This window comes from Malus sylvestris, chromosome 16, assembly GCF_916048215.2.
Source record: "Malus sylvestris chromosome 16, drMalSylv7.2, whole genome shotgun sequence".
In the NCBI taxonomy this organism is placed as follows: Eukaryota; Viridiplantae; Streptophyta; class Magnoliopsida; order Rosales; family Rosaceae; genus Malus; species Malus sylvestris.
In genome coordinates, this window is record NC_062275.1 from 38,480,920 (window position 1) to 38,537,569 (window position 56,650).

Sequence of the window (56,650 nt, forward strand, 5' to 3'; positions counted from 1 at the left end):
GTTCATTACTGAACTTGGAGTGGTTCCAACCATTACATCACCAGTAACTTTGTACTGTGATAATAGTGGGGCGATAGCTCAAGCCAAGGAACCCAGGGCACATCAAAAGAACAAGCATTTTGATAGGCGCTTTAATATCATTACAAGATATGCTGCCGAGGGGAAAGTCAACATCCTCAAAGTTGCCTCAGCCGATAACGTAGCAGATCCACTGACAAAGCCAATGTCTCAAATCCAGCTTGATCGTCATATGGATAAGATGGGTATTAGATACATGGGAAGATGGCTTTGAGTGCAAGTGGGAGATTGTTGGAAGTATGCCCACAAAGCCACTCATTTGATGTAATAGCTTTTGGAATACTTATTGTATTAAACTTTTATATGTTTAATGAAGGGCAAAGCTTATTGTTAATCACTATTTATTGTATCATGTGTTTAAGCAATAAGGGAATCCAAGGAATGTATTTGTTCTAAGAGAGAAGTGATCTAATGAGTTAGATTATCGAGACCTCTCTCTTATGTTCATTCCTAAAACGTTCCTAGCCATAGGATTGCCAATTGGGCATTGACAATCCGCTAAGGTTAGTATGTGTGATGTTGACTCAAACGTGAGTGTGAACTAGTCTCAAGTCATTTGGTGTTGGACACTGAGACAAACACATAGGTGCTCGAAAAAGTAATCGAGTACACTGAACGTCGATCAAAAAAGAGTTCGAACATACATGTCATGTATGAACTCTAAAGTTGCAATATGCAAAGTAGTCCTTTGACCTGAGGCATCATAGATGTCTAATGGTTAGGTCCTTGATCTTTGATCATGTCAACGGCATTCCTTCGGATTGTCCACGGCATTGTTGGGGTCAAGCTATCTAGTCATGTAGGCATATGAATGCACAACAAGGGATCTCTAACCTTCCATGGTGGAAGGAGAATACTCTAAGATATGATTCTAAAGTCTTTGGCCAAAGCATATGAATATGACTTAGGAAGTTTGTTCCAAATCATATTCAAAGGAGTCATATAGGAAAGTATCACATTGGATAGTAGACATGAAACAAACTATCACTTAAACAATGTGATTAAGAGTATTGTATTAGAGAAGGACCGTATTGCATTGTAGTTGTAACTGGATAGGTTCTCCAACCAATTCTACTTAGCTTGGGTAACCATGATATGCTGCTAGGTGTCACTCATGGTTTGTGGAAGCCCTGAAGATTAGCAAACACTAATCTTAAGGGAGAATTGAAATGTGGTTTCAATTCACAATCGATCGTTAAGAGTAACATCGCCCACTGCCTCGCTAATTGGAACCTAATGGATCGCACACCACATAAGGATGTTAGTGAAGAAATTATATGAAATGGATAAGCAATTAAATGGTTTAATTGAAGAATGGTCAAGATTAATTAATTAGTTAATTAATTATACGAAAAGTTCGTATTGGGCTTATATGTTGGTTTTGGGTTTTGGGGCCCAAAAGTGTTTTGGTCCACAAGGCCCATTATGTTTAAGTTGTATGACAACTAAAACAAAATGGGAAAATTAGCCCAATAACAAGGAGAGGCCGGCCATTAGGGTGAATGGGCAAGCTTGCTTAATTACAAGTTTGCCACTCACCAAAGAAAATGTTATAAAAGCAACTTTATAGCAATTTTCTCATTTAGGGTTTTCTAATAGAAATTGGGTGAAACATTTTCTCTCATTTTTCTACATAGAGGCCGGCCACTTAGAGGATTTTTACTAGCATCTAAAATCTCTCTAAGTCATCCATATCATCTTCACAATATACAACCTTGGTGAAGAGACTTAGAGACATCAAGCTTTTGATGTTTTTTTTGGAGAACAAATCCTTATTTCCTCAAATCATCAAAGGAGCACTAAAGGGAGGAAAACACAAGGAGGATTCAAAGAGCTTGGAGGTGACTTGAAGGCCCTCCACTTGGGTGAATCCCTTGTGTAAACAAGGATGAGCTTCAAGGGTAAAGAATCACTAAATCTTTACTTCTCTTTAATTTTGTTAAAGAGTTTTTTTTTTGGTTCACCATATACTAGGCTTTGAAAGTCATGGGTTTTATGAATTGTTTTTGAATGCATGCCTACTTTAAAGTGTTAATAGCTTGCATGAGTATTCAAATGTTCATACTTGTTCTTAGCTAGGATAAATTTTTTCCTTCAGAGGCTAATCCCGAGAAGATCAAAGCAATCCTCGACATGAAGGAACTGGTAACTTCAAAAGACATCCAGAGCCTTATTGGCAAGGTGGCAGCCTTAACTAGGTTCATCTCTAAGGCCACAGACAGATGTGAGCCTTTCTTCAAAGCACTTAAGGGAAGTAAGAACTACATTACATGGACTGATGAATGTGCTGAGGCATTTAAGAACCTCAAAGACTACATGAGTAAATCCTCTTTGCTCTCCAAACCTGAGGTTGGTGACATTCTCATTATCTATCTATCGGTATCGGCTTCAGCAGTAAGTTTCGTTCTCATTCGAAATGATGGTAATGTCGAATGGTCTGTCTACTATGCTAGCAAGGCCTTACAAGATGCGGAGACACAATACTCCAACATTGAGAAATTGGCTCTAGCATTGGTCATGTCTGCTCGAAAACTTCGCCCTTACTTCCAAGCATACTTCATCATCGTGCTTACCAATCATCCTCTTCGACAGATACTCCAAAGTCCTGACACTTCTGGGTGAATGATCAAATGGGCGATAGCATTGGGTGAGTTTGAAATCTCCTACCAACCAAAGCCAGCTGAGAAGGGCCAAGCAGTGGCAGACTTCATCGCCGACTTCACATATCCTGTTGACATTGTTTCTACGCCTAAGAAGTGGTTTCATTATCCTCGGAAGCTTAGAAAATAGAACCAACAGCCCTAGCATGGAGTCCATATGTTGATGGCTCGTCCAACCAACAGGGTTGTGGAGCAGGACTAGTCCTTACGACCCTTGACAAAGTGGCGATGGAGTATGCTTTTCGTTTCAAATTCAAGGCGTCGAACAATAAGGCCGAATATGAAGCCCTCCTAGCAGGCTTACGTTTGGCCAAACACCTTAGGGTTAAACGAATTGATATCTTCAGTGACTCCCAATTGGTGGTTAACTAGGTCACCAACAACTTTGACGCTAAGGATAGCTCCATGGTAGCATATTTGGCACAAACACAATTGTTGCTCAGGCCCTTCCACTACCAGATCACCCAAATTCCTCGAGCGACAAACAGTCATGCAGATGCTTTGGCTCGCCTCACCTTAGCGGTGGAAGACAGGATTGGGAGAAAAATTCAGATCCAATTGTTGGCAGCACCAAGCACCATGGCTGCGGAAGTGTGCAAGTTACAACAAGGAGATAGTTGGATTACCCCGATTTATAGATTCCTTGCTCATGGCACCCTTCCAAATGACAAAGTCCAAGCTAAGTAGATTCGATACAAGGCTACCCGTTACTTGATCATTAATGACCAACTCTACAAGCGGGGTTTTAACCTACCATACCTAAGATGCCTTACGCCCGCAGAGGCGGAAACTGTCCTTCGGGAAATACATGAAGGAGTATGCGGAGATCATACTGGATCTCAATCCCTAGCACACAAGGCTTTTCGCCAAAGATATTACTGGCCAACACTCCACCAAGATGCCATCAGAATATCCCGCTCATGTGATAAGTGTCAACGCTACGCAACTATTCCTCACTCCCCTCCCGAGCCGCTTACTCCTATGATCAGCCCTTGGCCCTTCGCCCAATGGGGACTTGATTTGATCGGCCCAATGCTTGTAGGGAAGGGCAAGGTTCGCTATGCAATCGTTGTAGTTGACTACTTCACAAAGTGGGCCGAAGTATAACCCTTGGCAACCATTACTGAGGCAAAAATATAAGACTTCGTATGGAAGAACATCCTTTGCAGATTCGGCATTCCCAATGCAATAGTCACTGACAACGGGCGATAGTTCGACAACAAGAAGTTCAGGATGTTCTGCTCTAAGTTCAACATCAACTTATGTTTTGCCTCACCAGCTCATCCCCAGTCTAATGGACAAGTTGAAGCCATCAACAAAATAATCAAACGAACTTTGAAAACCAGCTTGGACAAGGCTAAAGGTTATTGGCCAGAATTTGTACCGCAAGTTCTTTGGTCATATCGCACTTCGTATCAGACATCAACATGAGAAACCCTATTCTCATTTGCCTTTGGTACAGAGGCAGTTGTCCCAGTTGAGCTTGAGCAAGCAACGTTTCTAGTCCAGAACTACGTGCAAAGCGAAAATGACAAACAACTTACCCTTAACTTAGATCTAGTCAAGGAACACAGAAACCAGGCTCACTTGAGGAATGTCGCCTACAAGCAGCGCATCTCCAACTATTATGACTCAAGGGTCAAACCTCGTTCTTTCAAAGTGGGGGACTGGGTATTGAAGAAAAGATTACTCTGCGACAGAGTCCCTAGTGAAGGAACACTTAGTCCCAACTGGGATGGACCATTTGAAGTTGTTGGCATCAGTCGCCCTGGCTCTTACGAGCTTAGAAGCTTCGATGGCAAGACCCTTGGCCATCCATGGAACGCTGATCACTTGAAGTACTATTACAAGTAAACTTACATTGTACAAGTGTTAAGCTTCAGCCGTTTGACATCCTATGTAACGAAGACTATTTGGCATGAATTCAATAAAGAGGTGATTTAGACAACTTGATCCTAATCCTCTTACATTCCTAGCAATGAAACACTCGGGTTCAAAGCTTCAACATGAATGCTTCCAACATGAAACAAAGCCTAAGTATATGTCAACAAGACTATACAAATAAACGAATAGCTTCACAGTATATTCGTTCAATCATACATTCGAACACATTCATTCATAAGCCAACTGTGCTTTGAAAGGGTTCAACATACTTTGTGTCATTCGACACTTGCTACAATGTGCCTAGATACCTTGCCCTTATTCTCACCAACCAGGTGATGAAATGTAAAGAAGGAACTCATCTTCATGCCACTAACCAGGTGATGAAATGTACAACCCGTACTCTCCTTCATGCCACCAACCATGTGATGAAATGTACAACCCGTACTCTAATATCATTTGGCAACTTACCATTCATGCCACCAACCAGGTGATGAAATGTACAACCTGTACTTTCCTTCATGCCACCAACCAGGTGAAGAAAGAACTCATCTTCATGACACCAACTAAGTGATGAAATGTACAACCCGTACTCTCCTTCGTGCCACCAACTAGGTGATGAAATGTACAACCTGTACTCTAATATCATTTGGCAACTTGCCATTCATGCCACCAACTAGGTGAAGAAGGAACTCATCCTCGTGCCACCAACCAGATGATGAAATGTGATGAAAGGTGATGAAGGAACTCACCTTCGTACCACCGACCAAGTGATGAAAACAACTCACCATTCATTACACCTACCAGAAGACAAGTGGTACAACTTGTACATATGAACTCCCAGCATTCACAAATAATCAAAAACCCTCAAGCTTGACAACTCAACTAGGGGAGCACTTATGCCCAACAAGAGTTATAGTCACCAACAAAGTCTTATTGCAAGCCAACAACAACTTCAATGCATGGCATACGAAGATCAAGCTATTCAGCCCTCTTTCATCTGCTTCAAACATTTCCCCTCTGTAACAATGCCAACACTACAACTCATAGAAAGCTTCACACACTCTTAATCAAGACAATGTGAAGCAAAAGCAATTTATGCTGCCAACAAGAGCTTCATCAAAGAAGTTCAACCACAATTCTCAAAAGCTTCACACACTCTTGATCAAGACAGTGTGAAGCAAAACCAATTTCTGGTGCCAACAAGAGCTTCATCAATGGAGGGCAGCCACAAGTCTCAAAAGCTTCACACTCTTGATCAAGACAGTGTGAAGCAAAACCAATTTATGGTGCCAACAAGAGCTTCATCAAAGGAGTTCAACCACAATTCTCAAAAGCTTCACACACTCTTGATCAAGACAGTGTGAAGCAAAACCAATTTATGGTGCCAACAAGATCTTCATCAATGGAGGGCAACCACAATTCTCAAAAGCTTCACACACTCTTGATCAAGACAGTGTAAAGCAAAACCAATTTATGGTGCCAACAAAAGCTTCATCAAATGATTTCAACCACAATTCTCAAAAGCTTCACACACTCTTGAACAAGACAGTGTGAAGCAAAACCAATTTATGGTGCCAACAAAAGCTTCATCAATTGAGGGCAATTACAATCTCAAACCTTTGAAGCAAATTCAAGACTGTTCGAAGCAAATTCAATTTATATGGTTCGTCCAAACCTTCGACTACTACAAGGTATGGCTTGCATCACAATCTCTTGCTCAACAATGTGGAAGCAAAATTTGTATATGTTGTCTCTCCCACATTTTCAAATTTCTAGTTTCCCAAAAAAAAAAAACAAGAGCTTCATCAATGGAGGACAACTACAAATTCTCAAAAGCTTCACACTATCTTGATCAAGATAGTGTGAAGCAAAATCAATTCATGGTACCCAAAAAAAGCTTCAACTCCAAAGATTCACCTACAAAGCTTCAACACAAAAACTTCACCAACAAAAGCTTCATCAATGGAAGACAACTACAAATTCTCAAAAGCTTCACACTATCTTTATCAAGATAGTGTGAAGCAAAATCAATTCATGGTACCCAAAAAAAGCTTCAACTCCAAAGCTTCACATACAAAGCTTCACCAACAAAAGCTTCATCAATGGAGGACAACTACAAATTCTCAAAAACTTTACACTATCTTGATCAAGATAGTGTGAAGCAAAATCAATTCATGGTACCCAACAAAAGCTTCAACTCCAAAGATTTACTTACAAAGCTTCAACTCCAAAGCTTCACCTACAAAAGCTTCAACACAAAAGTTTCACCCATAAAAGCTTCAACACAAAGCTTCACCAATAAAAGCTTCATCAATGGAGGACAACTACAAATTCTCAAAAGCTTCACACTATCTTGATCAAGATAGTGTGAAGCAAAATCAATTCATGGTGCCCAACAAAGCTTGGCCTATAAAAGCTTGACCCACAAAAGCTTCACCCACAAAAGTTTGACCCATAAAAGCTTCACCTACAAAAGCTTGACCCATAAAAGCTTGACCCACAAAAGCTTCAACTACAAAAGTTTGACCCACAAAAGCTTCACCCACAAAAGCTTCACCTACAAAACTTCAACACAAAAGCTTCACACTATCTTGATCAAGATAGTGTGAAGCAAAATCAATTCATGGTGCCCAACAAAGCTTTAACCTCAAAGCTTCACCTACAAAGCTTCAACACCAAAGCTTCACCTACAAAGCTTTAAAATATATATATATATATTTATTTAATATTTTTTTTTCGAAAATTCAAAAATTCGGAAATTCAAAAATTCAAAAATTCAAAAATTCGAAAATTCGAAAAAAAAAAATTGCCTAGGCCTCCTCTTCTTTGGGCCTAACAACTTTCATAACAAATATATATGAAGGAGTTTTGGGCTACCACTTAGAAAGGAAATGCCTCATTCGTCAACTCCCTCGACCGAAGACTTGGGGGACTCCTACCATATGCTACTGCACCTTAATCAAGACAGTGTGAAAGAACATATACCGTCAAAGTGGGGGACAACATATAACGTTGACCCGTGCTCATTCGTTTTTTTTTTTTTTTTTTTTCGAAACTAGAAATTTGAAAATGTGGGAGAGACAACATATACAAATTTTGCTTCCACACTGTTGATCAAGACAGTGTGAAGCAAAACCAATTTATGGTGCCAACAAGAGCTTCATCAAAGGAGTTCAACCATAATTCTCAAAAGCTTCACACAATTTTGATCAAGACAATATGAAACAAAACCAATTTATGGTGCCAACAAGAGCTTCATCAATAGAGGGCAAACACAATTCTCAAAAGCGTCACACACTCTTGATCAAGACAGTGTGAAGCAAAACCAATTTGTGCCAACAACAAGAGCTTCATCAATGGAAGGCAACCACAATTCTCAAAAGCTTCACACACTCTTGATCAAGACAGTGTGAAGCAAAACCACTTTATGGTGCCAACAAGAGTTTCATCAAAGGAGTTCAACCACAATTCTCAAAAGCTTCACATACTCTTGATCAAGACAGTGTGAAGCAAAACCAATTTATGGTGCCAACAAGAGCTTCATCAATGGAGGACAACCATAATTCTTAGAACCTTCACACTCTTGATCAAGACAGTGTGAAGCAAAACCAATTTATGGTGCCAACAAAAGGTTCATCAAATGTGTTCAACCACAATTCTCAAAAGCTTCACACACTCTTGATCAAGACAGTTTGAAGCAAAACCAATTTATGGTGTCAACAAAAGCTTCATCAATGGAGGGCAACTACAATTCTTAAACCTTCGAAGCAAATTCAAGACTGTTCGAAGCAAATTCAATTTATATGGTTCATCCAAACCTTCGACTACTACAAGGTGTGGCTTGCATCATAATCTCTTGCTCAATAGTGTGGAAGCAAAATTTGTATATGTTGTCTCTCCCCATTTTCAAATTTCTAGTTTCCAAAAAAAAAAAAAAAACAAAAAAAAAACTTCAACTCCAAAGCTTCACCTACAAAGCTTCATCAATGGAAGACAACTACAAATTCTCAAAAGCTTCACACTATCTTCATCAAGATAGTGTGAAGCAAAATCAATTAATGGTACCCAACAAAAGCTTTAACTCCAACGCTTCACCTACAAAGCTTCAACTCCAAAGCTTCACCTACAAAAGTTTGACCCACAAAAGCTTGACCTACAAAAGCTTGACCCACAAAAGTTGACCTACAAAACTTCCACACAAAAGCTTCACCTGCAAAAGCTTCACAATATCTTGATCAAGATAGTGTGAAGCAAAATTAATTCATGGTGCCCAACAAAGCTTGACCTACAAAAGCTTCACCCACAAAAGCTTCACCCCTAAAATCTTGACCCATAAAAGCTTCACCTACAAAAGCTTGACCCCATAAAAGCTTCACCTATAAAAGCTTGACCCACAAAAGCTTGACCCACAAAAGCTTCACACTATCTTGATCAAGATAGTGTGAAGCAAAATCAATTCATGGTGCCCAACAAAGCTTCAACCTCAAAGCTTTACCTACAAAGCTTTAAAAAAAATATATATATATATATATATATATTTAATTTTTTTTTTTGGAAATTCGAAAATTCGGAAATTCAAAAATTCAAAAATTCGAAAAAAAAAATTGCCTAGGCCTTCTCTTCTTTGGGCCTAAGAACTTTCATAACAAATATATATGAAGGAGGAGTTTTGGGCTACCACTTAGAAAGGAAATGCCTCATTCGTCAACTCCCTCGACCGGAGACTTGGGGGACTCCTACCATATGCTACTGCACCTTGATACTCAGAAGTCTCACAACCACTCAGTGACTTGGATTTGTCAGGTCTCCAACCGAGAAGTTTTCCTCACTCGGGAAATTAAGGGAGCACTACCTCAACATACCTGCTTCACTCTCATAGCTTCAACATACAAGCTTTAACAAAATAAAAAATTCAAAGAACTTAGTGAAGAAGGCCTTGGTGTATTTAACACAATACGTTGAAATGAAGCAAAGTTTGTTTATTGATATCTCCAATAAGTTACAAATATGTACATATACATGAATCAAAATAAACAAACAAGAGGGAGCCTTCACAAAGGTTGCTCATGAGAAGTCTAAGCAGTTGGCAGAGCCCCAGAAAGAGTAGGCACCGGAAGGTGATCATTCGGAGCCTCAGTACTGGGTAGAACCCCAGAAGGAAGAGGCACCGAAGGTTGATCATTTGGAGCTTCATTACGTGATACATCCCTAGAAGACGAAGGTAATAAATGCCTTTGGAACAAACCCACAAACCTCTGATGATCAAGCAAAATCTGACCATCAGATTCTTGCAACTGGTCAAGCTTCCTCTTCATGTTTGTGGCATAGTCATGTGCGAGCATGTGCAACTGTTTATTCTCATGCTTGAGCCCTCCGATCTCCTGTTTGAGACTTATCACTTCAGCCACCAATGATTCAACTTGGCGAGTTCGAGCAAATAGGCATTGGGCCATATTAGACACAGAACCTGCACACTGAACACTGAGAGCCAGAGAATCCTTAACAGCCAACTCATTATACAGTTTGGAAAGTAGTCTGTTATCTTTGGGAGTGAGAAGATTCCTAGCCACCATCGCAGCTGTCATATCATTCTTCATCATAAAGTCCCCAACGGTAAGAGGACCAGTAGGGGAAAAGAATGATGGGCACCATATGTTGTCTTGAGAAGGCATAAATGCCTCTTCACCAAAGTTCAAGTCAAAACGACGGTCGGATGGGCCAGACATTCTCATAAATGATGAAGGAGAAATGAGGTGCAATAAATCTCTGAAGTAAAGGGAAAATTCCTACAAGCAATAAACTCTCTGAATGTACTTCTTGCACACAATTGGTGCCCTTATAAAAGAAAAGGCAACAGGGCCGTTGGTTCAAGAATCAAAGAGGCACCACTCTCCGAATTCCGAAGAGGCACCACTTTCCACACGCAACATCAGCTCATCGGGTACCACAGATAACTTTGCCAAAGATCTCTGACAAAGTTTAGACACATAAATTTTGAAGATCCAGCTACCCTACTATTACCCACAAGGGTAAAGAAACAGCACCACTGCTTGATAACTAGAAAGTCCCAATGTGTGTCAACCTCCGTACTCCGTGGCAAGGCAGACTGGCAAAAATGCCTAACCTTTACTCACATTCGAGAAAACACTCCCAACTAGATTGCTTGCTCAAAAATCGAAGAGGCACCACTCTCCGAATCTCGAGAGCTAGACTCCCAATAGGATTACTTTCTCAAAAATCGAAGAGACACTGCTATCCGAATCTCAAGAGTCAGACTCCCAACAGGATTGCTTTCTCAAAAATTGAAGAGGCCGTTCTCTGAATCTCGAGAGCCAGATCCCCGACAGGATTGCTTATTCGAAAATCGAAAAGGCACTGTTCTCCGAACTTCGAGAGACAGATTTCCTTAGATAAAGCTTGTCTGCAGTCTTCACATGCAACATCAGCTTTCCAGATACCACATACCACTTTTTCAAAACGCTCTGACAAAGTTAAAACATGTGAAGCTTGCGGCTCCCACTACATTGCTATGACCAAGAAGGGTAAAGGAATAGCATTATTACTTGCTCAAAAATCAAAGAGGCACCGCCCTCCAAATCTCGAGAGTCAGACTCCCAACATGATTACTTTCTCAAAAATCGAAGAGGCACTGCTTTCCGAATCTCAAGAGCCAAACTTCCAACAGGATGGCTTTCTCAAAAATCGAAGAGGCACTTCTCTCCGAATCTCGAGAGCCAGATCCCCGACAGGATTGCTTGTTCGAAAATCGAAGAGGCATCACTCTCTGAACTTCGAGAGCCAGATTTCCTTGGATAAAGCTTATCTGCAATCTTCACACGCAACATCAGCTTTCCAAATACCACATACCACTTTTTCAAAGAGCTCTAACAAAATTAAAACACATGAAGCTTGCAGCTCCCACTACATTGCTACGACCAAGAAGGGTAAAGGAATAGCATTACTACTTGTTGTTAGGGAGACTCCTATATATGTCGATATCCATCCTCCACGGACAGGCAAACCTGCAAAAATGCTCAACCCTTCCTCATATCTGAGAGGGCACTCCCAACGAAGCCTCTTGAAATACTCAGCTTTCTTCCCCCCAATAATACCTATGCAAACCAACCACACCAGAGCAAGAGTATCTCATATCATCAAGGTTAAAAGCAAGAGTATCCCATATCATGCTTTTTCCCTGTCTTTTCCTTTGCCCTTGTTCTTACCTGCAAGACAAGGAGAAAGAGAGCAATCAGTAGCACTTGGAATCAAACTTCCAGTCAGGAACTGACTGCCTGGAACCCCTTGCCTGATTACTTACCTAGCATTGCTCTCGAGTACTCATCTTCAACATCTTATGCTTCCAGAAAATATACCACATCTGCATGAGGAACAGATAGGGCAAGTGAGAAGGATACAAGGAAGCATGTGGAGACAAGCGCAACGGAACACGTGCCGATTCATCTATTACTTCGTCAACAGCAAAAGTATCCCATATCATCAAGGTCGAACGCACTCTTGATTTGATGGACTTGTTTTGACCCTCAAACTCTTGAGTCGGCCTTATACTATAGAGGAAACCAGAAAACCCTCCAGCCCAGTTCAAGAATAAGCCTGTGGAAAGTTACTTCTTCAAAAGCAAAAGTATCTCATATCATCTATTCTCCATTTGCTTCTCCTTATCCTTGTTGCTGTTTACGACATAAGGAGAAGGAGAACAATCAACCGGAAGCCAAAGTCGAACCTCCGATCCAGGTTGCTTGCTTGGAAGTCTGATTGCTTACCTTGTCTGTTACCTCTTTCGGCAAATCTCCTAACTCGGCGACTTGGGGGACTCCTACTATAGGGTTTTGTATCGCACTTGACCAAGCCCGAAACTACAAGTAAGCTTCAAGTGAAATTGATACATTACCTTGTGCATCTTCATCAGTTAAAGATACCACCCCTGGATGGAGGAAAAATACTTCCAGATAAGATGCCACAGCTACGTATGAGACAGATAAGGCAAGTGAAAATGATACCACACTTCAGTACTTAGAAGTTTCGTGATTACTCAATGGCTTGGATCTTGCAAGTCCCCAACCAAGGAGCTTCCCTCACTCGGGAACTTAGGGGAGCACTGTTTGTACCATACTTGACCAATCCCGAAATTACTGAGCACCGGTCAACGTTATACCGTCAAGGACCTAGAAGAGTTTCCCTCCAACCAGGAGGCCAATCACAGCGTGACACGTGTCGATATAAAAAACCAATCATAGCGCGACACGTGTCAACATCAGAAGCCAATCACAACACGACACGTGTCAATGTCAGAATGAAACTAGAAACTCTCTTCTATAAATAGAGATCATTCTCTCACAATATTTCCTAATGTCATTTGTACTAAATCATTCACTTGTACTCACTAAATGAGAGCTTAAACCTATGTACTTGTGTAAACCCTTCACAATTAATGAGAACTCCTCTACTCCATGGACGTAGCCAATCTGGGTGAACGACGTACATCTTGTGTTTGCTTCCCTATCTTTATCCATTTACATACTGATCCATACTAGTGACCGGAGCAATCTAGCGAAGGTCACGAACTTAACACTTTCTGTTGTACCAAAGTTCTCACTGATTTTGTGCATCAACAAATTTCATATAAATATAACATGTTAGCCGGAACCCCTATGGTAGTCTATACGGCTGAATTCATAGCTCAAAAGTCAATCTAGCCGGAGTCACTACAATGACCTATACAACACTATGCTGCACAAGAGTCGAAACCAAATGAAAAGGTCTGTACGACAATAATGGGTGTAATATAATCATGCTCAATACTACTCTCACATAACAGCTGGGCGATAAATCACTAGTCACCTACGAGTCGGAACCACCTAAGATGGTCTGTACGATAGGACTGTGCACCTAAATTGGATCCAATATGAGCATATGGTGCGGGAGGTGACATAATAAATAGGCATGTGCCATAACTCTGGCTAAATCACAATCACCCTAGGTGCAGTTTTATTAGCTCAACGTTATTCAATCACATATATATCATCAATGATTCACATAACTTACTTGAGCTTACCTGAGCGTCCACAGCACCACAATTATATATCATGCATCATATACCAATTCATATACAATATATAAATTCATATGCATGGCATTCAAGGCATACTTTCATTTAAACACATATTTTTGGGAAAATATCAAGTATATAAATATTTATTGAAAACCAAAAGCCCACTCACTGGTATGTCGAAGGGTCGTAGCCCCTGAGTCGCCCTTGAACACGCTCGTCCTTAGGATAAGTCTCACCTATATGCGAATTAACTATAAAAATGTTATTTAAAGCACATAGGCAAAACTAACTAATAACTTCTCATACATAGCTCAAATTGGGTATATGAATATACCACAATGACCTATACAATCTCAAGATTGTCCCAAATTTTTTAAAATAATTTTTCATCCACCCACGTGTCACCACGCGCCGGCGAGTGCACAGCAAGATGCGCGGCCACGCACAGGGAACCCTAACGGAAACAGTAACGGCAGTTAGGGAATATTCCGCTTAATCCTAGCAGATTCTGTTAAACTTAACTGACGGCATTAGAATATTCCGTCAGAATTGACAGAATATTTCGTCGTCTTCAACCTCAGACTCCGGCGACCATCACCGTCACCGGAAAACTGGGAATTTTTCAAATATCTCACTCATTTTTCATCCATTTCCTACAAAATTTGCACCAAAATGAAGCTTACAACTTGAAGAACATTTCCTTACCAATTTGAAGCTCCAAAAGTCATGGAATCTCGCTGGGGAAATTCCACAAAATCCGGCCAAGCTTGAAACTCACGATCCCGACGTCCAATTTCACCCAACGAACCACTCCGAGCTTCCTTAGGACCTCCTAAAGCTTCATATGTCCTTAAAATTCCCTAAAAATCAACATTTTACGTGAGCATGAATAGTACCTCAAATCGGGGTTCGGATTTCACGAGTTTTCAAAGGAGTTCTTACCTGAAAATGGTACCATTCAACTCGTATGGTTCTCACGAACACAATGGTGTGCTTCACACCCTCGATCTTCACACTTTCGATGGGTTTTGGGTGTAGTCCGTACAAGAGAGAGAGAGAGAGAGAGAGAGAGAGAGTGCGTTCGAGAGAGAGAGAGAGTACGGGAGGGTGAGAGGGAAAAAGTTTTGGGTGTGTGTGTGGTCCTCACACTAACACATCACCTAACCCACATCTACAACGAAACAAAAAGTCTAAGTCCCAAATTATCCAAAATTAAGCTAGGGCAACCAAATAACCCTAATATTAAATCCCATGAAACGTTTAAGGGTATTCTCGACATTTCCCATCCATGAGAATAATTTTCCGGGACGGGCTGTGATAGTTTCTTATTTTTTTAATATATTTTTGTGAGATATTAATATCTCTCCCTCCTAAAATAGAGGAGGCACGGGCCTTTTTTTTTTTCAAATAAAGCAAATTTTGAATTTACAGTTTTATTTGAATGGGGTATTTGGAGAGGACCCTCAATCTTATAAACGTGGTGTTTTTAATTATTTTAATGTTTTTAATTATTAAGAGAGAAAATAATCTGGAATTATAGGTGGCAAATGCAACGTGCAAATGGAGTGGAGTGAAATTCATCCGGTTTTAACAGTTTGTATTTACCATTTATCTCTTTTACTGCAAAACTTCTTCTCTTTACAACTTAACCCACGTGGCTTTAATCCATTTTTTTTTATTATTTCAGTTTTTTATGACAAAATTACCCTTGCAAATTTGTTTCTACTATTTTCGGCCAGTTTTGATTTTTTTTTTTGTTTGGGGGGCTTTTTTATCCAAAATTTTTTGGTGAAGTCTTGAGACACCAAACTCTCCTTCTTACTTTCTAACTGCTCTCCATAACTGCTAACTTTTAGAGGATAATTATCATGATTTTTTTTAATTACCATGTTTTGTTTCCAATACAGTTTCTGATAAGTTAAATTCCTTTTTACGTTTTTGTCCTTGTTTTTGGGATTTTTTGGACTTTGATTGTAAAGAAAACAAAGGGACTTTCTTGGCATTTCTAAATGCTTCACAAAACTAGCCTTCTCCCTTTATATACATAGATAAAGAGATGTTAAATTTTAAGTATAAAATTCGAGTTTGATAACTTATGTGGTAATTTGACATTTTTTAAAATTTTGCTCTCTACTCGATAAGTCAAATTAAATTATTATTTTATTACATTAATTTTTTTTATATAATTTTTGTTTTATATTTTAAATTTTACATGTATAAATAACTTTTATAATTTCAGCAAAAAATGTATAAATAGTTCATAATGAACCATTTGGCATTCATGTTTTTTTCCTATTTATCAAAATTAACTTTTTCAATTGTGAAACCCTAAATCACGTTCGAATTCCTTGTTGTTTCAATCTTGTATTGCATAAATTGAACTTTTGTGATTGCGTGGATCAAGATCGAAGAGAAATCCCACCCCACCTCTTCGGAGGCCCCCAAATCCCAGCCCATTCCACTTCTTCTTCTCTGTCAACCCAAATCCCAACCCCTTCCAGATTTTCCAAACCCCACCCCACCCCTTCAGAGGCCATCAAATCCCATCTTGACAGTGGAGACGAGCTTGACCGGTCGACACTATAAGAGCAGTTCTACCATTGCTAAGGCATTCCCGGGTTATTCACTATTTAATCCACTCAATGAATAATAATTGTTTTTTGCATTTCCATCCCTACATTGAATAACCCTAGCAATAGGCAATAAAATATTAGTATTTAAAAAAAAATTATTTGTAATTACGGATAAAATTTTTGACACACCCCGACCTAAAATCAAGGCGTGCTGACTGTTACGTGAGGGTGACGTAGCCATGTGTACAGTGCGGAAGCGATAAGGATATGAAATATACGAATAAATAAAAAACCGAAAGCTAATTAATGTGCAATAATAAGCAGAAAGTGCTAGGAATGAGATACAAGTGTAAATACACATAATCAGAGTATAGAAGTCTAAGTGCAGTCTAGTAAGACAAGTACTAGTTATACAGTACTAGAAGAAGTCCTACGAATATTATACTTTGTCAGAACCGCCAAGATCCACAAATGCCACCAACAACAAGTCTACCTAAAACCTGGAGGGGCGCAAAATAGAAAGTGTGAGTGGGCAAAAACAAAGCTTTTCAAAATCATTTCATTTATCAAATGCTCTAACCTCTCGCCGTAAAACATGTATAATTTTCCCAGAAATGGAATATATATATTTCAAATCATGCTTCACATATCCATTTTCCTAAGTATGACATACCAAAATATAAAATAGAATAAGTAACTCAAGTGAAAATAAATTCATGGAAAATAACATATTAACCGGAACCCCTGCAGAAATCTGTACGGCTGAATTCATAGTTCATTAGTCAATCTAGTCGGAGTCACTGTAAGTGACCTATACGGCACTACACTGCACACAAGTTGGAACCACTGTAATGGTCTGTACGACAGGACTGGGTGTAATATAACTATGCTCCTTACTACATTCTCATTATAACTGTGCGATAAATCGCTAGTCACCTACGAGTCGGAACCACATATAATGGTCTGTACGACAAGACTATGCACCTAAATTGGATCCAATGTGAGCATAGGGTGCGGGAGGTGACATCATAAACAGGCATGTACCATATCTCTAGCTAAATCACAATCACCCGAGGTGCAGGTTTATGAGCTTTCAACCACATCTCATATTATAAATATCTCATATAATAAAACATAACTTACCTGGTACTTACCTAAGCGTCCACATCACCAATTCATATTATGCATCATATACTAAATCATAGGCTGAATATAAATTTATATGCATGGCATTTCAAAGCATATTTTCATTTAAACGCATTTTCTGGGAAAATATCAAGTATATAAGTATATACTGAAAACCAAATGCCCACTCACTGGTATGTCGAAGGGTCGTAGCCCCTGAGTCACCCTTGACTATGCTCGTCCTCGGGATAAGTCTCGTCTCCCTTATATGCGAAACAATTGACGTCGTTACCCTCCGTTAGGAATATTTCGTCAACTTTAATGGAATATTCTTCTTTCTTCTCCGATGAACCTCGCCAGTTGCCGCCGTCGCCGGAAAACTGTTTTGGGACCTAAAATCCAAGGAAATTTGCTAGAGAACCTTCGATAATCCAGCCAAACTTCAAATGCATCGATCTCGACTTCCCGACGTCCAAATCATGTCATTTTTCTTCTCCGAGCTTCGTGGAGAGGTCCTTAAGCTTCCTATAAGCTTGAAATCCTCTTAAAATCATGCATTTACGGCTGCATGAACAATATTCAAATCAGAGGTTAAGGTTTCTTGGGCTTTTCGAAGCTTTCACGCCCAAAATTGGTATAGATGGGTTCGTGACGATGAGATGAAGATGATGACGGTGTCTACAAGCTCGATCTGTGCCTAGTTGGAGTTTAGAGAGAGTGACCATACAAATTGTACGGACGAAGGAAGAAAAACTGAGGGAAAAGAGAGAGTGTACACGGGAGAGATAGAGAGAGAGAGTGTGGTTGTGGTCTAGATTTGGTCCCAATCAAAACAAAAAAAAAATCTAAGTTCCAATTGGGTCCCAAAACTTAAGAAAATACATAATTTGTCCACAACCAAAGCTTAAACCACACCATCCCACATACGTTCAAGGGTAAAACCGTCATTTCACACCGTCGAAACTAAACATTTCGGGACGGGCTGTGACAATTTTAAATCGGTCTCGTTGTACCACTTTCTATTAAAACATTTATTTTTATTTTTTTAATTTTTTCAATTCACATGGTGCAGCACACCATTCCAAAACCTTTGTTTTTTTTTCACATGGTGCCGATGCACCATTCCAAAATCGTTTGTTTATTATTTTTTTTCTTCTTCTTTTCACATGGTACCAATGCACCATTCCAAAAGCTGTGTGTTTTTTTTTTTCTTTCTTTTTCAAGCTCAGCAGCTCTCTCTCACTTTAGCTCCAGAGGCAGGGCCTCAGACTCTGACAACATCAATAGCCGATCCGTGCAAAACTTCAGTTTTTCCTTAGTTAAGTAGGTAAAGGATCGCCAACTCCTTAGTTAAAATCTCTCTCTCCCTCTCTCTCCCTCTCTCTCTCTCTCTCCCCCAAAAACAAATCCCAAATCGTGCGATCTGGGCGCGCAAGTGGAAGGAAGGGGATCACAAGTGCGTGGAGGCGAATGCAGTGTGGGGTGCGGTGGTAGCTGCGACGGAGGAGGGACTGGATCTCTGCCATTTGTCTGTGGATGTTCATCAGCCTCGGTGACGAACTCCAGCGAGTGCCGTTGAGTTTGAAGCTTATTGGGTTTTTTAATTTTTTTTTTTAAATTTTACTTTTTTTATTAATATTTTATATTTTTATTAATTTTATATTGTGGCTGACGTTGCCGTGGTGTCAGCCCACGTCACGTTGCCTTCGGGCTCTCGGGATGGCAACTCGTGCCGAGCCTTTCCTTTGGGTATGCTCGGGCTCTCTGGCCCTGTTCCCTCGCCTGTCCCTCGGGCTCCAGCACACGCTGGAGCTACTCTAAGTGATCAACCCAAGGTGCAAAGAGAGAAGACGACGACAACGAAAAAGGAGAAAGCAAGGGTAATGAGAAAAGTTTTGGGGGGACTATGCAAATGATTAGAGACAGAGATGCGGTTGGAATTGCAGATCGGGAATGAAGAAGTTTGAAGCTTTTGGAATTGCAGGTGGAAGGAATTAAAAATGATGAAGAAGATGATATTTTTGTCTTTTTTAGTTCTTTGAAGGAAGGTGGATCCATGACCTGGAAAAAGTATTTAATAATGAATTAAAAATATTTAACGATGCTGTCAAATTTGACAGCAAGGGTGTGGACTTCTATTCCACGTCATACCATATTCAGATTTGGCCCTTCGGTTGGAAAATTTTGTTGCTTTTTTTTATGACTGTTAATGTTGATTTGAAGATTTTGAAATTTAATGCTCTAATCTGACCTTCAGTCACTACAAATTTACAGGTGTTGTCAATTTGGATTTAAGAGAGTTTTAATAGATTTTTTTTTAAAGTGAAAGATTTCAAAGGATTTTAATAGACTCTACAAATTCTCAAAGGACTTTGGCATATTTATATGGATTTGTATTATAGATTTGTATGGATTATTTCATGAATTTTTTATGATTTTTTATGCTTTTTAGGATAGGCCTCCCACATTGAGGGAGTTTCAATAGCTTCAAACTCTTCCAATGGCACTCATCTTCTTTCTTCATCATCCTTGGTGTCGACACTTAGAGGTTCCCTCTCTTGGGAACTTGGAGAATCCATTCTTCAATCCTCTTCCAAGAAATTCATGGAGCAAAGAAGCTAGGAATGAAGGCCCTCTCTCAAGGGTGATTAGTCTTTGCTTATGCAAAGATGATTCAACAAAGGTATAAGAAATATCAATTCCTTTCTTTAAAATTTGAGTTGGCATAACCACACCGAAGCAACCTTCCTTCGTTTCCTTCTTGGGGTCTTTTGATATGTATCCAAAGTAACTAAAAATTGGACCTATTTCAAAAGTCAAAAGTCACTAAAAATGGGACCTATTTCAAAAGTAGGCCTATAAAATTGGACCTATTTCAAATTTTCCCTTCCTTTTACTTATTGGATTCCGACCTACCCATGTTGCTGCTCTTATCTTCCTTTGTCTTTTCATGTTCATTATCCTTATCTTTGGCATAAAGGCTTTGAGAGCTCTCAGTTATATCATCCAGTTTAGCATATGACTGAAGGGCTTGACTTATGTCTTTGAGCTTCAAGGACTCCTTTCCAAACATTAGAGTTGTTCGAAAGAGCTTGAAAGTTGAAGGTAGAGACCTCAACAAGATGATAGCCATATCATCGTCTTTGTAAATTTCTTCGACCTTCTGATGATTGGCTATGCAATTCTAGAACCTACATATGTGATCTTCAGTATCACCTTCTTCTTTTAGTTGAAGCCTGAATAATTCATCTTTGAGAAAAAGTTTGTTGGACACAATTTTGCCCCTATAAACATGCTTCAACTTGTCCCATGTTTCCTTAACGATTGTCTTTTCTGTGATATGGGACCTGACTGATCTTGTGAGATGGGTTTTGATGGTGTTCCTAGCCTTCTTGAGAACCTTGGTGCATGCCTCTGATGTCATGGTCGTAGGCTTCTCACCAATGAGTGCATTATCCAAATCTTAGTTTATCAGTATATTATTCATCATTGTTTGCCAATCAATGAAGTTATCATTGTCATCAAAAGGTTTTAGCGCAAGCCTTAGGTCCACGGTCGCCTTTCCTTTTGACATCGTAGAACACTTTAAACCAAGGACTTGATACTAAATGTTGTGTCACGAGCTCCATAAGTGTCAACTACTACAACTGCCATGCACCAATATTGTCCCTACTTAAACACCTAGGCTCAATCCCCAGGGTGGTATCTAGCCCAATGGACCTTAGGTGTGAGATTTTATGTTGAAAGACCTTGGCGCAATTAGAAGTTGACACGTATATTTAAATCTTAGATTATTGTTGTACTTCTCTAATGTTGGACTCTCTCCACACACATATTGGATTGTATCGAGCCAGCCTTTTACACCAACAATTACTTTATTTCTAGCTTCGACCAAAGCAATGTACTCTGCCTTTGTGGTGGACAAAGCTGTAATTGGTTGTGGTAGTGCCCTCCAACTAATTAGTCCTTCTGCACATGTAAAGGCATAACCAAAAGTTGACCTTCTTTTGTCCAAGTCCCCTGCATAATCGACATCCACATTTCCCAACATCTTGCTTTTTTTTTTTTTTTTTTTTTTTTGCTTTTCAAACATGATCCCTTATCACCATGATCCTATATTTGCCATGTACTTGGAAATGATGTTGAGTGCTTGAACTAGGTTGGGTCGTGCGCATGCTATTGCATACAGCAGCCCAAGACATTAGCATAGAGCACCTTCTTTATCAATTGTTTCTCTTTTGTGAGCCATCAAAGGAGTCGAAACTACTTTTGATTCTTTCCTAGTCGTTTTAGGAAAAGAATCGGTGCACCTATACTTTCCCTAATACAATCCTAAATAAAATAGGACACTAAATTTGATGAGCCAAGTCCTAACACTATGTAGTCAAGGTAAAATCATGACTGTGATTTTACTTATGGAATTGTGTTTTGGTATAGAGAGGCATGATATAAAGATGGACTGGTAATCCTGGTTGGTCACACTTCACTACTTTTTTGGTCTGTTTGTTTGTCTTATCTGCGTGCACGTAAAACTATATTGCTTTCGATTCTTTGTGTATTAAAGTAGTTCAGAATTTGACTGCTTCCAGGGGGTCTTTCCAAGCTTTGGTGAACGATATCTCTCCATCGTTTTGTTCCAGTCAATTAGAGAAGATGGTGAGAAAATGTAACCGGAGCCATGAAATTCCTTTTCTCAAGCAATTTTGTGACAGTAATGCACATTGATTGTGAAATCCCCTCCACGGATTTCACTATTTAAAATTACGTATTTCGTATTATTAATTCGACGTGTTTATATTTGCGGTGCATTTATTTAAGTAAAATGATGAAATCGCCCCTATTGAATTAAACAAAATTTTCACGGACATATTTGATTCTTTCATAATTTTCCTGATTTCTTTACATATTTGGATAGTAAGTGTCGATACGAACCCGTGACTGCAAACGGATTGCAATTTGGAGCTATAACGAATGAAATATAAACGAGCAAAGGTTAAGGGTAAAATGGTAAAATTGTCCCGTTTTGCTAGAAGGCTCCAGAAAATACCAGGTGGATGGCTGTGATCGCGCGCGGGGGGGGGGGGGGGGGGAAGAAGAGGAAAAAAGGATTGGTCACCTCAGTGCAGAAGAAGGAGATTTACTTTGCAGAAAGCTAAAGGTTTGAAGATGCGTAATGCTGTCGTTGCTACCACGGCGGGGAAGAGACTCTTACTGCGGTCTGGAGTCTGAAGCTTGGATTATACAAAGGTACCTTTTACGTAATTGTGTGTGTATATATAGCTTGATAAAACAAAGAGCAGCATATAGCTTGATATGTAGATGGTGCGAGTGAACCGATGTGGTAGGATAGGCAAACATGAATTAATAATTCCTTTATTCGCAATGCAGAATGAACTAATTTAGGTTTTATTGTTTAATTTGATTATTTATCAGACGCTGATCAATTATTGGCTTCAATATTTTGGTTAAAGCTTAAACTGAAAGATTCAGGAATATGTATGCCTTAAGTGTGAGAAAAGGTTGCAACTGTATCTTCTTTTTCCTCTGTAGTTATCTAGGTGCTCATTTTGATACCCATGAAAGCACCTCCAAACAGCCTGGAAGATGAGATGAAGATTTAAGACTTTTATTTTTATATTTTATGTTATAGTATTAATGGCTATCTTCAAGCCATCAGATAAGAAGGCACCGCGTGGCCTTCTTCTTGTACCCAACAGGAAAGAGATAGCGAGAAGGGGAAGAGGATAAACTTAATATTTACGATAATAATTTACATGAGAGACTCTCCGTTTCCTTTCCTTTGAGTAATAGGGCAGATGGAGAGAAAAGTGGAAAGAAAAGGAATACGAAAGAGATGATGAAAGATGACAGATGAGAGTTAAGGAGAGATAGCAAGTCTTGAGACTTCAATTAAGATGGCAAGGGGAGCTGCTCTACTGATGGCACCATTGGTACAACAAGTAGGTAGTTCTAGTGGCCTAATTAGTTTTTTTTTTTTTCAAATTGAAGGAAAGCTCTTGGCTGGTTCTTTTACGGGTAAGAAAGAAGATTTCAAATTGTTACTTTTTTATTTATTTGTGAACAATTGACGGATGCAGTATGTAGAGAAGGATAATGACATCCAAGTTATATAGTAGCATTTCGAGTTGTGGATTGGCCACCGTTTTTCTAAAACTATTTATAAGATGCCCATTCTTTTTCATATGAAACAATTTGGTCTTTCAGTACAAATGTTGAAAAGGCATATATGGTAATTGTCCAATGATCTGTTTAGGGTCTTCTTTTGGCTTAACAAGTTTAGTGATATGTTCTTGACATCTTATAAAATATATGTGTGTGTATGCATTCGAACTAAACCAAATTGGTTTAACATTATCAGATCTTTTGCGCATCTACTATATATTGTCTGAGTTATATGTATCAAGTTAATATGATCTATGATGGAGTTGGAAATTATATTATTATGTCTACACATGGTTTAAAATGTCACCCTTCTTATTTACCATGAAGACAACATGCATATGAATATTTAAATTTCACTTGCTCCCTGATTTTCTAAAGGTTATACTTATTCAAACATTCCCTTGTTCCGACCAAACCATTCTAGATTAACCAAAATGACGTTGAGATTTGTAGTGTGAGATTAGTTAGTTTGAGTGTATTGTTGAGGATCAAAGTACATGTCTTGCATATGGTGTTTTGGTTACACTTGTGAATAGGAGCTATCAAAGTGGTGGTTTCTTGTGGTAGCCCTTGGGCGAATGTGCGGTTGTGGACCATGGGCGAATGTTTCAAATTGACTTGTGTATTGATGATATTTGTGAAATGTGATTTGCAGTGCTTGTTGAATGGTTTGATGAAAAGTAATTTGACGTGCATATTTGAAATGTGGCTTGATTTGTATGATTGGTGTGATGTGATGAAATGTAAGGGCTAGTAGTGGACTGTTAACCCATTGACATGGGGATTTGTTGCTTCGAAATTTGTTTCACATCTCGGTTCATTGTTCCATTTCTCGCTTCATTGATCTGCTCTAAATTTAGTACTTGTGCTTTGTTTTATTTTGTTGAGCCTTCGTAAATTGAGCACTTGGTTCATGTTTTGTTTCTTCGAGCTGTTGATATGTTCCTTGGCCCTCCGCTCGGTTCCGTTGAGTAATCCAAAATTGGATATCCGCTGGGGTTCCATTGAGTGGTCTGGTTCCCTGCTTCGTTTAGATTCCGTTGAGTGGTCTGGAATCCCTCGTGATCCGTGATTCCGTTGAGTGGTTCAGAATCGTATCTAACTTGGATTTCATTGAGTGGTCTTATATCTATTGTACTCCGCAATTTTGTTGAGTGATCCGGAATCATATCCACTCGGATTCTGTTGAGAGGTCTATAATCCTTTTTACTCCGCGATTCCGTTGAGTGGTCGGAATTGTATCCTGGTTCGGATTCTATTGAGAGGTCTGTAATCCTTTCTACTCCATGATTCCGTTGAGTGGTCGGAATTGTATCTTGGTTCGGATTCTGTTGAGTGGTCTATAATCCCCTTTGGTGTCTTGGTTCCGTTGAGTAGTCCATAACCAAATGTTGATGGATTTCGTTGAGTGGTCCGAAATCGCATCATTTGACTTGTTGGTTTCTTGGATTTGATTTTAGCTTCAGAGATGTAAGCTTCAACCGAACTGTGTCACTCTAGCCCTGCATTTCAGTGTATGGTAAGTGTTATTGTTTGGTGTGATTATTGGATGCTATTGGATGTAATTGTTATGATTATGATTAGACTTGTCGACCAACGTGGCTTGAGATTATTATTGTGCTTCGTCGATTGATCCTTGAGATGTGGCATTCGCTGAATTGTGTATTATGTTGAGACGTAGTGAGATATGTTTTGAATAATCGAGTGTAGTGAAATGGTGAACTACAAACGGCTTAATCCGTATTGAGGGTACGTAAGCAATCTAACGAGGAGGTTAGATGCAACCATAAAGCATACGAAAAATTATTACGCATTTGGAACTCGAGTTATGCTTTGAACATATCCCGTAGGTGGGGTATGTTAGATCTACGAATATTTGGTGACGTCATGTGTCGATCCTGGACATATGTCGAGATTGGAGTGTGACATTGTTTAACCCGAAACTTTCCTTTTTTATATCACACATTGGACCCTAAGATCTTGTAATTGTGTTAAATTTCACCTTTTGTCTATTTGAATGTCTAATTCTTCAATAAATTGATGTTTTTTTAGTCAATTTTGTACAAATGTTGTTTACATATCCATCCAATTATAGATTCCATGCTCATCATGCAATCAATCTAATGAAGATTCAAATAATTTGTTAGGCAAAAGACATGAATTGATACAGTTTTAAAATTTTAAGGTGTAATGTGAAAAAATCAAAATCTCATGACCAAACATGTAAACCATCGCAAATTTAAAGAGTGTAAAATGTAATTAGCCCTTAAACGACAAGGTTTTAGTTCGGGCTGTCTGTGATCTTGCTTGTCGTCCAAATTACAGGGTTTACTTCCCAAACTTAATTAAGGCCTTATGTTTTAATTTTTGTACTATAAGTTTTCAAGGGAAGGGATCCCCATTTTTTCATAAAAATAGGAATTAGTTATGGGGTTCATACGATATCGAATTTTAACGATTCGAACCCTCTATTTTTCAAGTTGCACCTCATAGATCATTCTTGCAAAATATTAGCCAAATCTAAAATATTTAAGACATCTAATTTGGTTAAAAAAAAATAACGAATACTTTGTTTGTTATATAAGAAACAATAAAATTTTATCTTGATAATTAAATAGACAAATGATTTTGGATTGAATTTAATTTAATTTTTGTAAGAATGATCTATGAATCGAGATTTACAAATTAGACTATTTGGATCGTTGAAGTTCAATGTGGAGTGTGTTTCACACCTAGTCCATATTTTTTGGAAAAAATGAGAATGGCTTTGATATATATATATATATATATATATATATATATATATATATATATAGGTCCAATTATTTGACTGGGAACGTGGTTCTATTATATACTAGAAAATAAGCCCGCGCTATGCTGTGGGAAATCAGTGTACTAATCGTAATTGGATGAATAAGAAACATTTATCTAAATAAATTCAACATAATAATGAATGACAAAGGGATATATAAGGTGAGTAGAGAGTGTGCACCACCAATTTGTTTCAGGTTGGGCCCTTACCATAAACGCGCAAACCGAACCTTGTTTTTTTATTTTCACTGAATTCTTTGTACGGGGTCCTGGGGCAGTATCGAAATATTTCACTATCGTTCCTTCATACTTTTTATTGTTTCGAGCCTTAATCAGTTCCCTTAAATTTTTTTACCAAATCACCTTCTAGAATTTGTTGTTCGCTTCGATCAATCTCTTTCACCATTTTATTAACCTTGAATAACAAATTAAATACAACGTTAATATTTATGTATTTAGAAAGAAAAATGTGTTTAGCTTGTAGATCTTAAAATAACTGTGTCAAAAAATTTTAAAACTCAAATATAGAAGCTGTGAGTTTTTTGGAAATAACTTAGGTTTGTTCGGAGAGCATAGTTATTAACAGCACTTATTAATGTACTTTGGGAGGGATGAGATGGTTGACTCTTAGGAAAACCTAACGAAAACACCAACCACACCAACCAAGCAAAGTAACTAACGTCTGAAGAATGGTTTGGAAATTGAAAACGCAACAAAGAAAGAAAGCAATTGACAAAAAAAAAAAATATATATATATATATATATATATATAAAATGACTAACAACATTCGACTAAGAATTAGGAACAGGTAGTTAAAGAAAAATCACAGATGACACCAATGCACCTTTGAACAATAATAGAATGGTTGAGACCAAGTTAAAACCAACAAAAACAAAGAAACTAATGAACTTGTGAAGTATCAAAAGATTACAGAGATAACCAAGAATGAGAAACAAAGCAGGTAGCAAACGAATGACATAAGCTGATAAAACCAAACAATCGACTGAAACATGATAAATTTGCATTAACTCAAACGGAAAGCAAAGGGAAACAATGTATATTAGTTTAGGTGACATACCAAAGCCTTGATTCAAATGCAATAGGTGCGGATTCCTAGATAAAGGCAGCAAGAAGAGCAGATCACAACGTTGCAATAAGACCTTGATCTAAACTACAACAAATAAGTGAGATTGAGAGTTAGAATTCGAAGCACAAACAAATGGATACAGGAATAGTAACACAATTTGTGACAATGCAATGGACTCTAACTGGGACAGTTCAATGGACTTAATGTACGACAAATTTATATTTAACGAAAGAAAAGCTGCTAACAACGGGAATGCATCTTCTGTCACCATATTAATTTAAAGGCCTAAAGTAAGGATGAGGTATCGCAGGTGGTTCTTAATTAGTACAGGGGTTAGAGTGTGAGAACGTTGGTTTTAGAAGGAATAGGCTAAATAGAGTAAATAATGGTTTACTGTGGAGTACGTTTAGTGAAAATCAGTGAGATTGTTCATTTTTGGAAGAGGATGGTTTTGAGTTAGAATAGAACATTTGGACTGCATTTAACAACCAGCATTTATGGTTCTATGAAAATAAGTATAAACTAAGTTGGAATGACAACAACAAACAACAAAAAAAATGAAGGAATGCAGAACTAAGGATTGTCTAGTGGCTCAACATTTAACAACCACCATTCATGGTTCTATAAAAATGGGTTTATACTAAGTTGGAATCACTACAGCAAATAGCAAAAGAAAAACAGAGAATGCAGCATTTTCTCATATTTTTGAATCAATTATAAACCCTGAAACCGTTACGCCTAGACCTTTTATTCACACCCCAGTCGTTGTTGTATCCCTACATCTATGAATCCAATTTCATTCAAGAAACAATGCAGAGGAGAAAATCGAAAAAGAAGTATGTCCCCATGATTAGTTTTCTCGTCTATTCTTCACAAACTAATCACATATCTAAAATCTAAGTACAAAAGCTTTGCAAAGGTAATAAAAAAATGGTGTATAACTAATTAGGCTTTGAACATATAATCAGTGTGCAAAATTATATACCTAAAGAAGGCAATGAAGCGTATTGTTCCTCCCAGAATCAGGGTTCCTGAAATTTCCAAAGAATGTAAATCCGTTAGGAAATCCGAGAAATTGGAGGATCAAATCTCATTAAATTTGAGTTAAATGAGTTAACGTACATGAATTAAATGAGAGAGTAAACAGATTTCAAATCTATGAAATGTAATGGTTGAAATCCAACCAAACCTAATCCTTAAACCTATTTTCTCGGATACCCCATACTAAAGAGAATGCATGTGAAGTTTAGTTTATAAAATTGCATGTTGTTTTCTCTCTTTGTACCGTTTAACAATTCACCAGTAAGATCATGTAAAAAATACTTATATTAGGAAATTTAATGGCGAACAATGTGAAACCGAAGATGGTTACATCCTTGGTCTTCCCAAATTTTCCTTAGAACTATAATGTTGTTTCAAGTTTTAAAAATTGATCACTGCAAGCAACAGAGCAGATAGTATTAAGATCGAAAATGCATTCCGGAAACTGTAAAAGTAAAAAAAACTGTGATGGTGGAACGGATTAAATTTGCAAAAGTGCAACAAACAAAGGGTAAATCTCATAAGGGTTTAACTAACGACCAGTCATTTATACTTGATAATGTTCTGAATTATCAGCCGGATAAAGCTGTTAAAATGTGTTTTGGAATCAGTCGTCTGACAACATGTTTATCCACGCTGTTGGGATCAAAATCTTGGATGTTGGGGTCAAAATTTTGTGTCCGCCTAAGGATATTTGAGGCTAAAAACTTAACTCTACTCAGTTTAGCTTCTAAGTTATTTTATTTTTCAGTCTTCAGATTTCAACTAAATATTTAACATTCCATAGTGTAGCTTCAACTTAAACTTTACCGTGAGCGCTTGTATACTGGATTTACTTCTTTAGCCCTTTGTATGCAATTTAAATTACATGACTCAAAATACAACCCAAATAGAACACAAATGGCCCATAGAAAAAAATGCGAAATATTTACCAATCACTATTCACAGTTTCTTCTGTCACACACTTTAGTTCAATCATACATACCAGACCCCACCAAACCACATGCTAATTAAATTAATTAACAAAGTAAAACCATCTTTAGTCTTTAATATCCAAAGCCCGAAAAATGTTGCCCTCCCTTTGCAAACCAAATATAGAGAGAATATAACACATTTTCTATCAAAATATTATACAAATATGTACTGACTAAACCAAATTTCGAGAGGATTTAGCCAACGCTAGCCAAATGAATACACTTAGAACCATAATGTTGTTTGAATTTTAAAAAAGGAAAACTAATGAAAAGTCCAAAAAAAGGTCTCTTTTAATGAAAAGTCATTTTCAAAGGTATAGTGAATAGTGTCAGCTAAAGGTAAAAAAGGGGTTTTTCGTTAAAAATGAACAGTACCGGGAGTGTTTTGTTAAAACTCCCGTTTTAAAAACTGTTAACTGATTGAAAAACCACATCATTTAAAGAACCAGTGGAGATCAGAATAAGTATGAAATACTACAAAGGTAAATGAACAACCATTAATATAATTTTTTTTCTCAGCATGGCAACAACAATCATAAAAAGAAAAGGAGAAATTCTATGGGATAAATTTAAAGTCTATTTGAAATATTCAATATATATTTGTTTGTCAAACTCTGATAAAACTTCACACTCATGCTTTCCAAAAAGAAAAGAAAACGAAAAACTTAAATCATTGACAATTGCAAGCAATATAGCAGCTATTATTAAGATCCAAAACGAATTGTGGAAAGTATGGGGACCAAACACTATTAGAAGTTGGAAAGATACGCCGATGCAGCTGTTTGAGAACACAGTTTGGGAAACTTTGGGTAGGAAATATGCTCGCAAGGAAAACCGACAATGGGAGTATGACTCTCAAAGATGGTTTATGTTTAATTTACTAAATTACCATAATCGTTGTTGGTTTGTTTTCACTAATGGTCTACTTTGTATTCAAGTTTTTGTAAAGAAAATTGGTCTTTTGACATGCTCTTTTCTAAATTTTAAAAAGGATTGTAATTTTGTAAATAAATTCAATTCCCAAATTGAAATTGCAAAGAAAGTAGATCCGTTAGATGCTTATGTCTTTCTTGGTACAGATACTCATATTGTGCTTAATTAGCATCACACATCATGATATTAAAGTTCTAATCATGTTAGACCTATGCCATGTAGCATATGCATTCAACTCAATACCTTAACATTACAGCCAAAATTAATTGATATTATCAAGATGTTGAGACTTTACCAAAGCAGCAAAGTAGCGGTTGCAAAATTCAGTCAAAAGCTTTCACTTTGTTTTGATCTGCAAAATACCAAAAAGACATTTAAGATCGAGGAAAGAAAACACATTTGATTAAAGAATGCACTTCAACCATTATCAAATTGTCAACCGAGCGAAATGTATAAACTACACACATTTACACAGCCAAACTCTATACTTTTTATCAGCGAAAAAAAAACAGCAATTTACCTAACAATTAACATAAAATTACATACTCAAATTGATTCGACAGTTTTTAAAGATTCAAAAAATGAACAGACATTTTTTCGAATATCTAACTCATTGTGTCATCTGAATTCACTTGTATACATAAGCTACTAATGCAATCACTCTGCTACCACATGTGGTAAGCTATTAATAGCAGAGGAAAAAAACATTACAGAACAAACTCGCAACCAAAATGAGTTAAGATCTGAAATAAGAGCATAACGATCAAACTATCCGAAACGATGAATCAAAGCGATTTTCTATCAAACAACTAAAGACCTAAATTGTAACGGCTATAGGGCAACCGGCACTTAAAAGAATAAACCATGCCAAAAGCACGGTATAAATGAACTAAATTACGAACTCGACAAATAAAAAGCGTAAACGTTAAACAATTTAAAGGAAAAGAAAACAGCCCTTACTTCGGCTCTTGTTTCCTTCCCCTTTTCTTTTCCCATATACTTCCAAGTGGGAAATATAAACCTTTAATTACGTGAAATGTCAGCCAAAAAAGTGACAGGATTAGAGCAAAATAAAGCAACTAAAAGGTCTAACTTATGTGGTTGAGCACTATGGGTTAACAAATACCCATCTAACCACAAACCTTTTTCCCCCATCCAAATTTTAATGTTAACCAAGAGATATAAGACAAAATCGCAATAGAGAAAATAGGTGAATTAGATCATCAAACGTTGTATCAATAACTGAGATTGAATAGAATGGGGTGTCATTGTTGTGCTCAACTTGGACATTGGTATATACATGCTTTGACAGTTGGTATGTACACATTTCCAAAGATATAAGCAAGTTTATTGGAATACACATACACATACGCATACACATACGCACACACATACGCACACACATATGTATACATATACATATACATACATATGTACATATATATATATATACACGGTGGTTACTAAATAAGAAAACAATTCCATCGGTTTCGGTTTCAGATCTTATATGTATATATAAGCATTCGTTAATCTTCAGACATATGCAGAAGTTTTGATAATGTTAAACCAATGAGACCTTAAATAGATATTCCATAGATTGAACAATTACCATATTTGCTTACAACATTAATGTCCATAAGCCAAATTATTCATATGTGAACATTTTTTTTTTTTTTTGAAAAGAATTCATATGTGAACATAGGCATCTGTAAAGTTTGAAAAACATTGGCTTGTTCATGACTTACAATCAAATACTGCACGAAAGTAATAAGAAATGTAAATCTACACTAACAACATGCCTGAGTCCTCTTCTACACGAACCTCAATTAAATGACAGAAGTAATATTTAGCAAATAGTAATTGTACAGCTTCAGTCTTATGACAATGCAATCATGATGATCTCTAATTGAAGGTCTAATAGCCATGCATCTTTGCAAATATACAATTATAAACCATCAGAAAAGAACATGAAAGGTTGTTCAAACTTGAAACAGAAAAAAAAAATCAAGGAATGCAGAACTAAGGATTGTCAAATGGCTCAACATTTAACAACCACCATTCATGGTTTTATAAAAATGGGTATATACTAAGTTGGAATCACAAAAGTAAACAGCAAAAAAGAACAGAGAATGCAGCATTTTCTCGTATTTTCGAATCAATTCTAAACCCTGAAATCATTATGCCTAGACCTTTTATTCACACCTCAATCGTTGCTGTATCCCTACATCCATGAATCCAATTTCATTCAAGAAACAATGCAAAGGAGAAAATCGAAAAAGAAGTATGTCCCCATGATTAGTTTTCTCGTTTATTCTTCACAAACTAATCACATATTTAAATCTAAGTACAAAAGCTTTACAAAAGTAATAAAAATTTGGTGTACAATTAATTAGGCTTTGAACATGTAATCAGTGTGCAGAATTGTATACCTAAAGATGGCAATGAAGCGTATTCTTCCTCCCATAATCAGGCTTCCTGAAATTTCCAAAGAAAGTAAATCCGTTAGGAAATCAGACAAATTGGAGGACCAAATCTCATTAAATTTGAGTTATATGAGCTAACGTACACCAATTAATGAGATTGTAAACAGATTTCAAATGTATGAAATGTAATGGTTGAAACAAAGCCACAGTGAAAAGGGGAGCAACCAAAATTGTTTAACCATCTTTCTAATAAAACAAACTCCAATTGTTTAACCATCTTCAATGAAAGGCCAACTTTAATTTTTCATTCCCCCAATTAAACCGCTAAACTCACAGAACCTGGGTTTTAAACCAACCTAAGCACATATTGAAACCATTATGCAAAAACAGCAAGCAATGCAAACCATTAAGCGTATATGCAATACCTACTTGCACATTATTATGAATGTCCATTGCGTGGTTTAGTTCAAATCCTCTAGCCTCATACACAACCCATAAGAGGCATTCGGAAACCAAACCCCCCCCCCCTTTTGAAATTTAGCTCACTAACCCAATTGAATAAAAACAAATTCAATCAAGAAACAGAAAGTTAAGAACAACCTTAACTCACTAACCCATTGAATCAAAACAAATTAAGTTAGAGAAAAACTACAGTCCAAAATCATATATATACATATATATATATATATATATATATATATATATTATCTAAATGTAAACCACTACTTAGCTAATTAACTGAGTATACCAAAGAATCAAATTAAACACAAATTCTTAAAGTTTGGCATCCCAATAATCAAATAAGGAAAAACAACAATGTGTGTACTGTGTGTGTGAGTGCTTGTGCTGCATAAGTGTGTGAGTGTATATTGTATTGCTGAGGAAAAACAACAAAATCTTCCAAGTGATAAAAGAAGGCATAAGCGTGTGAGTATATATTGTATGTGTTGTGTGTGTATAAGTACATGACAGTGTTTGTGTGACATTGCATGTGCGTGTACTGTGTATGCATATAAAATGTGTGTGTACTCTGTGTGGATAAGTGTGTGATGTGTGTGAGTGTATATTGTATGTGTATGCAGTCTGTGTGTGCATATAAAAAAAGGTAAGTGTATTCAGTGTGTATAAAAAGTTATAGTAGGGCTGCATATACCAAAATCCAAACATCATCCTCTCTCTCTCTCTCTCTCTCTCTCTCTCAAACAGTTCCACTCAGTTTCCAACTCACTGAAATGCAAAGGAAAACTGAATCTACATGCAGTAGCTAAAGGTTCATCCATATTCATTTTTTACACCTTAATTCACACAACCTGAGTTTCAAACCAACCTAAGCACAGATTCAAACCATTATGCAACAACAGCAACCAATGCAAACCATTAAGCACATTTCCATGATTTACTTGCAATAGGTTTTCTAGTCACTACTGTAGGTTAGTAGCCATGAAACTTTGAGTATTCGTCTAGTATCCATGCCATGGTCTGTTTAAACATAAAAAAAACCGAAAAGATCGAGAAGAGAAAAGTGTTAAAATACAGTTCAAAGTTTTTCGGACATTCAAGCTGATCTACTTGATAACCAAATTCTGTTGTAATCAAATCTCTTGAACAAAATTAATGGAAAATGTGGCGTGCTCAACCTGTGGACCTATCCCCATATCTGGTGCTGGAACATCGGTGTGGATTCCGATAAGATCGTGCATCTTTTGTGTGAAAACTCTGGTGAGTTGCTCTAGTTTGGAAAGACTCAACTCCCCTGGATTACATCTTATACCCCATTTGGCACCCCCGTATGGGATGTCGGCTACCGCCGTCTTCCATGTCATCAGCTGCGCCAAAGCATTCACCTCATCTGGATCAACCTACATTTTCCATAAAAGGATCGATAACAATTAAAGACAATTTCTCGGCAGCGAGTCTTGATATATGACAACCATTCACATTTGTCGTAGAAGTGGAACTTAACAAAGTATGCATATACCCCTGGGTGATATCTGATTCCTCCCTTCATGGGGCCTCTAGCATTGTCATGTTGAACCCTAAAGCCAACAAATGAAGCCAAACTGCCATCGTCTTTTGGCCTAGTACACTCAACCTGCACCAAAGTATATAGTTCAAAAGCAACGAAAGGAGAAAACTCAATAACCACATTAGTTTTAAGGTCTGAAATCTACCTATAATTAAGAGTAAGGGATATACAAAAGGGAGATTATATGCAAAATTACCTTGATTTCCCTAAATGGTATAAGTAAACTTTTCTCAAGCTTGAAGTCCAATCCCAAAAGCCGAGCAGCAAACTTAAAGTTTCTGTTCGTTGCCACTAATGTATTCATCTTTGCTCCTTCTTCAAGTGTCTGCCTTAGAAGCTAAAACCAGCTACTTATCACCTTCAATATCGGATTCTGCAAAAGAACAAACCACATGCATGAGGATTTATACAGTTCTTTGCTTTACCTAAGGTTACTGGACCAGAAATAAAAAACGAAATCAGAGTGCTTTACTTTGTGAGGTTTGATTTGTAGAGGACTGGAGGCTGGAGCTGGGTTTGGTTTGGCTTGAGGCAGTGGGAGAGGAGTCGAAGGGGCAATAATCTGAAATTACAGTTCTAGAAATCAAAATATATTACGGAAAAATACAAATAATTTGTGAAGCAGAGCAAAAGTGGGATTTACCTCGATGCTATGTAGAGGGTTTGGAAGATGTCTTCCTTGTAGTGGTCCGTGCGACCAATTTGATAAGAAGTACTCTGAATCTCGTCAAACCCAGACGGACTTATATCAAACGTGTGCAGCAAAGCGAGAATAGTTTGAATTGATAAAAGATCTGTCTGTGTGAAAAAAATGAAATAACACATGAGAAGCATTAGCTTGAAAACGGAAAAAAGGGGCATATATGTATATACCTGTTCCTCAACTTCATCTGATGGGCAAAGCTCATCAGGCAAACCTTCTAAAGCCTGACCGAGTCTTTCATGAACGCCATGAAATCCAACCATGATTGCCTCGCTTTCATGAAGCGCAACAACAAATAAATTAATAATTCACGGTTTCGAATTTGAACATCTATTAATTTTCAAAGGGAAAAAGCCTAACCAGATCAATTTTGCTCCCTGGACAAAACACCCACAACCCACGTTTAAAGGATAAAAAACCTTCCACAAATCAGATACCAGAAATAAGATTTCTTAAAATACGAAAAAATTTGGGATCGAAACACAACAATATTGAAGAAAAACAAACAATTCGAGAAAAACAGTGAGAATAAGGCACGAATCAGAGAAAGAAGTGAGATTTAATTACCTCTTGAACGCTAGAGAAATTGGGTGCAGGATGAGGGGGCGAGAAGATCGTGAAGCAGAGATCGAAAAGATGAGGAAGCAGGGATCGAAGGGATCACGAAGCAGGGATCGAAGGGATCACGAAGCAGAGATGGAAGAGATTGATGCGGACTGTAGGACGCATGATCGAAGTCGCCAACCCGTTGCAGAGCAGCTGAGAATGTTTTAGGTTTCTAGCGTTTTCGGAAGACCCAAAGAATACACACACCCATGCTTTCCGCTCTGTATCTCTCCCTGTCCATCTCTCTCTCTAAAATGGGAGAAAATCCTATAGATCCTGGCAGAGCACCTACCTAAATATCTCTCATACTCAGTCCAAACCCGTAGCTCCCATCTCTCTCCAATCTGTCAGGCCCTGTGTCTCCCTCCTCTGTAGTCGCTCTGTCCCCCTCTATCCGCTCACCACAGGCACACCCAGCTGTCTCCGAGTCAAAAATAGGAGCGATCTTCTCTCTCCAATTTGTCAGCCGTGATGTCCCCCCTCTCTCTCGCCGAGTCAAAAGCTGAAATGCAGCGAACGGTTGAAGATAGGTCATCAAGCCTGAGTGGCAATTTTGTAAATTAAGAGAAAGCTGGTTAAAAGCATCTGAGTGGCAATCTTGTAAATAAACTGAAATGTGGTTCAAAACACTGTTCATTTGTACAGTGCAATTGAAAAGCCTTCTTTAGACTAAAGTAATATGCCCTATCATTAAGGGCTGGTTTGGTATTGCTGTGCTTTGAAAAAAGCTGCTTCTGCTGTGTTATAAGAATAAGTAGCTATGAAATAAAGCTGTAGAGTGTTTGGTAAACTTTTTTGTAAAAATGTTTTTGAAAAAAAAAAGTAGTATTATAGTGTTTGGTAAACTTTTATGTAAAACAGATGTGAAAAAAAGTCAGTTTTTCAAAGCTGGGTTTTGTAACTTCTTGTTTTTGGCTTTTTTTTCACCAAAAACTATGAAAAAAAGCTGAAGCGGAATGTTTACCAAACACAAAAAAACTTCCAACTTTTTTTTATATCAATTTTTTTAGAACCACTTCAGTACCAAACCAGACCTAAACATATAATAAGCAAGCAGCAAGGAAGTGATGAGTTAGGACTTTCGCTTTCAAAAAGTTTTACTGGGGCTAACTTGTCACGTATGAGTACTCGAATGTAGAGTGGGTTTTTTTGTGACTTTGGGCGGACGAGATATCTCTGACAGTCATGCCAAAGTTTCCTCCTCTTCTTCCATTTCCACTCGCCCACTCTACCTTCATTTCGAAACCAATTCACCTACCTAATAGCAAGGAAGGAAATATCGATAATATCGGCGATATATCGCCGATATTATCGGTTTTTCCACAAGCCGATATTTTTAGTGGTATCCAAAGGGTTTTCGGCAAAATTTCGCGATAATATCGATAATATCGCAATATTTTAGAAATATCGCGAAAATTTCGATATTATCGCTAGAAGGACGCGCCCGTCGAGGAAGAAGAAGGAGCTGGAAGAGGCGGATGAGGGCTTACTGAACGGCCAGATGGAGAGGGAGTGGACCACAGATCTCAGCTGCTGGTTGCCGCAGCCGATGTTGGCCAAGTGCCTGGTGCCGATGTTCGCTTCTCGCTGGCGTCGTGGTGGTGAGGGTGTGGGACGAAGCCGTCGTCAAAGCGAGCGGGGTGGAGGTGGACGGGGCGGATCTGGCTGATCTCGGTGATGAAGCCGAAGGAGGAAGATGAGGAGGGGAGGCGGCGGAGGGAGAAGGAGTAGGAGGAAACGAAGAGGGTTTTGCAGGGCCTTGATGCGGTGGCGGAGATTGCGAAGAGGGAGATGAGGGCGATGAGGAGGAGGAGGGATCGTTGACTCGTTGACGCCATGGATTACTAGCACAAAGGAAGACGGGGAGCCTCTCGTTCTCTCTGTCTTCTCTTCTTTCTCGTTTCAATTGGCAATTTAGGGATTTAACCAAGTTTCAGGCCCCCAAATCATCTACTTAAATTGCCCTAAAAAACTCCAAGTAATTACAACATCGTATTAGAATTGTAATTGATCCTTGTTAGATTTGGTTTAGAAATTCTATGTAATTTAGTGATTGTTTCATACTAGGTTTAGATTTGAATTTTTTACTCCATTCAGATTTTAAAGGATTATAATAGATTTAAAAATTTATGAATTTTGATGAAGTTTAATAATTTTTAAAACTTTTATGTAAAATTTTAAGTGAATTCCCTCAAATTTTCAGGAAGCGATTTGAGAATGTTTAAAATATTATGTGAAATATTTCTAATTTTTTCGAGTTTCCCAACTTTTTAAAAATCTATTCGAATCAATTTCTAAATGAATACATTTGGGATGTATGAATTTCTTAAAAATCATGATCGAATACCCCTCAAACTTTAAAGAATCACTTAAAATCTTGATTAAATGCCCTTAGATTTTTAAAGAGAATTAAAATGTTTATAAGCCCCAATTGGATGTACCGCTTAATTTAACTAATTGACACAACACAACAAAACCAGTTAAGATTACAAATTAACACAAAAGATGACTTGATGCGAGGTCATATCTAAAAAACTTGCCGCAATAAGCCCCAATTGGTGTGTTTAAACTTCTTTCATTAATTACTACATATTTTCTACACTTACAATGTTTGCCAGCTCGCTATATAATCAACTTAAATCAGTTAAATCCATCATGCAATGCATTTCCTTCCAATTTTTTGTGATAAACTAATAGATAATTGACTAAATAAACATCCTGCAAAGTTTCAATAAAAATTTCCAAGTTTTTCTTACAATTTCCGTGGTTTCCATGTAATTTTTATCGATATCGATATTATCCCGATATTTCCATTGATATTTCCGTGTTTTCGGACTACCGATATTTCCGATATTACCGATATTTTCTTCCTTGCCTAATAGTCATTTTGACCTCTCTCCTGAAATGTGGTGAAAATAGTAAGGAAAATCTTTCACAAACAAACAAATATATGTTAATTTTTCAATTTTAAACACACAAGCGTAAGTGATACTTAATATTATCCTTTAATGATACTTTTCTTAACTTGTAAATGAAATATTTTGAATTTAATTCTTATGGATGACAAGTTCGATTTCAATTTATTTTATGAATATATGATTTATACAGAAGAAAAAAAGAATGACATGACTAAGGCTTGGTTTGGTATTACTGTGCTTTGAAAAAAAGCTACTGTGAGAATAAGCGGCTGTGAAATAAATCAGCAGAGTGTTTGGTAAACTTTTTTTGTAAAAGTGCTTTTGGAAAAAAAAAACAGTCTGATAGTGGGTCTTTTCATTAAAGGAGCACTGTAGCTCCGTGTGCTTTGAAAAAAAGCCAGTTTTCCAAAGCTGCAAATAGCAGCTTCAGTTTTTTCCTTTGATTTCAGCTTATTCTCACATCAGCTTCCAAAATAAGCCATTTTTTTCAGTTTATCAAACACCTAAAACTCTCACAACTTTTTTCATAGACGTTTTTTTAAAGCACCTCACTCCCAACCTACTCCAACCCACCTATGGGCAGTGTTGAGAGAGTATTTAATCATTTTTTAACCGGTGGTTAAATAGTCGCTGGTAGCCGGGTTTAGTCGCCACTCGCCAGCCTGGTTTAGAAGGCTTGTAGTGGGGTCGGGTGGCGGGTGAAGGTCTGCTCTGCTCTGCGTCACACACAGAGAAGCTGGGAGAGCGGAGATGACTATTCTCATAAAGTCAACCTTGTTTCTCTCTCTTGAATTGTTGCGTACAAATATCCAAAATTAATTTTTCTCTTCCTTTTCTTTAATTTCTTCTTGTTGGTATTGCTGCTGTTGTGTTTCTCTTTAGTTTCTTGCCTTTGGGCTTTTGGCTCTCTCTCTCCCCCTTGTTCAAATTTTGTCTGCAATTCTTAGACCTAAATTAGAATAGGGATTAGGGGTCTCTCTCAAATCAAAGCATCTTTTGACCACCACAACTCCATAACTAGTCAAAAGCATTGGGTATGCACTTGTTTCTTTTTTTTGTGCTTTTTTCTGGTAATTTAGTTTAAAGCATAAACCTTTTACTAAACTTAATAATTGGGCATGGTTTTCATTCACAACTCTGTAGTTTACTCAACTTATTGTTGAACTGTCTGAATTACCGGATTATTCTAATCTAACCTAATCTAATCGAAACCCTGATTTGTGCGGTGATCAATCTGGATCCACCTCCGCCCTGTGGAAGAAACTAACATAAAGATCATGAATTTGCAGTTTCTTAGAGCACATTGTATCTGGGTTAGGTGTTGTTGTGCTTTATCTTATCGATCCAATACTCTGATTGTGTCTTTTTCACTTACTCTGCTCCCTATTTCTACTGCTTGTAGTTCAAGTGGGAAATGCAAATATTGCATTTTGTAGCTTCTTTCCTTAAACGCTGCCATCAAGCCAACACCTAGAGTTCAGAGATTCCACATATTAGTTTTGTTGATCTGCAAGATATAGGAAAGTTGGAATGTTTGATTCTAACTTCCAGTTCATAGTCGAACGTCATAATTTTTGCTGCACATGTGCTGCTCTAGCGTATCTTACTGACCCAATGAAGTATAGTTTGTCTACAACATTCGTGCAATGCAACAGTTGCAGTATACTACACATGCGAAGTTAAATCCTTTTTGCATGAAATGGAGTTAGAAAACAGTTCAGTTCATTTCATTTCCTATACACTTTGCACCCGTTCATTTTAGTTTTCTGTTGATTTTAGAGCTGATTCAGTTTTACCACTAGTTTGTGATTGTTGGTGTGCTGTTCTAACCGTGTGCTATCTTACTTTGGTGCAGTAGGAGGATTTAGGTCAGATGGCTGACAGTTGGCATGGAAACTATGATACTGGCAGTCAGTCAGATGACAGCCATAAGTTTGAGAGAATGCACATAGAGCCTATTTATGATGCATTTTTTTGTCCTTTAACGAAGCAAGTTATGCGTGATCCTGTTACCTTAGAAAACGGTCAAACATTTGAGCGAGAAGCAATTGAAAAGTGGTTTAGGGAATGCAAGGAGACTGGAAGGAAGTTGGTCTGCCCACTGACACTACAAGAATTGCAAAGCACTGAGCTAAAGCCTAGCATAGCGCTGAGGAACACCATTGAAGAGTGGAATGCTAGAAATGAAGCTGCTCAGCTTGATATGGCTCGTAAGTCGTTGAATCTGAGCAGCTCAGAAAGTGAAGTTCTTTTCGCCTTGAAGTTTGTCCAGCAAATCTGCCAAAAAAGCAGATCAAGTAAGCACGTTGCACGCAATGCAGGGCTGATACCTATGATAGTTGACATGTTGAAGAGCAGCAGTCGTAAAGTAAGGTGTAAAGCCTTGGAAACCCTTAAAACAGTGGTGGAGGAGGATTCCGATAATAAGGTAATCCTAGATTTTTTTGGTTCTCTTTTCGTTTTCCATTAAATTGCAAACATGGATGTTTTGTAGGGCCTCGTATTAATATCCGTTTGGTTATAGGAAATATTGGCTGATGGGGACACGGTACGAACTATAGTGAAGTTCTTGTCTCACGAGCAATCCAAAGAGAGGGAGGAAGCTGTATCTTTGCTGTATGAACTATCCAAATCTGAAGCCTTATGTGAGAAGATTGGTTCAATTAATGGAGCGATTCTTATTTTGGTTGGAATGACAAGCAGCAAATCAGATAACATTTTGACTGTTGAGAACGCTGACAAAACACTGGAGAATCTAGAGAAGTATGAGAACAATGTGAGACAGATGGCTGAAAATGGTAGACTGCAGCCTCTTCTGACACAAATTCGTGAAGGTACTTGTACTAACTGTACTTCCTCTTATCTTTACACTTTTCTCAGTATGTTGCTAGAAGTAGGGCAACCAAACAGCCAATACTCTTTGGATAATTTATTCTCTTCTTAGCCAACACCTTCTTTAAGAAGAGAGAAGAACATGTGATCACCTACAAGAGTGGGTCGTCAAAAACACAAATAGATTTTCTTCTAATGAGGAAAGGGGATCGTATAACTTGTAAGGATTGCAAAGTTATACCAGGAGAGAGCGTGGCTAATCAACATCGCTTGTTGGTGATGGATGTACATATCAAAAGAGTAAGACAAAAGAACAAGACTTGGAAGTGCCCAAGAACTAGATGGTGGAATCTAAAAGAAGAAAAACAAGCCATTTTCAAAGAGAAGGTAATCACCCAATGTGTGTGGGATAGAGAGGGGGAAGCTAGCCAAATGTGGGATTCCATGGCTAGTTGTATCCGAAAAGTAGCAAAAGAGGTATTAGGAGAGTCCAAGGGCTTTGCCCCACACCAAAAGGAATCTTGGTGGTGGAATGAGGAGGTACAAACAAAGGTGAAGGCTAAGAAGGAATGTTGTAAAGCCTTATACAAGGAGAGGACCGATGAAAATGGTGAAAGGTATAGAAAAGCGAAGCAAGAGGCGAAGAAAGCTGTCAGAGAAGCTAAGTTAGCGGCTTACGACGATATGTATAAACGACTAGATACCAAAGAAGGAGAGTTGGATATCTATAAACTAGCTAGAGCAAGGGAAAAGAAGACAAGGGACCTAAACCAAGTGAGGTGCATCAAGGATGAGGATGGAAATGTTCTTGCTACAGAGAACGCGGTTAAAGACAGATGGAGAGGTTATTTTCATAATCTTTTCAATGAAGGACATGAAAGGAGTGCTTCTTTAGGGGAGTTGAGTAACTCAGAAGAGTGTAGAAACTACTCCTTTTATCGTCGAATCCGGAAGGAAGAAGTGGTTGTAGCTTTGAAGAAGATGAAGCATAGAAAAGCAATAGGCCCAGACGATATACCAATCGAAGTGTGGAAAGTTTTGGGAGAGACAGGTATAACATGGCTCACTGACCTTTTCAATAGGATTTTGAAAACGAAGAAGATGCCAAATGAGTGGCGAACGAGCACTTTGGTGCCTATCTACAAGAATAAGGGCGACGTACAAAATTGCATGAACTATAGGGGTATTAAGCTAATGAGTCATACAATGAAGCTCTGGGAGAGAGTCATTGAGCATAGATTGAGGCAAGAGACACGGGTTTCGGACAACCAATTCGGGTTCATGCCAGGGCGCTCAACCATGGAGGCAATCTATCTCTTACGAAGATTGATGGAAAGATATAGAGATGGGAAAAAGGATTTACACATGGTCTTTATAGATTTGGGAAAAAACGTATGATAGGGTCCCAAGAGACATTCTTTGGAGGATTTTAGAGAAGAAAGGAGTACGAGTAGCATATATCCAAGCTATAAAGGATATGTATGAAGGAGCAAAGACTGCCGTAAGAACTCATGAAGGACAAACCGAAAGCTTTCCCATAACTGTAGGATTACATCAAGGCTCATCCTTAAGTCCTCACCTTTTTGCGTTGGTAATGGATGAGTTAACAGGACATATTCAAGATGATATTCCTTGGTGTATGCTTTTCGCAGACGATATAGTGTTGATAGATGAAACTCAGGAAGGGGTAAATGCAAAGCTTAACCTTTGGAGAGAAGTGTTGGAATCTATAGGTCTTCGCCTAAGCCGATCAAAGACAGAATATATGGAGTGCAAGGTCAGTGCAAATGGAGGCCAAAACGAGTTAGGGGTGAGGATCGGAGATCAAGAAATACCAAAGAGCGACCGTTTTCGTTACCTAGGATCTATCTTGCAAAAGAACGGAGAATTAGATGGAGATCTCAACCATAGAATACAAGCTGGATGGATGAAGTGGAAGAGTGCATCCGGCGTGTTGTGTGACCGCCGTATGCCACTGAAGCTCAAGGGAAAATTTTATAGGACGGCAATAAGGCCGGCGATGCTGTATGGCACAGAATGTTGGGCGGTGAAACATCAACATGTACACAAAATGGGTGTAGCGGAGATGAGGATGCTTCGTTGGATGTGTGGGCACACGAGAAAGGATAAGATTAGGAATGAGGATATCCGGGGTAAAGTAGGAGTAGCCGAAATTGAAGGAAAGATGAGAGAAAATCGGTTACGGTGGTTTGGACATGTGCAAAGAAGGCCTACTGACGCTCCGATTAGAAGATGCGACTATGGGACAGAGGTTCAGGGCCGAAGGGGTAGAGGAAGACCTAGGAAAACTTTGGAAGAGACTCTAAGAAAAGACTTAGAGTACTTGGATCTAACGAAGGACATGACACAGGATCGAGCACAATGGCGTTCTAAGATTCATATAGCCGATCCCACTCAGTGACTTGGATTTTCCAAGTCTCCAACCAAGAAGTTTTCCTCACTCGGGAAATTAAGGGAACACTACCCCAACCTACATGCTCCACTCAGAAAGCTTCAACATACAAGCTTCAACAAAAGAAAATTCAAAGAACTTAGCGAAGAAGGCTTTGGTGTATTTAACACAATACGTTGAAATGAAGGAAAGCTTATTTATTGATATCCCCGATAAGCTACAAATATGTACATATACATGAGTCAAAATAAACACACAAGAGGGAGCCTTCACAAAGGTTGCTTAGGAGAAGTCTCAGCAGTCGGTAGAGCCCCAGAAAGAGAAGGCACCGGAGGGGGATCATTTGGAGCCTCAGTACTGGACAGAACCCTAGGAGGAGGAGGCATCAGAGGTTGATCATTTGGAGCTTCATTACGCGGTACAGCCCCAGAAGACGAAGGCAATAAATGCCTTTGGAACAAACCCACAAATCTCTGATGATCAAGTAAAACCTGACCATCAGTTTCCTTCATCTGGTCAAGCTTCCTCTTCATGTTTGTAGCATAGTCATGTGCGAGCCGGTGCAACTGTTTATTCTCATGCTTGAGCCCTCTAATCTCCTGTTTGAGACTCATCACTTCAGCCGCCAATGATTCAACTTGGCGGGTTCGAGCAAATAGGCGTTGGGCCATATTAGACACAGAACCTGCACACTGAACACTGAGAGCCAGCGAATCCTTAACAGCTAACTCATCAGACCGTTTGGAAAGTAGTCTGTTATCTTTGGGAGTGAGAAGGTTCCTGGCCACCACCGCAGCGGTCATATCATTCTTCATCACGGAATCCCCAACGGTAAGAGGACCAGTTGGGGAGACGAAGGATGGGCGCCATATGTTGTCTGGAGAAGGCGGGGCTGCCTCTTCAACAAGGTTCAAGTCAAAACGACGGTCGGAGGGGCCAGACATTTTCAAAGGTGTTGAAGAGAGAAGAGGTCGGACAAATCAAGATATTAGAAGTGCAAGAATGAAGCTTCTACTGGTGGAGATTCAAGTGTGCTTTGGAACTTAATGTCAGCCTCTATAAAAATCTGCACTCGACGGAGCTTCAGAAATCAAAGAGGCGCCTGCTCAGAAATCGAAGAGGCGTTTGCTTTCTCAAAAGTTGGGCTGCTTAGAGATCACGAGGGTTGATCTCAGAAATTGAAGAGCCGTTTGCTTTCTCAAAAGTTGGGCTGCTCAAAGACCACGAAGGCCGATCTCAGAAATCGAAGAGGCGCTCGCTTTCTCAAAAGCTGGGCTCCCTAGAGACCACGAGGGCCAATCTCAGAAATCGAAGAGGCACCTACTTTTCCAGCCTTGTCAGCACCTGTCACACGCACACTCAGCTTTGCGGAAATTATGGGCATTCTGTCAAAGACTTCTGGGGAAGTAGAAAACACATGAATCTTACTGTTCAATCACCCACTTCCCACACGCAACAATAGCTCATGGGTACCACAGATAACTTTGCCAAAGTTCTCTGCCAAAGTTGAGCACGTGAAGCTTGCAGCTCCCACTACATCGCTCTGACCAAGAAGGGTAAAAGAATAGCAAAGAAACAGCACTAACAAAGTTTAGACCCATAAATTTTGAAGGTCTAGCTACCATATTATTACCCACAAGGGTAAAGGAACAGTACCACTGCTGGATAATTGGAAAGTCCATGTATGTCAACCTCTGTGCTTCGTGGCAAGGTAGACTAGCAAACATGCCCAACCTTTACTCACATTCGAGAAAACACTCCCAATAAGATTGCTTGCTCCAAAATCGAAGAGGCACCGTCCTCCGAATCTAAAGAGCCAGACTCCTAACATGACTACTTTCTTAAAAATCGAAGAGCGGGTAAAGGAACAGTACCATTGCTGGATAATTGGAAAGTCCCTGTGTGTCAACCTCTGTGCTTCGTGGCAAGGTAGACTAGCAAACATGCCCAACCTTTACTCACATTCGAGAAAACTCTCCCAACAAGATTGCTTGCTCCAAAATCGAAGAGGCACCACCCTCCGAATCTCGAGAGCCACTCTCCCAACATGATTACTTTCTCAAAAATCGAAGAGACACTGCTCCCCGAATCTCGAGAGCCAGACCCCCAGCATGATTGCTTTCTCAAAAATCGGTGAGGCACCGTTCTCCGAATCAATCGAAGAGGCGCTCGCTTTCTCAAAAGCTGGGCTGCTCAGAGACCACGAGGGCCGATCTCAGAAATCGAAGAGGCACCTACTTTTCTAGCCTTGTCAGCACCTGTCACACGCACACTCAGCTTTGCAGAAATTATGGGCATTTTGTCGAAGACTTCTGGTGAAGTAGAAAGCACATGAATCTTACTGTTCAATCACCCACTTCCCACACGCAACAATAACTCATGGGTACCACAGATCACTTTGCCAAAGTTCTCTGCCAAAGTTGAGCACGTGAAGCTTGCAGCTCCCACTACATCGCTCTGACCAAGAAAGGTAAAAGAATAGCAAAGAAACAGCACTAACAAAGTTTAGACACATAAATTTTGAAGGTCTAGCTACCATATTATTACCCACAAGGGTAAAGGAACAGTACCACTGCTGGATAATTGGAAAGTCCCTGTGTGTCAACCTCTGTGCTTCGTGGCAAGGTAGACTAGCAAACATGCCCAACCTTTACTCACATTCGAGAAAACAGTCCCAACAAGATTGCTTGCTCCAAAATCGAAGAGGCACCGTCTTCCGAATCTCGAGAGCCAGACTCCCAACATGACTACTTTCTCAAAATCGAAGAGAGGGTAAAGGAACAGTACCATTGCTGGATAATTGGAAAGTCCCTGTGTGTCAACCTTTGTGCTTCGTGGCAAGGTAGACTAGCAAACATGTCCAACCTTTACTCACATTCGAGACAACACTCCCAACAAGATTGCTTGCTCCAAAATCGAAGAGGCACCGCCTTCCGAATCTCGAGAGCCAGACTCCCAACATGATTACTTCCTCAAAAATCGAAGAGACACTGCTCTCCGAATCTCGAGAGTCAGACCCCCAGCATGATTGCTTTCTCAAAAATCGAAGAGGCATCGTTCTCCGAATCTCGAGAGCCAGATACTACAGACCACTTTTTCAAAGTGCTCTGACAGAGTTAAAACATGTGAAACTGGCAGCTCCCACTACCGTGCTATGACCAAGCAGGGTAAAGGAATAGCATTACTACTTGTTGTTAGGGAGACTCCTATATATGTCGACCTCCATCCCCAACGGACAGGCAGACCTGCAAAAATGCTCAACCCTTCATCATATCTGAGAGGGCACTCCCAACAAAGCCTTTCGAAATATTCAGCTTTCTTTCCCCCCGATAATACCTCTGCAAACAAGCTATACTAGAGCAAGAATATCTCATATCATCAGGGTTAAAAGCAAGAGTATCCCATATCATGCTTTTTCCCTGTTTTTTCTTTTGGCCTTGTTTTTACCTGCAAGACAAGGAGAAAGAGAGCAATCAGTCAGTACTTGGAATCAAGCTTCCAGCCAGGAACTGACTGCCTGGAACCCCTTACCTGATTACTTACCTGGCATTGCTCTCGAGTACTCATCTTCATCATCTTATGTTTCCAGGGAAGATTCCGCATCTGCTTGAGGAACAGATAGGGCAAGTGCGAAGGATACAAGGAAGCATGTGGAGACAAGCGTAACAGCACACGTGCCGATACATCCATTACTCTGTCAAAAGCAAAAGTATCCCATATCAGCAGGGTGGAACGTACTCTAGATTTGATGGACTTGTTTTGACCCTCAAATTCTTCAGTCGGCCTTATACTCTGGAGGAAACCAGAAAACCCTCCAGCTCAGTTCAAGAATAAGCCTGTGGAAAGTTACTTCTTCAAAAGCAAAAGTATCTCATATCATCTCTTCTCATTTTTCTTCTCTTTATCCTTCATGCTGCTGCAAGATGGGGAGAAGGTGAACAATCAGTCGGAGCTCTGATTGCTTACCTTGTCTGTCACCTCTTTCAGCAGACCCCCTAGCTCGGCGACTTGGGGGACTCCTACTACATGGTTTGTATCGCGCTTGACCAAGCCTGAAACTACAAGTAAGCTTCAAGTGAAATTGATACATTACCTTGTGCATCTCCACCAGTTAAAGATACCACCCCTGGATGGAGGAAGAGTACTTCCAGAGAAGATGCCACATCTACCTATGAGACAGATAAGGCAAGTCAAGACGACACCACACTCCGATACTTAGAAGTTTCGTGATTACGAGATCATTATCCCACAATATTTCCTAATGTTATTTGTACTAAATCATTCACTCGTACTCACTAAAGGAGAGCTTGAACCTATGTACTTGTGTAAACCCTTCACAATTAATGAGAACTCTTCTATTCCGTGGGCGTAGCCAATCTGGGTGAACCACGTACATCTTGTGTTTGCTTTCCTATCTCTATCCATTTATATACTTATCCACACTAATGACCGGAGCAATCTAGCGAAGATCACAAAAAGCGACCGTTTTCGTTACCTAGGATCTATCTTGCAAGAGAACGGAGAATTAGATGGAGATCTCAACCATAGAATACGAGCTGGATGGAAAGAGTGCATCCGGCGTGTTGTGTGACCGTCGTAGGCCACTGAAGCTCAAGGGAAAATTTTATAGGACGGCAATAAGGCCAGCGATGTTGTATGGCAGAGAATGTTGGGTGGTGAAGCATCAACACGTACACAAAATGGGTGTAGCGGAGATGAGGATGCTTCGTGGGATGTGTGGGCACACGAGAAAGGATAAGATTGGGAATGAGGATATCCGAGGTAAAGTAGGAGTAGCCGAAATTGTAGGAAAGATGAGAGAAAATCGGCTCTGGTGATTTGGACATGTGCAAAGAAGGCCGACTGACGCTCCGGTTCGAAGATGTGACTACGGGACAGAGGTTCAGGGCCGAAGGGGTAGAGGAAGACCTAGGAAAACTTTGGAAGAGACTCTAAGAAAAGACTTAGAGTACTTGGATCTAACGGAGGGCATGACACAAAACCGAGCGCAATGGCGTTCTAGGATTCATATAGCCGACCCCACTTAGTGGGAAAAGGCTTTGTTGGTGTTGTTGTTGTATTTAGAGATGGGCTACAAGGCCTGCAAATATGGTAAAGAAGCATTTATTTTTATATATATGTTTTTTTCAAAGACAACACAAAAAAACCGTGCTGAACTGAACTATCGGAATTTCTGCACCTTGCCTAGCGTCTCCAGTCCATCACAGCCTGCACGATTCTGATGAGTATTTGACCCAAGATGAGTTTTCCTACTTATGAGACAACTATCCATTTGTTATTTTTTGTAATAATTAATGTTGCTGTCCAGCCTATGACTTCTTGGTCTAAACCCGAGTACACATTAATTTCCTCTATTTCCACCTCTGATATTGTAGTTCAGGGGGGGGTTTTACTGTATAGTGGACTACCGGTATTAGTTTGAGCTATACTTCTCTTTTATTGTTTTAAACTAAGATATTTAAGTTTTATCTCTCTTAAAAAAACTATGTTGAGCATAACTCAAATTTCCTTGTTGATATGATTGCAGGCCCTCCAGAAACCCAACTTTCAATGTCTAATTTCCTTGGTGAGTTAGTTTTGGACAACGATGTAAAGGTCCTAGTGGCTAAAAGTGTTGGTTCAGCTTTGATCAATATCATGAGAAGTGGTAATATGCAGTCAAGAGAAGCAGCTTTGAAAGCTCTCAACCAAATTTCATCTTGTGAGGCGAGTGCCAAGGTACTGATAGAAGCAGGAATACTTCCGTCTCTGGTCAAAGATCTCTTTACCGTTGGGACTAACCAGCTTCCTATGCGACTGAAAGAGGTTGCTGCAACAATTCTTGCTAATGTTGTTAGCTCGGACTATGATTTTGATTCGATCTTGGTTGGACCTGATCAGCAAACGCTAGTCTCCGAAGACATTGTCCATAACCTACTACATCTCATTAGCAACACTGGACCAGCAATCGAGAGCAAGCTTCTCCAGGTTCTTGTTGGACTCACTAGCTCTCCTTCAACTGTTCTGAGTGTTGTTGCCGCCATTAAAAGCTCCGGTGCCATTATTAGTTTGGTGCAGTTTACTGAGGCTCCACAAAAGGAATTGCGTGTGGCTTCCATTAAACTTCTCCAGAACCTCTCCCCACATGTGGGTCAGGAGCTAGCTGATGCCCTACGTGGCACAGTGGGCCAACTTGGAAGCCTAATTAAAGTCATATCAGAAAATATTTCAATCACTGAAGAGCAAGCAGCAGCCATTGGCCTCTTAGCTGAACTTCCGGAGAGGGATCTAGGCCTTGCCAGGCAAATGCTAGATGACGGTGCCTTTAAGCTGATACATTCTAGAGTAGTTAAAATCCGCCAAGGGGGGAGTAAGGGTGGCCGCTTTGTGACGCCATTTTTAGAAGGACTTGTACGAGTTCTAGCAAGGGTTACGCTTGTGTTGGCCGATGAGCAAGATGCAGTCGCTCTGTGCCGTGAACTTAATCTTGCTACACTTTTCATTGAACTTGTACAGGCCAATGGACTGGAGAATGTGCAGATGAGTTCAGCAGCTGCATTGGAGAACTTATCACAAGAATCCAAAAATTTGACAAGATTGCCCGAGTTGCCTACACCTGGTTTCTGTGCTTCAGTTTTTCCATGTTTTAGCAAACAACCTGCAATAAATGGATTGTGTCGGCTTCATCGTGGGACGTGTTCACTTAGAGAAAGTTTTTGTCTCCTGGAGGGACATGCTGTGGAAAAGTTGGTAGCTCTTCTCGACCACACAAACGAGAAGGTGGTTGAAGCAGCACTTGCAGCACTCTCTACTTTGTTGGATGACGGGGTTGATATTGGACAAGGGGTTATGGTGTTGTGTGAAGCAGAGGGTGTGAAGCCTATTCTTGACGTGTTGTTAGAGAAACGGACAGAGAATCTGAGGAGGAGGGCAGTCTGGGTAGTTGAAAGACTATTGCGGAGTGATGAGATAGCCTATGAAGTTTCTGGAGATCCGAACGTGAGCACCGCACTTGTTGATGCCTTCCAGCATGGTGACTATCGAACGCGGCAGATTGCTGAACATGCCCTGAAGCACGTTGACAGGTTACCAAACTTCTCTGGTGTCTTTCCGAACGCAGGATAGGCATCTTCCGGTGGTTTTTATTGTTATAGTTTGCGAAGGTGCAATTGGAGGAGGGTACATATTTGTTGTATACAGATTTTTTTTTTCATTTGTTTTTAAGGATGGTGGTGTGTCCATCGACTTGGGTCTGTTAATGAACTGCTTCTTGTGTAGAATTCCCAAGGAAAATTCTGTTTACGCTCAAGTTTCGTCTTTGGACACCCCACTTCTTTGGACGCTTATATTTAAATTTAGAAGGTGTTTTTTGGATACCCATTGAAACTTAAATTATATTCCGAATTTGACCCCAAATTAAAGCGTATTAAATAAAATTAAAATCAACAAACAAGCATCTGGTCCAAATTGGTTCTCCTCGTCATCCAACCATTGTTTTATACAATTACAATTGCATCTTCAAAGACGAATTTGAGCTACATTATTGCTAGCCTACTGTGAGGCTTAACATACTCTCTCACTCCTCTAGTGTGGATAATATAATTGCATATTCAAACGGTGCCAGAATCCCCCTCACTATAGACCGAAGTAATAGGATAGCCACCATTAAAAATCAATAACATTCAATTCAATATAGTTGCAACATATGAACATGATGCGGGGGGAATAATTATCAGACGCGTGAGAATTAAATTACAGAATCAATTTCTTGAATGTTGGTGAACAAATTACATCCGCGACTACATGAGCGAGCGAGCATACATACCATATTTCCCTACTGGTCGGGGTTTTTATCAAGAATATCCATTCAAACCGTTCAACACTGAAATTGCCAGTCGCAGGTACGCCCAAAATGCTCTTGAGAAGAAAGAGAGAACAACAGCGTTGATGATCATGTGTGTAATATTTTGTTTCTGTTTGTGAGTTACAATGTGGAGAGGACTTTTCAGTCTTTACCTTACAGATGTAGCACAGCCATTGACTTGGACAAGCACGAAGAAGCATCCAGCTCGCGAGTTACAAAGTTCCTTGAGACATGACTCCACTTCATCCCCATATCAGAAACGTCACATGCAGTAAAAAAATCCAATACTTGCCCAAATATTTTGAACATCTCAATACCAAATATCACGTTTCCGTCTGCCACAAACGCAGCATTCCAGTCCATTGGAGCATCAGGATGTACTGAGACCTCGGTCCAGTTATGGTACATGAGATCCAGCTCCCATACTTTTCTAACGGCCTTGTTTCTCCGGCCTATCTGACCATCCCCTTCACACCAGAAGACAGAAAGCATGAAGAGCCGGCCATTACAAGATACCAGTTGTGGGTAATATTCATGAACGCGGGGTGGGAAAGGAGTGGTTTGGATTCCAATCCAGAAACCCCTTTCTATGTCATATCCTGCGAGCTTGTCAGTTTCAGAATAAACATAAAATATCCCATTACAAATAACCCCAGAACAAGCAAACCCAAAGTCCACAGGCAACCCTTGAATTTCAGTCCATTTCTTTGAAACAGAATCATATATTTCTCCAGAATCCAAAGGTTCATCCCAGGATCCAAGACCACCTACAGCAATGAGCACAACCCTTCTACAACCCTTCATGGATGAGTGATCACTTTTTTGTTTCAAAAATTTATATGACTTTCTATTGGGCAACACTGAAGACTCATTGTCGTCACCAGAACATCCGTGTTGACGCATAAGAGAAAGCCTGTGAGGATCTTCATAAACCTCTGACACTCCACCTACCCGTGATCTGGGAATACGTCTATCTTGGCGACTTTGATAACTTTGACTGGTGGAAAAATCTGAAGTTACCTCCGAAACTCCTAAAATAGGCATTGATCTTGCATACTTCATTGGAGCAACTTTGCGCCAAGATTTTGTTAGGGGACTAAACAGTATCACCCCTTTGTGTGTCTTAAATGAGCTCTTATCCATCCTCCCAAAGTTGTTCAAGCTAGAACAACCTCCAACAACGTAAATATCATCCTGGACACTAGCAACAGAAAACATGAACCTTCCCTTTAGAATGCCAGCATCTACACCATGCCATTGGTTTAGAGACACATCCAATGCATGTATCTCCCCAGAGCAATAACCATCTTTAACAGCACCAAAAAGAAACAACCATGGGTTTTGATGTGAGCCTTCCCGTCTCATCTGCAGGAAACGAGTAGTAGTAGTCAAGTGTTTCCATTTCTTGCACACGAGGCGTGCAGTCATGAGACTGGTTAGTGGGAGCCTCACCAAGCACATTTCCAGTATGTCATCTGGAAGAAAAGTGTGCATCCTGCTATTTCTTATTGATTCTTCAAGCTCAAAATCCTTTCTGTTATGTTTCTTCAAAAATCTCTCCCTCACCCCATATAAGAAGCAATCAACTCCAGATTTCTCGGTACCACATATTGGTCTGTATCCTTTGCCATCATCGCTGGCACTGGAAGGCCTCCTCGTGTTGCTGGTATCCCCAAAATCATCACCTGTGTCAGCACCTACTCTGCAACCTCCACCCCTACCATACAGAGTAAGACATCTCAAAGATATTCCCCTCACATCATCATCGTCATCTCCTACAGATCTCTGATTCTTCTTCCTCAACTTCTGGCTAACACTTCTCATGAGACGCTTTGACACACTCAAAGCTTCAACATCTTGATGAAGAGATTCTTCACCAGATGGTCTCCCAGAGTACATTCTGTTCTGTAATCATTAGCAAGCAAAATAACGCACTCTCTTGCAAGAGTCATCAACCCTAAAAGATGAAATAAAATCACAAGCATAAGATACTAATCAAGAGTTGAGTAAACTTAAGCACGTATTTCCACATACGTTTGGCACTCCCAAAAATTCATATAGAACATGAGCGGTGAAATCATGTGCAGCAGCATACTTAGGATTTGGTTAGGTTATTTAAAACTATATGCCCTTGAAAAATAAGAGATAAATTGAAGCATTCCGTTTTCTAATCACAAGAAAAGAAATTTGATTACTCAAACAAAACTCGGTTGACTTTACAACCTCGCAAATCTTTGCGGCTCCTAAATTCATTAACATCTCATTAACCGAAAAAAGACAGATACTTAAACTTGCACAAACATGAGAAAACAAGCACAGAACAAACATTGAAATTAAGAATTTACTTTTTATTTTGGTTTCCGGGGTTTTCCTTTTCCCTTCAGTTTTCTGGGCAACCCAACACAGAGCAAAGAGTTACACAATCGAAATAAACAACGGGTAGAATACCATATTCAGTCAAAATCACCACAGAAGGACTCCAGTACAATACTAAAACAGAAAGGGAAAGAAAATACAGACAACAATATATCGAATTAATAACTCCAATTCACCAGACTATCCGATATCATTTAAATTCAGTTGAATGAACAAACATACCCATACATACGTACGTACATACATACGTACATACATACATATAGCTCATTTGACTGCCGATAATTAAGTAAGTAAATAAAATAGAAGCTGAAATTTTGCAACTTACCGCCAATCAGCACCCTAATGAGATCGACATTTCCAGATACGGAACGTGTTTGGCTGGCGAGAAACGAGAGGAGAGGAGTAATTTCGAACTTGGAATCGATTGATATGGAATGAATTGAAAAGAAAAAAAAAAGAAATGGAGAAAATAAAAAAGGGAAAGGAAAAGAGTTGGAAAAGCAAAGGGGGCAATTGAGGGCAGCACTGTTGAAGTTGAAGTTGAAGTTGAAGTGAGCGATCTGAGAGCTATGAAATGGGATTGAATGATGGAAAAGAAGGTAAAGCGAGGAAGAAAGAAAAGAGAGATGAGATTCTCCGATTATAAAAATTCAGCTGTGTTCTAGTCATATTTAGAATAGGAATGTGATTGTGTAAATCTTAGGAAATCTGGTAATGTATCTTATATTCCTATTAGGATTTGATTACTCATTAAATGTTGTAATCCTAAAGGAAAATGTTTTACCCTTCCTACTACTATAAATAAAGGCACAATGGGGTGGAATAACAGACACCTCATAATTACACATCTCTCTCTTTCTCTCTATCCATGCCGCACCCCTCTCTCTCTATGGCCTCCATAATTGTTCAGTAAATTATGCCTACAACACGTTATCAGTACGCTCTTGACGCTGCGCTGACAAGAGAGTTTGATCTTCAATCTGGGGAATATTACGTCTTTAATCATTCTTTTCATGATTAATTTAATTATTTTATTGAATTGATTTACATGCTATTGATTCAATTTAATTTTTCTATGTTGAACGTGATACAACGAATTGGAGATGCAATTTCGGCTTTCGAAGAAGGATCTTCTACAAATTCAAAGGCTTATTCGTTTTTTGCTACTCAGGTACGCTTAAAATAAAGGAAGATATTTGAAACGACCCATGAAACATGAAAACATTCCCCATGATGCATGAACGCCCTACATTTATATTTACCTTCCGATATATATATTGTATATGTTTCATATATTTGTCAATATATTTATTTGTTTCATGCATTACGCAATAATTGCTATGTAGAATTTGTGAGTCAAAGAATCGAAAGAAATTAGAAGCATATTAGGGTGTTCCTAAACCCTAAAGGATTTGAAAAAAAAAAATGGGGGAATCAGGACATGGTGCGGCACACCACCGCACCATCATTGTGCAAATAATCACCAGGCCTAGGCCTGGATTTTACCTCGGTAGGGCCTGCAGCCCTGAGCCTATGCACACTGGCCTTGGCCCGCAGCCATCCAACCTGCCCAATTGTCTGGGCTGTCTTCCCATACACACGCTGCAACCTTTTTAGTTGATGGGTTTTGTTGCTCTGGCCCGCATACATATAGCTAGCATATGCTGGGCTTGTTCCTGCGCCACCCATACCCAAGCATGTGACTTGCAGTCACTATGGGGCTGTTTTCACGCAGCCAGCCTTCGCTGGGATCCCCGTGACAACCCACAGGCCAGCATGAGCTGGACTTGCTCGTGAACTCCCCACAGCCCAAAACTGACACCCAGCTGGGGTTTTGTTCCCTCTCCGGTGGCCTGCAGCCATACCCCGAGGCCCTTTTGGGCCTTGTCGTTTTTACTCAAGGCACCCCGTGCCTTCCTTTTTTTTTTTTCACTGCACCCATGCCCAAATTATTTTGGGGCATTTTTCAACCCACAAGCTATTATTCTAGCATTCTAAAATAATTTAACTCGTATGTTAATATTATTTAGCTTCTACAATCGACCCTGTATGGCCCGATTTATTGA

At 39.2% G+C, this 56,650-nt stretch overlaps 3 protein-coding genes and 2 long non-coding RNA genes across 10 annotated transcripts; 2 read left to right on the forward strand and 3 right to left on the reverse strand.

Moving 5' to 3' along the window:
• Positions 1-16,552: 16,552 nt before the first annotated feature.
• LOC126609379 (uncharacterized) lies at positions 16,553-20,229 on the reverse strand. The gene is made up of 2 exons (XR_007618120.1): positions 17,583-20,229; positions 16,553-16,765 (listed from the first exon to the last, which is right to left on the reverse strand). It is a non-coding gene; the product is annotated as an uncharacterized LOC126609379 (long non-coding RNA).
• A 2,225-nt stretch (positions 20,230-22,454) lies between these two features.
• LOC126609378 (uncharacterized) lies at positions 22,455-23,602 on the forward strand. Its single transcript, XR_007618119.1, has 2 exons — positions 22,455-22,637; positions 22,941-23,602. It is a non-coding gene; the product is annotated as an uncharacterized LOC126609378 (long non-coding RNA).
• Positions 23,603-26,448: 2,846 nt separating this feature from the next.
• On the reverse strand, positions 26,449-36,719 carry LOC126609377 (glutamate dehydrogenase 1-like). 2 transcript variants are annotated; one of them, XM_050277312.1, is made up of 13 exons: positions 36,140-36,719; positions 35,743-35,949; positions 35,513-35,667; positions 35,342-35,431; positions 35,066-35,242; positions 34,822-34,935; positions 34,481-34,702; positions 34,244-34,322; positions 32,850-32,891; positions 30,716-30,772; positions 28,458-28,503; positions 27,464-27,556; positions 26,449-26,799 (listed from the first exon to the last, which is right to left on the reverse strand). In XM_050277312.1, exons 5-8 carry the CDS (start codon positions 35,171-35,173, stop codon positions 34,275-34,277), a joined length of 492 nt encoding a protein of 163 aa, XP_050133269.1. In that variant the 5' UTR covers positions 35,174-35,242; positions 35,342-35,431; positions 35,513-35,667; positions 35,743-35,949; positions 36,140-36,719; the 3' UTR covers positions 26,449-26,799; positions 27,464-27,556; positions 28,458-28,503; positions 30,716-30,772; positions 32,850-32,891; positions 34,244-34,274. The 2 variants fall into 2 exon arrangements, with proteins under 2 accessions (XP_050133269.1, XP_050133268.1); XM_050277311.1 differs by having other exon boundaries at positions 32,850-32,895.
• Positions 36,720-39,742: 3,023 nt separating this feature from the next.
• LOC126609373 (U-box domain-containing protein 44-like) lies at positions 39,743-51,717 on the forward strand. Of its 4 annotated transcripts, none has more exons than XM_050277305.1 (4): positions 39,743-39,890; positions 40,952-41,524; positions 41,621-41,930; positions 49,890-51,717. In XM_050277305.1, exons 2-4 carry the CDS (start codon positions 40,970-40,972, stop codon positions 51,464-51,466), a joined length of 2,442 nt encoding a protein of 813 aa, XP_050133262.1. In that variant the 5' UTR covers positions 39,743-39,890; positions 40,952-40,969; the 3' UTR covers positions 51,467-51,717. The 4 variants fall into 4 exon arrangements, with proteins under 4 accessions (XP_050133262.1, XP_050133263.1, XP_050133261.1 ...); XM_050277306.1 differs by having other exon boundaries at positions 39,744-39,863; XM_050277304.1 differs by having other exon boundaries at positions 39,747-40,130.
• Positions 51,718-51,997: 280 nt separating this feature from the next.
• LOC126609374 (F-box/kelch-repeat protein At5g42360-like) lies at positions 51,998-55,257 on the reverse strand. Of its 2 annotated transcripts, none has more exons than XM_050277309.1 (2): positions 54,910-55,257; positions 51,998-54,162 (listed from the first exon to the last, which is right to left on the reverse strand). In XM_050277309.1, the coding sequence occupies exon 2, from the start codon at positions 54,102-54,104 to the stop codon at positions 52,359-52,361; it is 1,746 nt and encodes a 581-aa protein (XP_050133266.1). In that variant the 5' UTR covers positions 54,105-54,162; positions 54,910-55,257; the 3' UTR covers positions 51,998-52,358. The 2 variants fall into 2 exon arrangements, with proteins under 2 accessions (XP_050133266.1, XP_050133267.1); XM_050277310.1 differs by lacking the exon at positions 54,910-55,257 and adding an exon at positions 54,551-54,713.
• Positions 55,258-56,650: the final 1,393 nt, after the last annotated feature.

Excerpts from the sequence above, each read along its gene's own strand:
- LOC126609374 (XM_050277309.1), bottom strand. The coding sequence starts at position 54,104 with ATGTACTCTGGGAGACCATCTGGTGAAGAATCTCTTCATCAAGATGTT.
- LOC126609373 (XM_050277305.1), top strand. The coding sequence starts at position 40,970 with ATGGCTGACAGTTGGCATGGAAACTATGATACTGGCAGTCAGTCAGAT. Across the intron at positions 41,525-41,620 it reads AGGAGGATTCCGATAATAAG|GAAATATTGGCTGATGGGGA; the intron begins GTAATCCTAGAT and ends GTTTGGTTATAG. Across the intron at positions 41,931-49,889 it reads TCTGACACAAATTCGTGAAG|GCCCTCCAGAAACCCAACTT; the intron begins GTACTTGTACTA and ends ATATGATTGCAG.
- LOC126609377 (XM_050277312.1), bottom strand. The coding sequence starts at position 35,173 with ATGAATACATTAGTGGCAACGAACAGAAACTTTAAGTTTGCTGCTCGG. Across the intron at positions 34,936-35,065 it reads TACCATTTAGGGAAATCAAG|GTTGAGTGTACTAGGCCAAA; the intron begins GTAATTTTGCAT and ends ACTTTGGTGCAG. Across the intron at positions 34,323-34,480 it reads ATATGGGGATAGGTCCACAG|ACCATGGCATGGATACTAGA; the intron begins GTTGAGCACGCC and ends ATGTTTAAACAG.